This window comes from Salmo trutta, chromosome 11 (genome assembly GCF_901001165.1).
Source record: "Salmo trutta chromosome 11, fSalTru1.1, whole genome shotgun sequence".
NCBI classification, from domain to species: domain Eukaryota; kingdom Metazoa; phylum Chordata; class Actinopteri; order Salmoniformes; family Salmonidae; genus Salmo; species Salmo trutta.
This window is the reverse complement of record NC_042967.1, coordinates 14,181,810-14,253,527: the sequence shown is the minus strand read 5'-3', so window position 1 is coordinate 14,253,527 and position 71,718 is coordinate 14,181,810. Positions and strand designations below refer to the sequence as shown.

At 43.9% G+C, this 71,718-nt stretch overlaps 3 protein-coding genes across 3 annotated transcripts in view; 2 read left to right on the top strand and 1 right to left on the bottom strand.

Moving 5' to 3' along the window:
* Positions 1-25,137, bottom strand: part of LOC115202254 (TBC1 domain family member 9) — a 30,737-nt gene extending 5,600 nt beyond the window's left edge. The window contains exons 1-16 of the mRNA XM_029766269.1: positions 24,352-25,137; positions 16,072-16,182; positions 12,894-13,012; positions 12,064-12,292; positions 11,516-11,777; positions 9,620-9,827; positions 8,135-8,341; positions 7,620-7,799; positions 6,178-6,328; positions 4,050-4,264; positions 3,220-3,337; positions 2,689-2,974; positions 1,989-2,118; positions 1,612-1,710; positions 1,391-1,459; positions 1-21 (exon numbers count right to left, since the gene is read on the bottom strand). The exon at positions 1-21 is cut by the window's left edge and continues 232 nt beyond it. Of these exons, the coding sequence (XP_029622129.1) occupies positions 1-21; positions 1,391-1,459; positions 1,612-1,710; positions 1,989-2,118; positions 2,689-2,974; positions 3,220-3,337; positions 4,050-4,264; positions 6,178-6,328; positions 7,620-7,799; positions 8,135-8,341; positions 9,620-9,827; positions 11,516-11,777; positions 12,064-12,292; positions 12,894-13,012; positions 16,072-16,182; positions 24,352-24,472 (2,526 nt within the window). The 5' untranslated portion in view covers positions 24,473-25,137. The remainder of the gene's footprint in view (positions 22-1,390; positions 1,460-1,611; positions 1,711-1,988; positions 2,119-2,688; positions 2,975-3,219; positions 3,338-4,049; positions 4,265-6,177; positions 6,329-7,619; positions 7,800-8,134; positions 8,342-9,619; positions 9,828-11,515; positions 11,778-12,063; positions 12,293-12,893; positions 13,013-16,071; positions 16,183-24,351) is intronic.
* A 9,231-nt stretch (positions 25,138-34,368) lies between these two features.
* LOC115202253 (RING finger protein 150) lies at positions 34,369-62,376 on the top strand. The gene is made up of 7 exons (XM_029766268.1): positions 34,369-34,825; positions 47,041-47,291; positions 48,856-48,927; positions 49,353-49,435; positions 49,701-49,797; positions 49,916-50,141; positions 58,610-62,376. The coding sequence occupies exons 1-7, from the start codon at positions 34,369-34,371 to the stop codon at positions 58,726-58,728; spliced, it is 1,305 nt and encodes a 434-aa protein (XP_029622128.1). The 3' UTR covers positions 58,729-62,376.
* Positions 62,377-64,460: 2,084 nt separating this feature from the next.
* On the top strand, positions 64,461-71,402 carry LOC115202252 (zinc finger protein 330). Its single transcript, XM_029766267.1, has 10 exons — positions 64,461-64,562; positions 64,985-65,130; positions 65,265-65,284; positions 65,686-65,756; positions 65,967-66,043; positions 66,531-66,657; positions 66,827-66,931; positions 67,199-67,245; positions 70,310-70,427; positions 70,754-71,402. Exons 2-10 carry the CDS (start codon positions 65,011-65,013, stop codon positions 71,032-71,034), a joined length of 966 nt encoding a protein of 321 aa, XP_029622127.1. The 5' UTR covers positions 64,461-64,562; positions 64,985-65,010; the 3' UTR covers positions 71,035-71,402.
* The last annotated feature ends 316 nt before the right edge of the window (positions 71,403-71,718 follow it).

Genomic DNA, 71,718 nt, shown 5'->3' with positions numbered 1-71,718 from the left:
GCAGCTGGTCAAGTGTTCCGCCTGGAGAATGAAGATGGTAGAAATAGATATATACGGATGGGGTCACAGTGTCTCCTGACCCCTCCTGTCTCAGCCTCCAGTAGTTTATGTGTTCGGGGGGCTAGGGTCAGTCTGTCACATCTGGAGTATTTCTCTTGTCTTTTCCGGTCTCCCTCGCCCTCGCCCTCGCCCTCTCCCTCTCCCTCTCCCCCTCCCTCTCCCCCTCCCTCTCCCTCTCTCCCTCCCTCCCTCCCTCCCTCCCCTAGGACCATGCCTCAGGACTACCTGGCTTGATGACTCCTTGCTGTCCCCAGTTCACCTGCCCGTGCTGCTGCTCCAGTTCCGACTGTTCTGCCTGCAGCTATGGAACCCTGACCTGTTCACCGGATGTGCTGCCTGTCCCAGACCTGCTGTTTTCAACTCTCTAGAGACAGCAGGAGCGGTAGAGATACTCTCAAAGATCAGCTATGAAAAAGCCAACTGACACTTACTCTTGTGTTACTGACTTGTTGCACCCTCGACAACTACGATTATTATTATTATTTGACCATGCTGGTCATTTATGAACATTTGAACATCTAGGCCATGTGCTGTTATAATCTCCACCCGGCACAGCCAGAAGAGGACTGGCCACCCCTCATAGCCTGGTTCCTCTCTAGGTTTCTTCCTAGGTTTTGGCCTTACTAGGGAGTTTTTCCTAGCCACCGTGCTTCTACACCTGCATTGCTTGCTGTTTGGGGTTTTAGGCTGGGTTTCTGTACAGCACTTTGAGATATCAGCTGATGTAAGAAGGGCTATATAAATACATTTGATTTGACATTTATATAGCAGTTTTCTAGAACATTTTGAAGTATAAAGAAGCGAGGTGAGGTGGAATGAGACCGAATGGTGATACCTATGCTAAATGTGGGGAAAAGTGGTCGCCCACGGTGAGGAAATGCATATAGATATCACTGAATTGCTTTGCACAATGTTTCTAATGGATAAGTACTTGATGTCAACAGAGAACAATGTGAACATTGCACAACATTGGGTATTAAAGTCTTCTACTTCTCACATCTTATACCAGCACCCCTGACCATTAGAAGTGTGCTGAAGACTCATCCGTCTTCCTCCATGTCCTCTAACAGGACTGAGCAGTGAGCGTACGTTATGTTAATGGATGAAGAGTGAAATGCTGTTGCCAGGGTTTTAGGTCTGTCTCTATGGATATTAAGTCCCCGCTCCAATTATAGCCCATAATTCAGCGTTGCCGTGGCAGCAGGGCACTATGTGAGAGCTAGGAGAAATGAGACGCCCTGCCAAAGAGAAAGGGAGGCTGAGGAAAAGCAATACAGGAAGAGATGAGTTCCTTTAAGTTCCTATTGGCTACAGTATGGCTGTCACTCACCTTGAACAGAACGTAGAGCTCCTCCAGTTCGTCGATGCTGAAGGCGGTCTCCGTGACAATGGTTCTGACCTGAAAGAACAGTGGATTTAGGAGCTGCGTGAGGAGATCAGAACTAACCAGCATTGAATACAAATCAGAAACGATGGCTTAAAATGACTTGAAATCCTCCACACCCAACATCTGGTGTACCATACAGTGTGTGAGATAGCAGGGGTCGTTACCACGTTGCGTTTGGTGGTGTCCTCGATGGTCTGGATGACCCTTAGCCTCTGTTTGAAGCGCATCTGCTCGATCACGTCTGCCCGGATGGAGCCAAACTTCTACAAACAGCCACACGGTACAGAGAGAGAGGTCAACACTGCTGCTATCCTACGGCTGGGATATGCACTGAGACTGCATAATCACCAGCCAGAGTAAAGGTCAAAACAGAGTGACAGTTCTACCAGTGAATACACTTGGGTCTAGGAAGCAGGGTTGGGCTGAATTCCATTTCAACTTAATTGACTGAATTGAAATTGACCCCATCTCTGACAGACTGAAGGAATGATTGCATGACGGGTGGATGGGACAGTGCCCTGGTCATGGTGCGAAGACTCACCTCGTAGGAGCTGCGGACCAGCTTGAAGATGTCCACCTCCGGGTGGGGATCTCCATCATCTGTCAGCAGGGAGTGGAGGTGGGGGATGGGAGGCAGGGTGCTGTCCTTATTGGTCACACTGTCCAGGTACCTACACACAAACGTTTCAAGCATATTCCTTGAATAAAGGCTTCTCTATGAAAAAGGTTATCACAACCAAATCCTTCATATTGACAGCTTATCAATATCAAGCTTTAATTGAATTAAGAAGCGTTATTGCGGTGTTTCAAAACAAGATGAAGATCGTGTCACTGTCGCCAAAACAATTTGACCTTTGACCTGACTCATGGGGTCTGCTCTTTGAGTGAAAACCTAAAGTAGCATGACTGACCAGCAAACTCATGTTGAATGACCTATATGGTTATGGTTAGGATTAAGGTCAGGGCAAAGGTTAGGGTTTTAGTTTAGGTTAGGTTCAGTGTTCCAGTCATGAGTTGGCCTACCAGTCATGTCCCTTTAGTCCAGGGCTGTTCCAATTCTGGTACTGCAGGGCTAAAACCCTTCTGGTTTTCATCAGACCTGGTGCACCAGGTGAATACAATTAACTACCAGGTAGAAACATATCAAGAGGAAGTGTTTCTGTCCTCCAGGACTGAAATTGAAAAGCCCTGTTTAAGTATCTTTGGCCCCTTGTCGGTCTTCCACCCCCAACCATCCTCACCTTCCCAGCACGGTCATGGCCTCTCCATCATCCTTGGCCCCCAGCAGCTGGTGGATGTTGGCGTGCAGCACGCTGAGTGCCAGCTGGAAGATGACCTTGATGCCCTCGTAGAAGAAGCAGTCGACCACCACCACGGCACTCTCGAAGGGCATGACACTGAGGAACAGGGTGAGGAACCAGGAGAGGGAAATGGTAGAGATGACTCCCAGGTCCTGCATGCAGTCGTAGAGTTCAGGGACGTACTCCCTGGCCAGCTCCTCAAATACACCCTGGTCTACCAGAGCTCCTGGAGAAGCAGAAGTGGGAGGTTAGCGAGACAGAAAAAAGAGAGGCCTATGCATACCCTGATACAGTAAGAGGGAGAGCGATGCCAACAGATATGCACAAAGACTGAGGGACACATACACACGTGAACATAAACATAAAATAGAGACACTGAGACCAAGTTAAAAACGCAGAGGCAAACACAGAGTCAACCACAAAGCCACCCATTGCCCTACTACAGCCTCATTCCAGAAGCTTCCAACTGACCTACGACCCTGGTGTTGTAGTAGTCAGGCAGCATCCGCTCACACAGAGCCACCAGCAGCCAGAAGGCCTCCTCCTCTTTAGCATACAGCAGCAGCACCGACGTCACGATGTTCATGGCCTAGGAAGAAACACCAAGATTATTCAGAATAATACATTCAACTTCTACAGCGCTTTTCTTTACAGAATCGCAAACACTTCAAAAAGCAAAACAAGAATCAAATAAAACAGCTATGTGACAGTAGGTCTGGACTACAGTTTTCAGCCGGAGTTAAACGTCTTCAGAGTTTCAAGCTGCCAACAGATGGACCGGCAGTCAAGAGGGAACCGCATGGCTTCGACCCGCAGGGGGAACCAAGATTAGGGACCCACAGGGGAGTCAGGACAGCTATAGAAGTGGCAAGCTACTATGTGGCTTGACCATTTATCAAACTGAAGAGCAGTGTGAATGTTTGTGTTGTAAAATAAGTTTGTGTGTGTAACAAGCTCTCACAGTCTCACTGCAGAATCAGACATTTGTCCACAAACATAACATTTTGAAGATTAGGCATTCATTCCGAATGGTTAAGGTTTGGGATAGACAAAAATAGTGTTTAGCACTAGGATTGAACACGCGACTTTCGGAGCCAGAGCTCGCAGCTTACGCCCATCCGCCATCCCTGTCCACAGGACTTGATGGTAATAGCGCCAACATTGCCCCTAGAGGCCGGTTTTGACATAATCTTGTGACGTCCTGCTTACCTGGACGGACGTCTAATCTTGAGCGACCGGACTGGTGCGTCTGTATGTGTATACTATTTACCATGTGTGTATACTATATACCATGTGTGTACCTGGCAGTAGCCTATGTTGGGGTTTCTGAAGGCGTAGGCAGTGAGGACCCTTCGTAGGGCAGCGATCCCCATCTCGTTCTGGAAGGCTGGGTGTTCAGGGAGGGAGCGGTGCAGGTCTCTCTCGATCTCCTCCGTGGCCAGGTTGTACTTCCCCATAGACTTCTCTACCAGGTCCTCGTAGTAGCCAGGGTGGGTCGCCATCTCGTTGATCGCCCCTGGGGGGGGGGGGTACAGTTACCACAGTTAGTATAGTGTTAAACGAGGCCCATTGACACCAGACCATCAGCCAATAGCTGTTTAAAAGAAATTGGTCTGGTGGAACAAGGTTAATGTCAGGCCCATCTTTCAACCAACAGCCTTAAGAGAACTGCTAACAAACAGATGTTCCAGTTTTCAGGGGGAAATGGAAAGAGAGCCTGTGATGCGACTTCCGCTTTTGGACGTTAACAAGGCAACGGTCCATCTTAACTCCTCCACATTTACTGGATTGGTTGAACAGTACAGAAGAGAACCTCCCCCCAACAGTTATTTTTTGAATCTCTTCAAGACCATACAGGGGGGGGATCTAGTTACAGGCATTTATTTTAGGCCTGGCTAAGTTAGGCTAGCATTGTAACGGCATATTCAATGTAATCAGTTTCAGAAATGGTTAGAGTGATGAAACCAGAACTCAAGACATGCCATTGCTCATTCCATCTCTGCTAACGGAGGGATGTGGCAAGCAGCCAGTAGTCATGCAGTTGTAAGCCTTCCACTCTCACTTTAGGCAGAATCCCTTCTACACTGAAACCTTAGTGCCTTTATAGCCCTCCCCCTCCCGTACTCCCAGCTGTGGAAGCAGCACTGACTGTGCACTTAGTAATAGTCTGTTGAATCATAACACCCTCAAACTCACTCAGTCAAACGCAGGCTTATCAACTGTTCCCACTGTGACAGTGAGTAGAGGGACAAGTATAGAGGTTGCATTCAAATGCTGCATCTTCTCCCACATAAAAGCACCTCTAGCGAGCTTTGCCAGAGACACTAGGCTAACACCTAAACACACCAGTCCCTCCAGGAAGTGCAGATGTATGGCTGCCATGGCGACTGCGGAAGGTACCATAAGTAGGTCACTAGGGGACGGAAAGAGCAGGTAGATAATCGCTAACTGTTAGTGCGGTCGCGTGGCTGCAAGGCATTTACTCCAGGAAGAAGAGGCTGAAGTAGAAAACATTGTTTGGTGATCTTAGCAGGGACTCTCCCTGTAGGCCAACTGGTTCTTCGGGTTTATTTATATAGGTCAGCTTTCACAGCTACGGCCTACGTCTCTAACACAACTCCTACATAAGCTGCTGTGTTTGTAAAGCCTGATAAACCAGACTGACAGTGTTCAGTTTGGCATACAGTAAGCAGACTACAGAATGTGTGCTCTCACTCTAATAGGCTGTAGCAGTGGACGTGAAGCATGCAGCCCAGTTACAGGCTAGATAAAGTAAGATACTGCTGCTCAGGCAGGAGATAGGAATGGAATGCGTTGCCAAGGCCAAGCTAATGCATGTTTAATGAGGCTACCCAAATCCATATGTACACTGAAAGAAGAGCTAATATTTGACTATCAATACTTCTAATACACCTGGATGATGAACCATTCTGTGCTCATACCACAAAAGGGGGTTTGAGAAAACCTAAAACCTGATGTTTTTACTGTTGTTTTTCATCCTGTGGTAACAATAACTATAGTAATGAGATGTGTGGTCCCACCACACGATGCTGAATGCAGATTACAGTTGGTGTATGAGTGTGTGAGCACGTAGTACTGTCTGTGGTCTTTGAGTGTGTGTATCAGCACGGCTTGTGGAGATACAGAATGAGTGAAAGTCGAGTATATGAATGTCAAGAACCGGGGGGCATAATGTAATATACAAATGAATATGTACAGTGATTGTGAGAGTGTATTGTGAGAGTGTATTGTTTGTGTGTGTGTGTGTGTGTGAGTGAGAGTGAGAGTGAGAGTGAGAGTGAGAGTGAGAGTGAGAGTGAGAGTGAGAGTGAGAGTGAGAGTGAGAGTGAGAGTGAGAGAGAGAGAGAGAGAGAGAGAGAGCTCGTGCCCACGTCTGACTGTGAGAACGCGTGCCACTGTTGGCCTCACCAGAGAAGAGCAGCCACAGCTCTCCCCTCATGTTCTCTGGGATGCCTTTAAGCACCAGGTCCTTGGTCTTCTCTGTACGGTACATACACACCCCCTGGCCGTACTCGGTGAAGTGGTTCTTCCACGCCTGTTCCTTCAGGAACTCCTTGGCCTGGGGAAAAATGTAATTTGACAGTTAATAATCTTGCACGTGTTAGAGAAAGAAAGAGAGAGCAATGTCACAAGAGACATATTTCATGCCAGTAAAGCTCCCCTTAGAACTATAGAAGGATGTTTAAGGACAGAAAGAGCGAGAGAAAGAAAGTAGACACCCTTGTAACAGCTGAACCAACAACCCAACTTCTCTGCAGAAAGCTAAGAAATATGAAATGACTAGCCTCATACGAACCATCCTAATCTGGTACGCTTACATCGTTTCAATACACGCAGAATGTGAGCTGGAGAGATCAGGATGGTTCGTAGGAGGCAAAACAAATGACCACCTCATTAAGTAACGAGCCAGAGAGCCTTCAAAGCCTAAACAATATTTCTAACTTTCGACACAGACGTACGTAGCACAAATACTCCCCAAGAGGTCTCTGAGGAATTTCATAAGGGCTTTATTTACTTCAATTAACTCAGATCTAATATACTTTCCACACGCTCCCCCTCCATTGGTCTACATCAGCAACTTCCCTGCAGGCCTTTGAACTGTGCAATGCAAAGCCAGCTGGAGGTTAGAGCAGGAACAGAACACACTGACTGCAAGCCAAGCATTGTTTTAGATCAAGGTTGAGACACTGATGGCACCGATAGACATGGCCCGCTCCGTTTCTGGCTCCTAAGCAACTTTATTTTGTATTGTTAGATATTACCGCACTGCTGGAGCTCGGATCACAAGCACTTCGCTACACCCGCAATAACATCTGCTAAATAGGTGCACGCAACCAAAACAATTTGATTTGAGGCTTGGGAAAAGCCTCAGGTTATTACATGCAGATATTGCATTCCCAATGGCTTATTCAGCATGCAGGTATATACACGCAATTACAGTTTGTTACAATATTTTGTCACTGTAAATAAAATGTTTTCAACTCAAATCAATTAATTTAGTCCCAGTTCAGTTCCATCAATCATCATGTGCAATCATTCCAATTCTCTACTATAGCAATAGAGCATTTTCGACCACATTTATTTAACTAGGCAAGTCAGTTAAGAACAAATTCTTATTTACAATAACATTCCTACCCCGACCAAACCCTAACCCGGATGACGCTGGGCCAATTGTGCGCTGCCCTACGGGACTCCCAGTCACAGCCGGTTGTGATACAGCCTGGAATCGAACCAGGGTCTGTAGTGACCCCTCTAGCACTGAGATGCAGTGCCTTAGACCGCTGCGCCACTCGGGAGCCCCCCAACATGTGACCAGAACTGCATATTTCGTGACCATTCAATGACCGTACCAGTTTGGGGTTGAACTCCTCCGGCGAGCGGCGGCGGTACATGGTCATGAGGGCCTGGGTGGCGGTGGGCACGCTGTTGTCGTTGAGGTTAAACTGGCGTTCACCCTCGGAGGAGCCCTCTGAGCCCAGACTGCTGCGCTGGGGACTGCTGGAGAGGAGAGAGCCCTGCTGGGAGTACACCTAAAGGAGAGAGACACAGATTCAGGATCAGAGTTAGTAGATTGTTAATGCAGTCAATTATCATGAGTTTATCATAACAACTGTTCTGAGATGAGATGCCAAACTAACAATACACCTGGTGGAGAGCAGCACAAGTCCAGGGTAAGGATAGTTAATGCAGTGTGCTTTATGATAAGAGCTGATCAGAGACCTGTGATAATAATCATGCTAAGTATCTACTGAAGACCTGGAGTAGAGGGAGACTTATCAGCAAACTTGGGGAGCAGTTGTAGAAGAGTATAGACCTAAATTATGTACAACATCCTAGATATACAATGACATAGATGTGACCTCACCTCATCGTCGGAGCTGTTCACACTCCCGGTGATCTCCCTCTCGAAGTAGATCTTGGAGGTGGTCTGCTGCAGGAAGTCAGAAATCCTCTGGACCAGGAAGTCCCGGTCCTTGAGGTTGGCGAACAGGAAGGTCATCCTGTTCTTGGTGCTGATGGACACTGGGCTGGGCAAAAAGTTGGAGCTGTCTGCCTTCTCCACTATCGTCACCTGGGAGGGACAGAGACACAGAGGTCCGTCACAACAGATATGTCATTCATTTATCAGTTACAACAGGTATGTCAGTCACAATAGATGTCAGTCATGTCAGACAACAGATATGCCAGTCATAAATCAAATGTTATTGGTCACATACACATATTTAGCAGATGTTATTGCAGGTGTAGCAAAATGCTTGTGTTCCTAGCTCCAACAGTGCAGTAGTATCTAACAATTCACAACAATACACACAAATCTAAAGTAAAAGAATGGAGTTAAGAAAAAATAAATATTAGCACGAGCAATGTCAGAGTGGCATTGACTAAAATACTAGTAAATTGAATACAGAATAATATACATATATATACACACACACACACACACACACACACACACACACACACATACACACAGATAAGAGATGAGTAAAGCAGTATGTAAACATTATTAAAGTGACTAGTGTTCCATTATTAAAGTGACCAGTGATTCCATGTATACTGGGCAGCAGCCTCTAAGGTGCAGGGTTGAGTAATGGTTGAGTCAGACAACAGATATGCCAGTCACACGTCAGTCGTAAGATACAGTACGTCAGTGATATGAGGATGCAACATAAGATATAAATCTCCTATTTCATACGAGAAAGTGTTCGATGTAGAACACGAATTACAGTAACCCATCGCATGTGTATTGATTTACTTTACCATCTAACCACATTGGTCATTGCACAGGAGAATATTGGCCTAAGGCCAACATACCATACCAAGCACACAATAGGTTTCACCATTTCAACCCACATACGAGGTGACTGAATTGATTCAGTGCCACACATCATAACACTAGACATTAGTAGTCGATCCACATTCTGCCCTGCCAGCGATTGGTAGTTTAAGATGGCTGATGGGGATAGGATGTGACAGGGTGGGGGGTCCTGATTGACAAGGCAATGGCTGGGCGAGGGGCAGCCAGTGACTAAAGCAGATTGGGAGTGACAGCCCTCTACCAGAGTGTTAAGCCGGCCGCTGCTCTTTCTTACTGCCCTGCTAGTACACCCCCTACAGCAGCACACAGCAGAACTTGTCAAAGGTAACCTTTCTTTCCTGATGGAAAATCTATAGTGGTCCCACATTGACCTATGTCGTAGCATCATCCAAAATTGTCACAAAAGTCTAGCTCAACGGTCACCAACCCGAAATCCCAGAGAGCTTCAGTCAGTGCAGACTATTGCTCCGGGCCAACACTAAGCTCCAGGACTACGGTCAATCACCAGAGTCTGTACCCAGCCAGACTCACCTCTCTTAGGGGGATGATGAGGCTGCACAGGGTCTCCTCCTTGGAAGTGAAGCAGATGTAGTTAGTGGAGACAAACATCTGGCCCAGGATGTGCATCTTGTTGAAGGGGGTCCAAAGGGTGCAACCCGTGTGTCCGTCCAGCTTCTCATCCTTGGGCAGACGGAACAAGGCCCGGTAACGCTCGCTCTTAGCCCTGGCATCCAGGTCCCTGGGTGAGACAAGGTTCAAGAGATTGTCTAGTCTAGAGACTGTCAAGAATCTAATTCGGAACATAATCGGTTGTCTTTAAATAGTAGCAGTAAATTGAGACTAACTGTCGGTGCAGTTGACACAAACCGGTGCGCCTGGCACCTACTACCATACCCTGTTCAAAAGGCACTTAAATCTATTGTCTTGCCCATTCACCCTGTGAATAGCACAAATACACAATCCATGACTCAACTGCCTCAAGGCTTGAAAATCCTTCTTTAACCTTTCTCCTCCACTTCATCAGTCTATATCATGGAAAGAGCAGGCATACTTAATGTTTTGTACAGTCTATTTCCATACAAATGTATGTATTCCAAATACATTTACAAATGTATGTCACACATTAAAATACATTTGGCCAATGTTTTATATTTCCCATGTATCCTAAAATGCATCCCAAAAACAATTTCAAAAGTTTTTTTTTCCTTTGTATGGAAAAAAAAAAAAAAAAAAAAAAAAAAAAAAAAAAATCAGGTCAATGGAGTGAAAGAGCAATTTGAAACCAAGTATGACAGTATAATACTACTACAATAGACGCCATCTAGATGGGGCAACAGTTGCTACTACAATAGACGCCATCTAGATGGGGCAACAGTTGCTACTACAATAGACGCCATCTAGATGGGGCAACAGTTGCTACTACAATAGACGCCATCTAGATGGGGCAACAGTTGCTACTACAATAGACGCCATCTAGATGGGGCAACAGTTGCTACTACAATAGAAGACATCTAGATGGGGCAACAGTTGCTACTACAATAGACGACATCTAGATGGGGCAACAGTTGCTACTACAATAGACGACATCTAGATGGGGCAACAGTTACTACTACAATAGACGACATCTAGATGGGGCAACAGTTACTACTACAATAGAAGACATCTAGATGGGGCAACAGTTGCTACTACAATAGAAGACATCTAGATGGGGCAACAGTTGCTACTACAATAGAAGACATTGAGATGGGGCAACAGTTACTACTACAATAGAAGACATCTAGATGGGGCAACAGTTGCTACTACAATAGACGACATCCAGATGGGGCAACAGTATGGGTAGTGGTTAGAGAGTTGGAATCTGTCTTGAGGGAAATACATTTAAAAGTCTTGGGCTAATGACACAAGCTTGGGTGTTCAAGTTAATAGCGCCAGTAAAAGTTCAGCTGTACCTAAAAGGATTATGACAAAGTCGTGATGTAGTTTTAAAAAATGCAAAAGTGGCTGTGAGCCAAACTACTAGAAAGGAAGCCAGTTTTAATATACTACTAAACCACCTCAGCTGGTTTTCCTTCAGGCACGTTGGAACAAGACTATACATTTCTTTCCTCTGAAGTCATTTTTTTGTTTGTTGGTGGTCTTATGTAGTCATTTAGTTAAGTCTTGGTATATTGTTTATTAAACTGTAAAACGTACAATGCCATGCAACCACATGGAATGGTTGTGAATGGTTATAGGTCACCCGCAGGCAGCAAAGACTTTTGTGCAGCATTATAAATGACTACATCATGACTAAACTACTGCATCTCCCCAGAAACCAATCGTCCTCAACTATCAACCAAACCTATTGAGGGGAGACCAACAAAAATCTCTCAACTACAACATCCCGCCTCACCAAACCTTCCCAGAACCCCCTCCACCAAACCTCACCTCTTGAGGGCAGACACCTTTTTGGGTGTCTTCCTCTTGAGTTTGGGCAGAGAGCGGTCCTGCTCAAAGCCCTTGTTGTCAAGGAGCTGTCTCATGGCGATGTTGGCCAGTTGCTCCATCAGCTTGAAGGTCTCGTTGATGTTGAGGAAGACCGAGAAGACGTGCTCGGCCACCCGCGTGCTCACCTTGACTGCATCGGGGAGGAGGAGCGTGGCGCTTTTCTCCAGCTGGGTGATGTCGGCCCAGCGGATCACCAGCTTGGCTGAGGGGGGGGAAGAAAGGGGGCGAGAGAGACGGAGAGAGAGAAAGATAGATTGAAGAGAGATGGTTGCCTTTATTCATTTTTGGGTTGCATAAAAGCTGATCGTTTGAAATATACATCACTTCATCTTAAAAAAATACATTGTATCCACCCAGAAAAATATCAAGGGGTTGTACTATTTTTGGGACTTCTGAAGGGTCTTCAAAAGCTATGCATAATTGGTATATAGTACTAACCAGTTATGCAGTGGTGTGTGTACCTGTGCCAGCATGCCAGTGGTCCCTACCTTCTTTCCCCAGCAGGTAAGAGTAGAAGCAGATGTGGTTGATGCTGAGGTAGAGCCAGCCCTGCCGGGGCACACGGCCCTTCCAGTAGCTACAGGAGTAGTAGTTGACCAGCTTCTCCTCTTCAGGCATGCCAAACAGCTTACGGTACGTACAGATGGCCTCCTTGAACTTGTCAGTGTCATCGTCCTCCTTCACGTCCTGGTTCTTGTTGTACTCGGCGATAATACCCTGGAGCAAGAGAGAAATAGAGGGAGTGAAGGACTTTGAGACAATCAATAAAAAGTTCAACAATTCATTTTAAAATAGAGATAGCGAGTGGCAGACAAAGTGAAAGAACAAAATAAATCTTATCTGGCTAGCTTTTGTAATGTATTCATTGAGTAAGAACGTCTATCTCCATACAGATAAATACAGAACCTGATTTAGAGGCTGTGTCAGTAGCTGGACCTGTTTTTAGGTTACAATAGTGAACATAGCCGGGCTTCGTTATTTTGCCCCTGGCAGGAGTTATTTTGACAACTGGTTTGACTACATGCTAGTAGTCAAACTAGACTACATATTACATGCTACATATTACACCTGGCATGACAAACATTGCACAGGCAAACGTCATACGTTTCAATGTCCAAAACGGTCAAAATGAATTGCTGACAACCACCATTATTATTGTCAAACACCATTACAAAGATATGTGAAATTCCACAAACCCCACCATGCATCCCCTCTAAAAACACAAAACACAACCAACCTTCCAAATCCCAGAGATGTCCATACTGTTTCTTTAGAGACAAGCATCTGCTAAGTGACTCATATATACACTAAACAGTACCTGAACTTTGCCCTTGACAAAGGTAGTGATGTCATTCTCGTTCTCGAAGATGGACAGCGTCTGCAGGAGGTTCTGCTCCAGCCACTCCCAGTGCTCTGTGATCTCCTTACGGGAGCACCCTACGGAACGAGGGAGGGGAGAAGAGACGGAGGAGGAGTAGACAGGGGTGCATCAGGGAACATGATTACAAGAGGCTCCCAGGAGAATGTGGAGGCATGGAGTTTCACCCATTCCTCATTTTCTTTGAGACATTACAGCATGTCGTCTGAGACGCTGTTCATCATTCTTACAATTGTATGCAAATTGAACATGTTTAGCATACTTGGAATCCTAACCTACTCTTCTGGCATACTAAGTAGTATGGAAGTACATGATTCAGGACCAGTGACAGACAGATGAGAGGAAAGACAGTACAGACAGCAGTAACAAGCTGTTCAGACGGCTAATGAAGACGACTAGATACAATCCACCGGGCTATAATCCTAGGTGTGATTTTGGACTGAACTTGTAACATTTTTTTTAATTTTATTTATTTATTTTATATATATATAAAAAAAATTTAACCAGGCAAATTCTTATGTACAATGACGGCCTAGCAACAGTGGGTTAACAACTGATTTTTAGCTCGGGGATTCAATCTAGCAACCTTTCGTTTACTGGCCCAACGCTGTGAAGGCCCACATCAGAAATGTGACCAAATCAGCTTTTTAATTACCTTAGAAATATTGTCAAAGTGTGACTATTCCTCTGTCAAGCCCACACTGACTAATATGTTTTTATTACTGCCGGGCTTGATTATTGCAATGCACTGGTCTCCCCCCTCAAAAAAAAAAAACATTGGCCAGCTTTAATTAATTCAGAATGCAGCAGCACGTGTGCTTACAAAGACCAGGAGCACACACACACACTCCACCTATTTTAAAGTCACTGCATTGGTTGCCTGTTCGTTTTAGAGTGGATTTTAAAATTGCTTTATTGATTTTTAAAGCACTACGTGGGTTTTCACCTGAATACATGTCTGATATCTTAGAAGCATATGTGCCAGGTTGTCCCTCAGATCCTCTATCACTGGCCTTTTAGCTGTTCCAAAGGTCACTCAGAACCACAACGTTTGGTGAGGCTGCCTTCAGCCACTATGGCCCTGGCCTTTAGAACAGTCTCTAGACATGCTTTAACTTAGGGTTCTTTTTAACCATATTCCCATATATAATCTCATTTATTGTAATGCATTAGTCTCATGTGTACTGTTATTTTACTATTTTAAGTTGTCTCCATTTTTATTGTCTTAGTTATTTGTATAGAAAACTGTTTTCATCTTTCTCACCTTTTATTTTATTTGTTAAGCACTTTAAAATGCATCCTCTAAGGATGCATATGCTATATAAATAAAGTTTGATTAAATCTAGACAGCCCAGCCACTGACATTACTTGGCCATCCCGTCTCCTCGGCCTTGATTTACTACCACAAATATGGCGATGAGCTCATGGCTAGAGCGCTATTGGCTAATTAGCGTCAGATATGTTACGATCCTACTTAAAAAGGTGAAATAATAATGCCCTGCAATACAGCACACCTTAAATTCAGGGAGAATTTTGAATAGTATTGGCAGGCAAATCCCTATTGGTGCTACTGTGGCTACTTGTTAGCAGCTACTTAGCACTCGTGAAATCTGAGAGCCAGTCAAGGCAGAGCCTGCTAGCCCAGAAACCTCAGTGCAGTGTCCACTATCGTTAGAGGCCTCATCCGTCATCCATCTCCCCTGTAAGTAGCCCACTGCTGCTCATCTCTTAGCTAGTGATGACGTCTGGCAGACAGACTGCTCCACTCTCCCTCTGTGCTGGAGGATGGGTGGATAGGGAGGGGAGGGGGGAGTGGTTGCCATTCCAAGGCTAGCCCTCAGGAGTCTTTTCTGGGCTTCCATTTCAGAGAGGTAAAGGGTCTGCTCTCCTGTTTCTTTCCCGTACTCCTTTTTCCATATGGGAGCACTCACTAAGGCAAATAAACATACGCGTAGTCACACACTATTCAAAGTCCTCCAACACAACACAGACCTTTCGATCCACCACCTCTGTCTTCCCCCCATAAAGACAGATGAGCTACAGACCTTTCTACTGTATCATGGATGCTGTGTGTGTGCAGGACTTTCCTAAGTCAACTTGTTTTGTGACTAGAAAAGTCAAATTGTTGTGATGCAATTTGTGTTTTGATCTTATTATTTCCGTGATCATTTCATTTTGGGTAATACAATGCAAAATAACAATGTTATTTCTATCAATGTTATAAGGACTTAGGAAAAGTTTACATTCTAATACCGACTTTGTCATCAGTCTTTTGTATTGGTCCAGACTATATGTCTGACAGATGAGACTGACTCACAAACAAAAAGGAGAAATCAAAACATTACCGGTAGGCATGACCTACCTGGCACCCGTGACCCCCTAACTAAAACTAAACTCAAGAGTCATAGTCAAAACCGTTGCAGTGTGCCTCTCCGCTCTCGACGTTCATTTAAAAACAGAGCCATTGTTCATTACGTCTGGGGAGTATAGTTCTCTGATGACGGGACACTTCTGCAGCCTCTTACTTCCACAATGATCCCTCTTTAAAAAGAACTCCTTCCTTTCCCGTCCGCTTGTCACGTTGGGTCCGTGTGACTGCATTATGGCTCCTCCAGAGTAATACATTATTTGTGTGATATAACTGCTCAAGGAAAGAGGCAGATTAAGATTGGGGTTTCTGTGATGTCACAAACCAGTGTAATTAGCCAAAAGAGGTGTGATGAGATAGCCCATTCGGTTGAGATCGTGTCAGTGTCGTACATTTACAGCCCTGAGTTAAGCGTTTAGCTTTTCCATATAGGACATTAGGGTGGTTAACCCTTTGACATGCAAAGAGAGTGTTAACGGATGAAGTCAGCAGCTGTAATGTAAGATTTACCATGCTAGCTAATTAACTAAAAACAGCATGACAGCCCCTCATATTTTGAGCGAATCACCATCGATTCCCATTCCTGGTATCCGTTTCCCCCCAGTCTAGCCCTTTAAGAGCAGTGGGCCATGACGTGATGCTTGGCATTAGCAGGAAGTGAGAACATGGTGCAGGAAGAGAGGGCCTTGTGTGAGGGGGAGGGGGGGAGAGAAAGAAAGAGCGAGAACTACACAGACACACAGTACACACCATGCGCAATGATCCAGTAGATTAGGGAGTCAGGTGTCTGGTAAAGGATTCTGTAGGGGGCCACTCGAGCACTGGAGTCCAGCACCACGTCCAGTGTTCCCACCAACAGACCTGCGGTGGGAGGAGCAGGGAATACCGTGGGTTAGGGAGGGAGACACTGTGGGAATATCATGATCGTGTATACAACATTGTTTGGACATTGAATAGATAATGCATTGATTGTCTTGAGGATGGAAAATAAAACCTGTAAGTGAGCCAAGAACTTAAAAGCAAATACAAACAAGTCATGAATCCTCCCCCTAAAAAATTACTTCAAAGCAAAACCCAACAAAAGAGTTTCTGTTTTAGCCCATTTCGGACACGTAACAAAGCACCCACCCCTCCACCATGTGAGACAGCAGACCGCTCTGGTACATTAACCCTTGTTAGACCACTTATGCTCTCCTCGAAAGGCCCTTGATGGAGCCCTCCGGCTATGAGATCACCACTTATGAAATAGAGGGAGGAGGACAGGGTATTTAGGGCTGACGGGCAGCTGTGGCTTTCCTGTCCTAACTGCTCCATGCCCAATTTATATTATAGGACCAAACCGAGCCACACAAAGCAGGGCTGTGCCCGTATCTACAAAGCATCTCAGAGTAGGAGTGCTGAACTCAGATCGGTTTCGCCTTATAAACGGATCTAATTACGATCTAAATGGACAGGTGGGGACCTGATCTTAGATCAGCACACCTACTCCGAGACATTTAGTGGATGGGGTCTGGGCTGGCCTGGTTACACATCCACCCTAGTTGCTGGAACTGTGCTGGAAAAGACAAAGTGAACAAAAATATCCCAGCCAGCACAGTACGGTTCAGGTTGGCACTAATGTGTGAATCTGGTATCAATGTTCTTGTATGGGCAGATGGCACAGAGTTCAGATTTCCCATGTGACAGATCGATGCGGAGAGAAGAAGGTGAGAGTAAAGTCACCTGGAATAAAAAGAACGAATCCCCTATAATCTAACGAACACGGGACGAATCCCCTATAATCTAACGAACACGGGACGAATCCCCTATAATCTAACGAACACGGGACGAATCCCCTATAATCTAACGAACACGGGACGAATCCCCTATAATCTAACAAACACGGGACGAATCCCCTATAATCTAACGAACACGGGACGAATCCCCTATAATCTAACAAACACGGGACGAATCCCCTATAATCTAACGAACACGGGACGAATCCCCTATAATCTAACGAACACGGGACGAATCCCCTATAATCTAACGAACACGGGATGAATCCCCTATAATCTAACCAACACGGGACGAATCCCCTATAATCTAACGAACACGGGACGAATCCCCTATAATCTAACGAACACGGGATGAATCCCCTATAATCTAACCAACACGGGACGAATCCCCTATAATCTAATGAACAAGGGAAGTGGAGAGATAGATGGACAGATTATGGACTCATGACAGCTGAAAGAAGCCAATAACTTCTCTTTTAAAGAGTTGTTTTATTACTCCAATGCTTCTTATCTCTGATACAGTAATAATACATGACTAGTGTCTAGCTACTGTCTATTGTAAACCACAAGATCATAAAATCAGAAGAAACTGGTACCACAATTCCTAAAAAAATAGAGTGAAGGAAAAACATCTGAAGTGATGAACACGCTCGTCTTGCTGAAAGGCTTTTGTTGTGAATAATGATAAGTCTCGTTTTTTTATGCCTTGGGGTCTACACTAACATGTTGTCATCAAAGTTTGAGTGGAAATGACACTCCTTTTCCAGCAAACTCAACCTTTGATAGAAAGAAGCTTTTTGACTGCCATATTCCACAGTCGCCCCGAAACTTTATTCCCGGTTGGGAATTTTACCATTGCCACGACAGCTTTCTGCCAGTGGCGCATCAGACGCATACAATTCTATGAGTCACACAGCCCTAGATAGATGAAAAGAGCGATATGGGGGAGAGAGGGGGACAGAGAGAGAGACAGACATGCAGAAATGGAGCAAGAGAAACCAAAACAGCCAGTCTGGATGATATTCTTCCCTCCAAACATAATGTCTGCTGGAGAACTTCTGGGACACCACTCATCTCCACTAGCTGTTCTAATGAAGACAATCTGAATACAATTACATCTCTGGGGCTCCATTTCTCTTTCCCTGTCACTCCCTCCCTCTATTCTCCTCTCTCCTGTTCTCTCCCTTTTAATCCTATGCAGGGTGCAATAAAAGGTTAGGACAAATTCAATGAGAAGTGGTTAAATAATGATTAAAGGCAAATAGATAATTAATATAGCATTAACTGAATATGATACAAAATGGCTGTAAATATCACAGAGTGGGCCTTTAAGAGGCAGTAAGGGCAATTCAGGTTTCACACTGGATGGTTGTAAACAATATGGCAGTCGGTTCTGACAGGTGTAAGGGCTTGAGATTTCCCATCTGAACTAGGCCTATACCTGTAGTTGCTCTCACCGTGAACAAAACAAACTTTCAACTGTATCTTCACATTAGTCACCATTGATAAAGTTACTGTACAGTTCTAATATTTATTTGTTTTAAGTGTTAACTGCAATGACAACGCAGAACAAAAACAGAGCTACAGTACGAAATCACAGGGAAACAGAAAATAAACTAGATGGGAGAGAACAGAATAGCTTGGCCGATATGCAAAAGGTTTGTGTATTAGCCTCCATTTCAAAGGGTTAGCACAGACACCGAAGCTGTTGTTGTTACTTGGGGCTGGCTAATGCAAGGATACAGGATCTGGGCCTTTCTGACAAACATGTTGTGGGCACAAAAAGGACATTTTCAGTTTCAAACTTCAAACGGTTGTTTCTGTTGAACAGTGTTAAGTCCAGTTCTGCACCCCCAGGGTTGCACATTTTTGGTCTAGCCCAGCACTAACACCACATTCAAATATGAGTAGACTAGTTGCATTGAGTGTGCTTGTGCTGGGCTGGAACAAAATGTGCAACCATGGGGGTTACCTCAAGACATGGAGTTGCAGAACACTGAACAAATACCTGTGAAGCACCTCTCAGTTGGACAGGCAGGTCGTGACCTGAACCCGGCAGTGTTGCGGGGATGTGTGTTAGGAGTTAACACAGGAGGCACAGGTGTCAAGCACAACAAAAGAGACCACTGACGAGTGAGACCCATTGAAGGATGACACCCATAATATCCTGTGACTTCTACGACTGCATGCAACCTACAGCTCAAACCGCTCACTCCAAATCATCTACACAGTTAGAGATCAACAGCAATGGAGAGGATTAGTATGAATGGTATTTTATGAAGAATGAATTAGTGCACCCTACATCATCGTGACAATATTATTTGTTTTGATCAGAGGGCTACTTTCCCCCTCAGAACACATGATCCTACACCATGCTATAATAAGAGTTAAGATGAGGTTCTGTACTGTTCAGTATATGGTGAAGAGAAGACGGACCCCAGACCTATAGCCTAGTGTTGACCCTTTAATCCATAACATGAACTTTGGGAAACCACACAATTGTCTGTGACTATACGTTCCTATACATGTGATTGTACTTTCAACACCCCCCACGTAACTAACACACACACGACCAAAGAAAAACAAGATGTACAGAAACTAAGCTCCAATGATGAGAAATGCTTCCTTTGTTGTGGGGGGGATGGAAAGAAACGAGCCCAAGTCTACATACAGTAGACTGGAGAACAGACCAGCATCATGTGATGTTTTGGACTTTTTATAGATTGGAGAAGCCAGGAAACAAGGTCAAAAGCTGGGCTGCCTATTGTTACTTAGCAAAGCAAAGCTCCATTCTCTGTTTAGCTGAGACGGCTAGTTTCTACTTTTTTGGGGGGAAAAAAACATCTTTGAGCAAAAGCAAATCGGTCTCCATCCTGCTTTCTGTTGGGTCCATTTCAGTGTTTCAACTGGAAAAATGTATAGCAGTGGAGGGGAAGTTGCGATGGGGATTGAAGGAAGGGTCCCTCCCCACCCTTGCTTTGGGGGTCTGGGTTCCCTGACAGATCATTTTTATGGAGGACTGAAAAGCTCAGTACTGGTGACTTATTAAAAAATGACTTTCTACTCCAAAAATGAACAAAAATACAGTTATGCTGACACCATCTAAAATATAATTTCCACCTCCAGAAATGAGCACAATAACACATTTGTAAAATTATTTTGAAAAAAAATATTTCAACATATTGGACAATGCATATAGTCTATGCATGGTCCATATTATTAGGTATGCTATTAGCAATAAACATCTGTAGCCAAACTGATGCAGAGAAGAGCAAATAAATAGGCTGAAGCATGGGACTACCTATCTGCAGTTACCCTGTTGGGCTAATCATTAGCCAATTATTTTAACTAGTTATTATGCATAAACACAGTGAATATAATGTAGAGCTGGCTACCTGTTAGGCTAACTAGTCACCCGGGGTAACACACCCCCTGCCTGTACTTGAGGTAGGGTGGTGTTTTACCTCAAAGTTATCCTACAATTGACCAGTGTTACATTTATCCCAAATCCCCCCAATGCACTAAAAACTGCCTGGTGCAGTTTGTGCATATTTAGGAGTTACATTAACATTTTAGTCATTTAGCAGACGCTCTTATCCAGAGCGACTTACAGTAGTGAATGCATACATTTAATTTCATGCATTTTGTTTTTGTACTGGCCGCCCGTGGGAATCGAACCCACAACCCTGGCGTTGCACACACCATGCTGGCGTTGCAAACATCATGCTCTACCAACTGAGCCACAGGGAAATATGCATGCATCGACTGCTTTTCAGAATGCATGTTTCCCTCCTTATGGCACTTGTAACTTGAACGTGCCACAAGAATAATATTTATCTTGCATAGAACACACAAAAACAAGCCAACTATAAAATAAACTATTCTACTATGGGGTTACCTGATTTTTCTATTCGTGACTTGTTTGTTTGCAGAGGAAAAGTAAATGTGGACTGTTCTAGCGTCGGCAGAAATATTTTTTCATGTTCCATATTTTTTGGGGACGTGGCGGTAATGATTTTGCTGTGGAGCAGCGCCACAGCAAAATGACTACAGCGGAAACACTGGTCTATATTCTCCCAAGTACTGACACAGCGCCTTATCACCCCACTGGCTGAGAATCAATATTGTTTCAAATAACAAGAACCTGATACGAAGTAACACCATACATGTTATTTTAAGTCATGTTTCTCTAACCTAACCCCCTGTAACACAGCTGTAGTGTTATTCCTTTTCTTTCCCAAGCCTCAATGTGTACCTCCAGGTCAGAGGTCACCAGATAAGATAGATAGGTGACGTAAAGCAGCAGATGATTGTGTGGGTTATGGTCGATGGTTAAAGAGGTCGATGGTTAGAAGTCTAGTCCAAGTGTCTATTGAGGGCGATGTCATCATGTGTTCGTGATGTTCGTCACCCAACACATGTAGGCCTAGTAGTTTCAGGTCATAACAACTCCAAAATGTCACTCTATTGTGAAATGTTAGGTAATATAGGTTAGCTTATTGTCCCTTGGATAGTGTCATTTTTGCATTGAAAGTATATGGTGAATAAGCTACAATCCACCATTTGGGGTGTAAGGTAGCCTAGCGGTTAGAGCATTGGACCAGTACCCGAATGGTCGCTAGTTCTAACTCCCGAACCGACAACGTGAAAGATCTGCCCATGTGCCCTTGAGCAAAGCACTTAACCCAAATTGCTCCAGCGTCGCTGTAGATAATGGCAGACCCTGGCAGAGACACCACTCTCCGAGGGTCTCAAGGAGAGTGGGGATATGCAAAAACAAACATTTCCAATTCACATGCGTATTAATACACAATTGTACAAGTGGGAAATAGAACAAATATAAGCACCTACCAAATTATCATCACCAACATTCCACAATTGAAGCTTGACATTTTTTCAAATCTTATGACTTAAGATTGATTTTAGGGGAACTAGTCATCTGTAATGAAACTGTACTATTTTTTCTGTTTCTCAGTCTCTATAAATCAAAAAAATGATCATGTTGACTTTTCCTCATATCAAGTAGCCTCATAAATATGGCTATAAATCAAAAAGCGTTGGCCCTGGCGCCCTTCCATATGCCCCAGGAGGACCAGGTGCTCGCTTGGCTCTCTTTGCCCGCTGAAAGGGGGTGTTTACTGGGCAGTGCCAGTCATTGTGCCCGGGCTCGCTCCTCTCCTCAGCAGGCCAACTGGCACACCACACGGTCCGCTCAGTATTCACATAACAATGACATCATCACATATCGCCACCGCACGCTTTGTGTCGCTGCCCCGAGACAATAGGGGAGAGGCAGAGTGTTGGTTCGGGGGCTAACTTTCAGTCGCTGGCATGCGGGAAAAATAATGGCTCCGTCCTTCAGTAAAATGTCGGCGAAATGTCTTGTTGACCAATGAAGTGAGATACTTGCAGGCCATTTTGGCTCCCCTTGTCATATGTTACTGGCTGGCTGACACTGAAGAGGGAGTGACTGACTGGCACTGAGGACAGCAGCACACAGTTCAACTCTCTCTGACCCACCATGACTGCGACGGCCAGTCTAGTCAAAGCAGGGCTACATAGATACTGTATAGAGAGGGCTATAGATATATCCATGCAGAGTCATCTCTATGGCTCAGTCAAAGACTTGGACTGAGTCTACTGTACCTATAATGAACCTGACTGACTTCTCAACTGATCATGTTACATCCTTTTTTTTTTTTTTTTTTAAACAAGGTAGCATCATTCGTAACCCATTTTCATCTTTTTGGATTGTCAGAGTTGCGATGAATTAAACAGACAGACTGAATCCAGGTCAGCCTGAATGGGATGGCACCCTATGCCCTACATAATGCACTACCTTTGACCAGATCCCCATGAGCCCTGGTCAAAAGTAGTGCACTACATAGGAAATAGTGCACCATTTCAGATGCAGACAGTCACCACCACCTATGGTCCTTAAAATGATTGCTCCTCCCTGATGTAGCAGTCCTCCTAGTGACTGTGGACTAATTTGGATGGAGTGAGTGAAGTAGAAGAGGAATAGAGGAGAGGAGTAGAGAAAGGAGAGGGAGAGATGATTCAGCATGTACTACTCCTGCCAGAAAGAAAGAGTGTGCCTTTGCTCTGCGTGTCTCCTTGTGTATGGGTTGTCTCGGTGGCATTCAAAATTCAGTACGGGGAATGACACGTCGCCAGCCATTTTAACATTCCCCGAGCGTGCTGGGCTCTAATCAATCACAGGTTCATTTCCATTTATTGGAGCTTTTTAACAGTCCCAAGTGCTGGAATTTGTCTTCCCTGCCAGGTTGAGATGTGTCCAGCCTTATGTTAGCTAGCTAGTAGCCTAATGAGATTACAATTGGAGTGAACTAAACCCAGTCAATGATTATCTATTTAACAAATCTATGCATTTCTTTCCTTGTTTTGTTAATGGTTTAAAGGGTATATAGAAGGCTTACTCTTTGCAATATATTAGTTACAATTTTCCAGGATCACCTAAAGTACAAGGCCTACACAAATAGCCCAGATCTTGGGATGCTGATCAATAGGGTACATTAGCTGCTGAATGCCCACTAGCTCCATTGTATGTAGTTCTATGGGGGTAGGTCCATAAACGTACAATGGCCCTATGACTATTCTGAGCCTAAAACCTCATTCAGATAAAAAAACACCCCTGCATTTGTCTAGTTATAGTAGCGCCCGAGTGGCACAGCGGCCTAAGGCACTGCATCTCAATGCTAGCGGTGTCACTACAGACCCTGGTTCGATCCCGGGCTGTATCACAACCGGCCGTGATCGGGAGTCTCACAGGGCGGCGCACAATTGGCCCAGCGTCATCCGGGTTAGGGGTGGGTTTGGCCGGGGTAGGCCATCATTGTAAAATAAGAATTTGTTATTAACTGACATGGCTAGTTAAATAAATAAAATATAGAAGTAGGGGCTATTAGGGTCACGTGTCCATTCATACAGGTCTACATCCCCTCATGCCATTGTCACCCGAGTGACCGACCCCTTTCCCTCACTACACATGCAATCTTCTCTCCATCACTAAACATCTGAGAGGCATGAATAATCTCCCAAACCAAGCGAGAAACCCGGCCAGGGGACAATAATTTGGCTTGGCACTGCTTGCATCACAGCTGTAATAGCGTTAAATTATCCTAGCCAAGTATATCTGAACTCGACGATAGAACATTCGTGGAGTTGAGCTATGCTTGGCTAAAATAACCCATGATTTAGAGACAGAGAGAGAGACAGTTATATGTAATCTCACCCGCTAGTCCTCCTCTGCCGTCCCCGTGGCCCTTGCGTTTCTGGAGGATGAAATAGGGATTTGCTCGCTCGGTTATCCACAACGCACCCGCCTGCAACACCTCTTCAGGGTGCACCCACATCTTCGTCCAGTTGATTCTAAAAGCACATCAAATCCAGCTGATTCAGGCGGTGCCTGTCAAATGAACTGGAATGCTGGTTCGGTCTGTCCAGTGGCTGAGGCTCGATGCCGGTCCACCGAATAACACGTACAATTGGACAAGGACAACTTGGTTGCAGTGTAGGTATAGAACTATGACAGCATAAAGGCCCTATTTATTCGCTAAAAACACGCAAAAATAAAATACGCTCCCCAAACTTCCATGCACAGCCGCGTGCGAGAAGGTGATTGGATTCCAGCCGTGCACGCCAAATATGCAAAAAAATGTGTGCAATACATTCAGTGGAACTCAATTACTAGTTGGCAAAAGCGGTTTTCGCATAAAACAACCGAATATGACAGATTTCTGTAGGGATGGATCTGAGAGCGACACTTCGGTTCGGTCTTTGTTGTTTATCATCTGTGTTGTAACCGCTGTCAGGTGGATATCGGTGCCGCCGACGAGTCCTCGTTCATCGGTCGTCAGATATTTCAGAATGAGCGATGATTGGACGCTAAATAATGTGCCCACAAGCACGTTATATCCACTAAGCTATTTACAACCTACTATCCAACATAGGTATGCTGCCTGCCTCCACATCGAACAACAATGTCATTTAATGCAATCCACTCTCTAGCGCCGCGACGGTACAGCTCCGTATCAACAACACGCGTCATAGAGTGGCCACATCGTTACGTCAACTTTGTGGGAGGTGGTTGCATAATTATAGCCTAGGCACGTGGTAATAAAGTATGAATTCAAATGACTAAAGTTGTTCATCGATATGACTTGGCTACTGTTTACAAATATCCGGTGTCGAAGCTGTCTTCAGGCGGAAGCTGTCACCGCTGGCTGTTGCTGTTTTGCATTTGATGTTTTTGCCACCTGGTACCAATTAGTGGATCAATTGTAATGGTTTCCATGGTTTCTTTCATCTGTACTTTGTTCTTTAATGCAAATATAATCAAAGCATTTTTATAAGCAAATACAATTGCCATAACTTACACCTATGTCCAGTGGGTAGCCTATAGGGGTTTTACAATGACACGCTGCACACATTTGGGATTTCTTAATAACTTGAGAAGGGGGTGTTTGAGAATGAAAACGTTGAATTTGTAAATTCCCAGTTAGTCAGAGGGCTGAAAAGGTACACGAGAATCCTATCCAGTTTCAAACATCAGTTCCTTCAACACCACACACCCACAAATCTGTCAGACATGAGTCAACAAATGTTTGTGTCAACATGTTGGGTAAATATGTGGGAGTTGATGGAGATAGAAATGGTTTATATTCCACATTCCACAACACAATATATATATATGTGTGGGTTTAGCTTTGCGAAACTGACTACACTTCAAGGTTTCACAGCTTCTATCGACGCGTGGGAGACCTTGTCTGAGGTTGCTTCGACTTCCCCTCGACAGACCACATTAAGTAAAAGGGTTTCGGAGCTGCAGAGACGAGACCGATGTCGCTACATTTTCTGTTTTTGTCGGTTTAGACTGAGGCTGAAGATAGGGACAAGCAGATGTGCATAGTGCACTATTTTTTTACCCTCCACCTATTCACCAGTAACCACAGTGGGGCTGTGTTAGGGGCTCTGCTCAGTCAGTGTTTGTGTACATAGTCTGGAGGAACAGTTTCGTCCACAGATGTGGGGGATGGAAACTTGACATTTAGGACTAACAAATAATGCCGACTCAAAGGGACCCCCTAAATACGTGTAATTGAGTTCACGAGATCTCATTTCCAACTGAAGTTGACTCTGTTCTCTTTTCTTTCCTAAAGATACCTTTTATACTCTTCCACTAGATCAAAAAGTCCCCCTTAGTTTCACCCTGTTTCATCTACAAAACCTTTTGTGTTTCTAGCCTCAACTTTTCTTCTGATGTCACTCAAAAGCACCTTAAATGTAGGGCAGGATTGAAGTGAGGCCTACCTTTCTGCCATTTAGTGGGCAGAGGGGCAAATTAATTCATAATTGGATTAGGTTTATGTGTAGAGTTGATTAAATGTTATGCTACACAAAAATATATAACACATTTTTCTAAACTAATCCAACCAGTTAGTTAGATTTTTTAATCCCATTACTGAAATAGTTGTCAGTTTAAATGGCTTAGACTTCCATCTCCTACTGAGACAAGCTGTCCTGACAGAGATGGGGATTTCTTCAATGTTTTTTACTGTCAGGCAGACATCAGGGATTGAGGCTTTCAAGCTTTTTTCTCAGTCCCAGTCGAGTTAAACCCTTCATTGTTGAGTTGATCGTGGAGAGCTGCTTTCCGCTTGCAGTAGGGCCTTCCTCCCTGCCTTCTCTTACCATCACAGAACCAAAACAGAACGATCTGTTCCATAGCTTCGCATCTGACACATCCTCACATCCCCATTTTAGAAGCAGTCCTTCCCTTAAAAAAATGGATGCAGAACTGAAACAAGGGTTCCCATTCTAAGGAAATCTTACTTTTCCTGCACCTGTTATATTGTGAGCTGCCAAACCCCCGAAATCAAGACAGTGGTGCTACGGTAAACACTCCTTGAAGGAGAAAACACCTACAAGTAAGCATTTCCCCAGTATATACCTGAATAAGGAAAGGAGGAAACCTAGTCAGCTGCACAACTGAATGCATTCAACCGAAATGTGTCTTCCGCATTTTACCCAACCTCTCTGAATCAGAGAGGTGCAAGGGGCTGCCTTATTCAATGTCATCGGTGCAGTTGTTGTTTAACTGCCTTGCTCAAGGGCAGAAGACCAGATTTTTCCATCTTGCCAACTCGGGATTCAAACCAGAGACAATTCAGTTACTGGCCCCACACTCTTAACTGCTAGGCTACCTGGGCACCCCAGAATAGCATAGTTAGTGTATGTCATATTTAGGCTATTTCTAGGGTGTAGGCAGTGGTGTAAAGTACTTAAGTACAATTTCTTTAAAGTACTACTTAAGTAGGTTTTTGGGGTATCTGAACTTTACTTTACTATTTATATTTTTGACAACTTTCACTTTTACTTCACTACATTCCTAAAGAAAATAATGTACTTTTTTCTCCATTAATTTTCCCTGACTTCCAAAAGTACTCGTTACATTTTGAATGCTTAGCAGAACAGGAAAATTGTCCAATTCACGCACTTATCAAGAGAATACGGGGTCATCCGCCTCTGGCTATCCGTCCATTTTCAAAACAAGAAAATGGTGCCACCTGTTTTGTGTAATATAATGAATTTGAAATGATTTATACTTACGCTTCGACTTTTGATGTTTAAGTACATTTTAGCAATTACATTTACTTTTGATACTTAAGTATATTCAGAACCAAATACTTTTAGACTTTTACTCAAGTAGTATTTTACTGGGTGACTTTCACTTTTAATTGAGGAACTTTCTATTAAGGTATCTATACTTTTACTTAAGTCTGACAACTGCTACCTTTTCCACCACTGGGTGTAGGGAACCTAAATCAAAAAGGGCAGTTTATTATTGGTTATCGACAGATTCGTTCCACATTCAAGGAATGAAGGGGGCTTTTGAGAAATGGAGAAGACCACATGCAGATCAAACGGGTCGAATAGTGAAGCCTTGAAGAAAGAGGAGAACAGTCGGCCTGTTTGAAGATTATGTGTTATTGTTATTGTCTGTATTATTACTTCTAACCAGTGGTGGAAAAGGTATCCAATTGTCATAATTCTGTAAAAGTAAAGATACCGTAATAGAAAATTCCTAATTAAAATTCCTGGCTTTCTAGGCAGAGTTGCAAAGAAAAAGCTCTATCTCAGACTGGCCAATAAAAAGAAAAGATTAAGATGGGCAAAATAACACAAGACACTGGACAGAGGAACTCTGCCTAGAAGGCCAGCATCCCGGAGTCACCTCTTCACTGTTGACGTTGAGACTGGTGTTTTGCGGGTACTATTTCATGAAGCTGCCAGTTGAGGACTTGTGAGGCGTCTGTTTCTCAAACTAGACACTCTAATGTACCTGTTCTCTTGCTCAGTTGTGCACCGGGGCCTCCCACTCCTCTTTCTATTCTAGTTAGAGCCAGTTTGCACTGTTCTGTGAAGGGAGTAGTACACAGCGTTGTACGAGATCTTCAGTTTCTTGGCAATTTCTCGCATGGAATAGCCTTCATTTCTCAGAACAAGAAAAGACTGACAAGTTTCAGAAGAAAGTTATTTGTTTCTGGCCATTTTGAGCCTGTAATCAAACCCACAAATGCTGATGCTCCAGATACTCAACTAGTCTAAAGAAGGCCAGTTTTATAGCTTCTTTAACCAGAACAACAGTTTTCAGCTGTGCTAACATAATTGCAAACGGGTTTTCTAATGATCAATTAGCCTTTTAAAATGATAAACTTGGATTAGTTAACACAACGTGCCATTGGAACACCGGAGTGATGGTTGCTGATAATGGGCCTCTGTACGCCTATGTAGATATTCCATTAAAACTCTGCCGTTTCCAGCTACAATAGTCATTTACAACATTAACAATGTCTACACTGTATTTCTGATCAATTTGATGTTATTTTAATGGACAAAAAAAGTGCTTTTCTTTCAAAAACAAGGACATTTCTAAGTGACCCCAACCTTTTGAACAGTAGTGTAAGTATTCACACCCCTGAGTTAATACATGTTAGAATACCCTTTGACAGTGATTACAGCTGGGAGTATTTCTTGGTAAGTCAGAGCTTTGCACCCCTGGATTGTACAATATTTTTTTTAAATTAACATTTCTTCAAGCTCTGTCAAGCAGATTTAAGTCAAAACTCAGGAACATTCAATCTTGTCTTGGTAAGCAACTCTAGCATATATTTGGCCTTGTGTTTTAGGTTATTGTCCTGCTGAAAGGTGTAACAATGTGCGCTGAGAGTCCAGAAGCAAGTTCAGGGAGTGAGTGTTAAGAAAATAAAGGGAACATAATACAAAACAAGAAACATTAACAATGACGCCTGGGGAAGGAACCAAAGGGAGTGACATATATAGGGAAGTGATGGGGTCCAGATGAGTCTTGACGATGCACAGGTGCGCGTAATGACGGTGGTAAGTGTGCGCCATAACGAGCAGCCTGGTGACCTAGAGGCCGGAGAGAGAGCACACGTGACAAAAGGTGAATTTGTCTCCCAGTGTCTGTTGGAAAGCAGACTACTGAACCAGGCTTTCCTCTAGGATTTATTCTGTGCTTAGCTTTATTTATAAAGTTTTTACCCCTTTTTCATGATACCCAATTGGTAGTTAGTCTTGTCCCATCGCTGCAACTCCCGTACGGACTCGGGAGAGGCTAATGTGGAGAGCCATGCATCCTCCGAAACGTGACCCTGCCAAGCCGCACTGCTTCTTGACACACTGCTCGCTTAACCCGGAAGCCAGCATGACCAATGTGCCGGAGGAAACACCGTACAACTGGCGACCGTGTCAGTGTGCATGCGCTGTTTGAAATTCACTGTTCGACTAAGGGACCTTACAGATAATTGTATGTGTGGGGTACAGAGATGAGGTAGTCATTCAAAAATCATTGTAGCCCTTTCCTGCAGTCAATGACCAAGCACCCTATTTGGCCTCATGGGTGGAATGTTATTAATATTATTCATAGTTTTATTAATAACGTTTTTTTTTAAACAGACAAATGACAGGGTTTCTATGTCAAACAGTTTTGTTATATTTCAGTCTTCTGTGATGTATATAAAGTGTAATATTGGGATGCAAAATCAAAATGTAGTACATCAACTCTATATCTGACCTGGTATAGGTGACTTTTTTTTAAGCCCATACCCATGTGTGTGAGGTATATACTTTGTTTCAATGTAGATTTGTTTAAGACTACCAATAATCACTGTGACCCTGATTTAGCCCACTGCAGTATTAAACACTATTATTGCACATAGTGAGTCCATGCAACCTACTGTATTCTGTGACTTCAGCACATTCTTACTCCTGAACTTATTTAGGCCTTAACAAAGGGGTTGAATACTTATTGACTCAAGACATTTCAGCTTTTCATTTTTAATTGATTTGTAAATATAATTCCACTTTGACATTATGGGGTATTTTGTGTAGGTGCTGTACACCACCACAAAGTATCATGGAATGGCTCAAACAGAAACTGAACTGTTGTTGATGTGTTCTGTGTCATTCTGTGTTCTGAGTCATTTCCTTAAACTTCCCCCGTGTCTCTAATACCAACATAACGAATGTCAGCTAGCTGTCAGCTACTGTAAGAGATATATATTTCACAATTTGCTTACTATTAACAAGGCACCTGACCACTGACTGAGGGCCAAATTCATACGGTCTTGTGGAAATACTGCACTGTGGGTTTGATTGAATTGAATCCAAAAGTATTACGTCAATAGTTTTACGTCTTGGCAAATCCAGATCAAATGGAATCGATTTTGTCATTTCATATGTGGTGGCAATGGCATAAAATACCTTTGGTTTCCTACTTCAAAACGGTACGGAAAGTGATTAGATGGAGACATGACCTAGTTATTTCCAGCGAACTCTCCCTTCCCAAGGCTGTGCTGTGGAAATGCAACAACCTGTCACATTATTACTGTAAAAAAATACTCTCTAGAGGAAATATACCATCTCATCTGACCTCATGTAGGTTTACTGTATCTATCTCCATCTGTCTATATGAACACAATGCTGTGTGTGTGTGTGTAGGCTACTGTACTAAACAACAGTCTGTCATTCTCAGATCCTCCTGGTATCCAGCCTCGTCCAGAAACGTGTCCACGAAATATGTGGTCAATCCGATTTTACACAGAAGCACATGTTGTTTTATGGCTACATTTCTCCATGGTTAATTAAACGTTTAGTATTCTGGGTGTCCAGAATAATTACACATCAATAGTGGCAATGCAACAAGCCTGAGACTGTATGGCTCGGTTCCAATATCCACACTAACATATCTCTTAGCATGAAGCCATATTAGACAGGCATTCAGGTGGTATGCTAGTGTGGATATGTAGATTTACCCAGAGCCCCCCCCCAACACTGCTTTAGTCCAACCGGCTGGTCAGATGCCCTAACATGATAAGCTTGACACTTAGAAATACTTATTGAACCTTCCAGAATACAGTTCAATGCATATAATAATATACTGTCTCTGTTCATGGGGTTGCTGTTTACACTAAAATACATATAGCAGGGTTTCTTATTCACAGTTTGTGTGTGTGTGTGATATCTATTAGCCCTCGTCATGTATTGTACATGTTCCTGGGTCTAATTATAGCTGGTTATCACACAAACATACACACACTGTATGTACATGTAGTATATACTACTGTTTATTATATGTCACTTTATTCCTAGTTATATGTACATATCTACCTCAATTACCTCGTACCCCTGCACATTGACTTGATACTAGTACCCTGGGTATATCATTACTCATTGTGTATTTATTATTTGTTTTATTATTATGTGTTTTACTTTCTATTATTCCTCTATTTTCTTTCTTTCTGCATTGTTGCTAAGTGAAGTAAGTAAGCAGTTCACTGTTAGTCTACACCTGTTGTTTACAAAGCGTGTGACAGATAACATTTGATTTGAGTTCATGTAAAACTATTATTAGACTGTATTTATCTAGACTTCCTTTCATTGGAAAGAATGTGATTAATTGGGACGTATGTAGGGCCTATGACGCACTCATCCTGTATTCTCTCTTTTAAAGGCTGGCATGATGACGGACATGTCGTAGGATACAGTGCTCTCTTGAGGCCAACGTGAAGAACTGCTTGCAAGATGTAATCACAATATTTACCCAGCAGAGGGCAATGTTTACTTGATTACAGGTCACAGACCCACGGCTATGAGCATGTTATTTTTCTGCAATGTGTCTTGACAATATTAACCTGTAATTCAAAACCCCCAATGTAAATTGTGTGTGTGTGTGTGTGTGTGGGTAAACAACATTGCCCTCTGCTGGGTAAATATTGTGATTACATATATATATATACACCGGTCAAAAGTTTTCAAACACCTACTCATTCAAGGGTTTTTTCTTTATTTTGACTATTTTCTACATTGTAGAATAATGGTGAAGACATCAAAACTATGAAATAACACGCCATGAATCATGTAGTAACCATAAAAGTGTAAAACAAATCAAAATATATTTTATATGTGAGATTCTTCAAATAGCCACCCTTTGCCTTTATGACAGCTTTGCACACTCTTGGCATTCTCTCAACCAGCTTCATGAGGTAGTCACCTGGAATGCATTTCAATTAACAGGTGTGCCTTCTTAAAAGTTCATTTGTGGAATTTCTTTCCTTCCTAATGCATTTGAGCCAATCAGTTGTGTTGTGACAAGGTGTATGTGTGTGTGTGTGTGTGTGGGGGGGGGGGGGGGGGGGGGGGGGGGTGTATATACTGAAGATAGCCCTATTTGGTAAAAAACCAAGTCCATATTATAGCAAGAACAGCTCAAATAAGCAAAGAGAAATGACAGTCCATCATTACTTTAAGACATAAAAATCAGTCAATCCAGAAAATGTCAAGAACTTTGAAAGTTTCTTCAAGTGCAATCCCAAAAACCATCAAGCGCTATGATGAAACTGGCTCTCACGAGGAACACCACAAGAATGGAAGACCCAGAGTCACCTCTGCTGCAGAGGATCAGTTCATTAGAGTTACCAGCCTCAGAAATTGAAGCCCAAATAAATGCTTCACAGAGTTCAAGTAACCGACACATCTCAGCATCAACTGTTCAGAGGAGACTGTGTGAATCAGGCCTTCATGGTTGAATTGCTGCAAAGAAACTACTAAAGGACACTAATAAGAAGAAGAGACTTGCTTGGGCCAAGAAACACGAGCAATGGACATTAGACCAGTGGAAATTTGTCCTTTGGTCTGGAGTCCAAATTGGAGATTTTTGGTTCCAACCGCCAGTATGGCCACCACAGCAACCAGTATGGCCACCACAGCATTCTGTAGATATGCCATCTCATCTGGTTTGGGGTTAGTGGGACTACAATTTGTTTTTCAACAGGACAATAACCCAACACACCTCCAGGCTGTGAAGGGCTATTTTACCAAGAAGGAGAGTGATGGAGTGCTGCATCAGATAACCTGGCCTCCACAATCTCCTGACATCAACCAAATTGAGATGGTTTGGGATGAGTCGGACAGCAGAGTGAAGGAATAGCATCCAGCAAGTGCTCAGCATATGTGGGAACTCCTTCAAGACTGTTGGAAAAGCATTCCGGGTGAAGCTGGTTGAGAGAATGCCAAGCGTGTGCAAAGCTGTCATCAAGGCAAAGGGTGGCTATTTGAAGAATCTCAAATATAAAATATATTATGATTTGATTAACACTTTTCTGGTTACTACATGATTCCATATGTGTTATTTCATAGTTTTGATGTCTTCCCTATTATTATGCAATGTAGAAAATAGTCAAAATAAAGAAAAACCCTTGACCCTCTAAAACGTTTGACCGGTAGTATATATATATATATATTTGTTTTTTTTTACTAACAACTTTGGTGGGCGAAAATAAATAATTCGCGGTCGCCTATTACCGATCCCTGTATAGCCGAACACTAGCCTTTACTATGGGGGACAGGTTCGACTATCTTCGTGATCCCCGCCCAGGTCACATGTTAAGAAAGCTTGTCCAGCGCGCACAGCTGACTGACAACAACATTGCAGGCCAGTCGCTTAGGTAGCAGTAGGCAGGGTGGAGAAGCACGACTACAACCAACTGTTTAAAAACATTTCTGTCAACAACCAGTTGGTTTGCTGCATCACTTTTCAAGTATTTCAACTTCAGGGTAGTCTGAAATCGTAGTCGTCGAGCTTGGAAAGGGGGGGGGAGGCTACCAGCGAGAGGCAGCTTTTAGGCTTGGTGGAGAGGGAAACACTCGCTATATCCTCGGACTGAACATGGCAATGTCCCTCATCCAAGCCTGCCGCAGTCTAGCTCTCTCAACATGGCTGCTATCCTTTTGCTTCGTGCATTTGCTGTGCCTGGACTTTACGGTGGCGGAGAAAGAAGAATGGTACACCGCGTTTGTCAACATTACTTATGTGGATCCCGTGACTTCAGAAATCAAAACAGAGAAGACTGAGTGTGGAAGATATGGCGAGCACTCCCCCAAGAAAGAAGCAAGAGGGCAAGTGTTGATGCCTTTGCTTTTGCAAGAGAGACAAGCTTGCGACCCGAACGTTAAGTATCCCCTGCCTTATCAAAACAGTGCTTGGATGGCGTTGATAGCTGCAGGCAATTGTACATTCAGAGATAAAATTCGCAACGTCGCTGCACTCCACAACGCTTCTGCAGTCATAATTTATAACGTGGGCTCCACTAATGTCAACGATACCATAACAATGCCTCATCAAGGTAAACTACACTTTCGGGGGAGCAATGCATCATACTTATCAAGCTTACATGACTGTATGCGATGCACTGTATCACATGTATGAGACACTGTACTTGTCACTGTTGTGACTTGGTGACAGTTTACAAGTGCTCTGCCCTCTTATCATGTCGTTATGGCAATGGCACACATTGTTTTAGGCTGTTGAAGACTGGCAAGGCATTCATGTCAGTAAGCTACAAGCTCAAAACGGTCAAACTCACTATTATATATTGAACTAATCAACAAAGAAGCACATTGTCCATTTGCTGCCAGTTGTGCCTACAAGAGCAAATCATAACAAGATGTAAGCTCAATGCAGTCCTCAAACCCTAAACCATTTTGATGTATCATTGTCTCTCAAGACAATTGTTTGGTGAACTGATCATGTATTACAGTTTTATAATTCAGTAGTAAACCGGCATCACTCCTCATTCATCCTAGCTGTGTGATAATTATCAATGAACAACTTTTCTCCACAAAACTAGATTTTGGATTGCAGGCCTACTTTTTAAGGGAATGGGCCCCTTGTGTAAAAAATATATGTTGATATTATGCTGCATAGCCCATGCATGAACTCACCATGACACTCTGGGAGTTGTATCCACCCAGCTCGTATAGACTATTGATGCATGTTTCCCTGACTGCATTGGGATATCCTACACATTCCCTTTACATTTTAGCCTATATCTAATTGTAATGCATATCTAATTCTTGCTGATTCGGATTCTGAACTGGGCCAAATGTTGAGTCAGGGGTTGGCATGGTACTGGCTCAGACCAGGCTGAGGCTGTTGTGTAAACTAAAGAGTTCTCCTGTAATTTCTCTCTCCGGCTCATTCTTTACCGCATCAAAATCTGACCTCACCTCGCTCCCTGTCCTTCTTCAGCACTGACAACTCACCAGGTGAAAGCCAGCCTCACGATGAGCTTCCACCATTACTGTTTTCACTTGTCAAGTATGTTCCAATCAGTGCACATGAAGAGATATATATAATTCTCCTGCTCTCACCCTGAGCCATGTAGGAAAGAATCAAGGACAAAGAGGAGCAGAGGGGGCAGGAAGTAGGAGGATTTTAGTTTTAGGTGGACATAAATATTAATGGAAGAAGGATTTAGCACAGTTACGATTTCATCCCAAAATTATTTAAATTTTTGGGTTGTAAAACTGATTCCTGCTTTGCAAGAGATCCAAATGGCAATCCATATTGGTACAGCTTCTGTCAACTTTGTGTGTGTGTGTGTGTGCATGTAGAAGAGTGATTGTTTGTTTTCATAAAACCTATCCAATTCAATGGTGACACTGAAATACCATAAATACACTTAGTGTATTAATGGGGTCGACAGACTAGTTCAAACTTACTAATTGAGTAATCTCTGTTTGCCTTGACTTGAACATCTACAGAAAGCGGCAGTTACTATGACAACTTTTCTTAGACATCTGATTTCGTGTTGTTCTTTTTAGTTTAACTGTCACAGCGTAGTGGTGGGTGGACATGTTTAAGATGAGCCAGCTTTGACAGTCTGTCCATGGGAATATCTGAGTCAGCCGTTTCCCCCCCAAGCACATCCAATGGACATTTTAATCAGTTGGGTATGTTATCCCTCAGTCGAAGGTGTTTCCGTCTCCAATACTGGAGCCAGCAGAGAAGGCTTTAATAGACAATACTGGTGTTAACTGGCTGCCAAGTTTCCACTGTAGACCGCTCTCTTTCATATCTAGGCTGGGTAGGCCCCCCTAGCTCTGCAAGTGACAGTTTGGTGGTGGTGGGCTCTGGCCACTCTGTAAACTTGCACCAACGGTGAAAAGGTCTCAGGAGAAACCTAGGGTTCGGGCATCTTATGAGTCCCACACAAAACACCCTCCTCCTCTCCTCTCTATCCCTGATCATCCATGATCCATACCTTCTCTCCACATTCCTTATCTTTTCACATGCAGTCTAGTCTTCATATACAGTACCTTGGAAAGTATTCAGACCCCTTGACTTTTTCCACATTTTATTACGTTACAGCCTTATTTTAAAATGTATTAAATATTTTGTTTTCCTGAGCAATCTATACACAATACCCCATAATGACAAAGCGAAAATGGGTTTTTATATTTGTTTTGCCAATTTATTACAAATAAAAAACACCTTATTTAGAAAAATATTCAGGCCCTTTGCTATGAGACTCAATTGAGCTCAGGTGCATCCTGTTTCCATTGATCATCCTTGAGATGTTTCTACAACTTGATTGGAGTCCACCTGCTGTAAATTCAATTGATTGGACATGATTTGGAAAGGCACACACCTGTCAATATATGGTTCCAGAGTTGACATTGCATGTCAGAGCAAAAACCAAGCCACGAGGTCCAAGGAATTGTCCGTAGAGCTCCAAGACAGGATTGTGTTGAGGCACAGATCTGGGGAAGGGTACCAAAAAATGTCTGCAGCATTGAAGGTCCCCAAGAACACAGTAGCCTCCATACTTTTTAAATGGAAGAAGTTTGGAACCACCAAGACTCTTCCTAGAGCTGGCCACCCAGCCAAACTGAACAATTGGGGGAGAAGGGCCTTGACAGAGCTCTAGAGTTCCTCTGTGGAGATGGAGAACCTTCCAGAAGGACAACCATCTCTGCAGCACTCCACCAATCAAGCTTTTATGGTAGAGTGGCCAGACGGAAGCCACTCCTCAATAAAAGGAAAATGACAAGGTTCTGTGGTCTGATGAAACGAAGATTGAACTATTTGGCCTGAATGCCAAGCGTCACGTCTGGAGGAAATCTGGCACCATCCCTACGGTGAAGCATGGTGGTGGCAGCATCATGCTGTGGGGATGTCTTTCAGCGGCAGGGACTGGGAGACTAGTCCGGTTTGAGGCAAAGACGATAGGAGTGAAGTACAGCGAGATCCTTGATGAAAACCTGCTCCAGAGCGCTCAGGACCTCAGTCTGGGGTGAAGATTCACCTTCCATCAGGACAATGACCCTAAGCACATAGCCAAGACAATGCAGGAGTGACTTCGGGACAAGTCTCTGAATGTCCTTGAGTGGCCCTGCCAGGAGGGCCCGGATTTTAACCTGATCGAACATCCCTGGAGAGACCTGAAAATAGCTGTGCAGCGACGCTCCCCATCCAACCTGACAAAGCTTGAGAGGATCTGCAGAGAAGAATGAGGGGAAAGCTCCCCAAATACAGGTGTGCCAAGCTTGTAGCGTCATACCCAAGAAGACTTGAGGCTGTAATCGCTGCCAAAGATGCTTCATGAAGTACTGAGTAAAGGCTCTGAAGACTTTTATGTAAATGTGATATTTCAGTTTTCGTTTATATATATGTATATATTTGCAAAAATTCTAAAAACCTGTTTTTGCTTTGTCGTTATGGTGCATTATGTTTGATGAGGGGGGAAAAAACGATTTAATCAATTTTAGAATAAGGCTGTAATGTAACAAAAATGTGAAAAACTCAATGGGTCTGAATACTTTCCAAATACACTGTATGACTCTGACGTGTGTGTATGGTTGCCCACATGCGTTTTGAGCTCGGCTACGCTCCTTTGTCTTTACTGTATCTCTGTTTACTGAGACAGATCATGCTAATGGATTGAAACTAAACAAACCATGTCTGTGTCTTAACACAACCTGACTGTGCGACTGGTTTGACGACATGCTGTAAAATGTAGCACCCTCCTTCACAATAGGTTATGCACTGCCGGTCAGCCAATCACCCTGTTAGCATGCTGCCAAACTGCATTAGCCTGCTGCAAAAGCACTGACACACCTCCTCTAACCAGTACAGAGTGGTGTCTGTCTGTATGTGCATCCAAGCTGTGCAGGTGATCGGGTTGCCATGAGGGTTGGCGTCAATGGAATGGTTACCATTGCGGACGTTTTTGCTTCTTTTAACTGAGGATTACGCCATGTGGACCACAACATGTAATTACATTCACATAAGCCCCTTTGTTCACATTCACTGGCTGTCTCTGATAGATTCCAAGCCCTATCTGCATCATCTCCTGGACTGGACAGTGGCGTGCCAGCATGCTGGCTCCTAATGGGGAAGTGAGGAGAGATGATGGAAGGCCCTACCAGATGCCTCAGACACATGGGGCCAGCCGAGGAGAGGGGTTTGGGGGGTGGGTGGCTACCCCTGGCGAGCTCTCTGATACCCCCATTGGGTCCCTCCCTGCTTGGCTGGCACAGGCCCAGGAGATGTGTCTGTTAAGGCGTCAGCATTCTTCAGTTCGGCTGGCGCCGAGGTCGGCTAGGCGAACCGAACAAGTGTGCTTGTACTCCCTTATAAGACCCTTGCTTGAAAAATGAGAAAATAGTATTTTTTGTCCATTTTGAGACGCCGTAGCCAGTATACACTTCTTCAAAATAGTCCAAATTAATCTAAGATAACTCAAGAAATCTGTTATTCATTTTGAAGTTTTTGCTGAGGAGATCTTATTCTCGCAATTTTACATCTAACTAAGATGTTTGGTGCAGTATTTGTCTCTTATTTAATTTTTTGTATGAAAATGAGTCATCTCTCGTTGAATGACAACAGACTTTATTGAAGAATCCCTACTATTGACCAATCACTGACGAAGGGGCGTAGACTTCGGCTTGCCTCCCAAAAAATTGTTGTATGCCTGAACAACTGAAGTGAACAGAAACATCACAAAAAGTTGGCATTATATATGCACTAACTCTTCCAAACTATTTTGTCTGGGAAGCATGTGGATACTAGCCACCACACACACACACACACACACACACACACCCTTCCTGCTGAGAGGGTACAGTGGGCCGGCAGTCCCTGGGTACCTACGGAAAAGAGGAGACTGTGCTATTTCTGGGGCTGCTAAGACTCATACTCCCAGCCCTGAGACGAACAGACAGAGATGGGGAGAGAGAGAGAGAGAGAGAGAGAGCAATGATGAGGGAAAGGGGGACTTAAAGAAAGCGAGAGAAGGAACAGTCCTCCTCTCGGTGAGCCAACAGAAGTGGACTGTATCGGCCAGGGTAACTGAGAGCCAAGAATCTTGTTCTCTCTCTCATCTTAATTAGGTTGGCCCCACCTGTGACAAAGAAAGCATACAAGGCCTTTTTGTATGAGAACACTCAGACCTCTGTGTGGACAGGACACATATGAATCCTATCAGGGCTGATCTTTATGAAAGACTTGACATTTGCAGTCTGGCTTTTATACGGAGGGAGAGCAATGAGCATGTGGAGGACATTTTCTGAGAGCTGGAATGAATCACTAGATTACTGTATGACGTGGCTCCCTCCCTCTGCCAGACCCTTTCAGTTTTTCTTTCGTGACCATGGTTTTTTAGGCAGTTGTTTTGTCGGCCATATTGGCTATGCAAATTTTGGTGACTACATGTATTAATTATTTGATATTTTTATGCAAAGTTTCGCTGGCCAGACTAACACCGTTGATATTGAATAAGGATTTGTGCTGTTTAATTACAGCTAACCATATACTATTATCCACTACACAGCAGGTTATGCTGCCCTCAAGGCTGCTAGCAAAAGCTAATCCTCAGCAGCACTAAACAGGTTAGCGCCCTTCCTCTAAAAATCAACTGCTCACTCGCTCTCTATTCCACCTGGCTTTCCTTATTATGCACCATCCTGGCTTATTATGCACCATCCTGGCTTATTATGCACCACCCTGGCTTATTATGCACCATTCTTGCTAAAGGATGTCTGCAAAGAGGAGAGATTTTGGTCCAGTTCAGCCTCTGTCAGGCCATCGGTTGATAATACACACTGCTTTGATTTTTAGAAGCAGCTATTTCGGTTTTCTTGTTCTTTCTCTCTCTAAATGAAATGGATTTTCCAACTACTTGCAGACAGTGGTGATAAAATGTGTATGACATCTTGCCCTTTGTGGAATATCTTTGTGTCTGTATTCTTGTCTCCTTCATCTGGGTTGCAATTTCTAGCCTGGTCCCAGATCTGTTTGTAGTGTCTTTCCAACTCCTATGGTTATTGACGTGACTATGACCGTAGGAGTTGGCAAGACAGCACAAACAGATCAGGGACCAGTCTATGTAATCCAAAATCCTACCCAGATGGTAAAGATGGCTAAAACCTTGAGTCTACTCTGCGCTACCTACTTAAGATCTCATACTTAACAGCTGAAGCAGGGCCAGTGTGCAAAAGCAACCATGGTCATATTGTTCTCAAGGCTCATAGAGGCGAAGAAGTTAATCCACTCCTTGAGGCCATGTGTTGCTACTAAACTTTTGGCATCCATGTTGGATTGTGCCCTCATGTCCAGGCAGTTTTTTTATGCGTATCAGTTGAGGGGTATCTGGTTAGGTTAGCAAGCCCATGATGTTTTTTTGAAGCTGTGTAGCGTTTGTCAGGGTGTAGGGCTCAGTGTTAACGTAATAGTATTAGCAGCCGGGAGATCTGTTTACCGTGCACACACAGCCTTGCTTTTCTGCCGGTGATTGTGCCGCTGATTGCGTTAGGAGTGGCTACCCTGAACAGTTATGTATGAACACACCATGGTGCTGCTGCGACGCTCGTTGCTAATTCAGCCAACTGTGTGTGTGTGTGTGTGTGTGTGTGCGCTTGTTTGCATATAGGCCTATATGTGACGTCCTTGGACCTAATGTATTGTGCCTTGCTGTGTGTAAACCCTATATGCAGGATAACACAGTAGCCTCCGGCCTACTACCCATTGTGCACTGTTACATCACAATGTGATTTAGGCCCCGTCTATGCCAGGACATTGGCTCCAGAGCTCTTCGTTCCTGATGCGCTTATTTCATTAGAATGCTGTGTATTATTAGATTTAGTCTAGTCGTTTTAGTTTTTTGGAAAGAATTAGGCAATCTGAAGCCGAAAAAAAGCACTCTTTGCCAGTAGCCCTTTAACTTCCATTTCAAGACAATACGCCTATGAGAAAAAGCTTCAAGAGTGCAGCTTTTGGACCCACACGAAGAGTTGGGCTAGTAAAGATTATTATTTTTATTATGTAGATGATCTATTGATCTGCTCTCCTTTCTCTCCATAAACCTGTGGCTGTATGTCTCTTACGACCGACTAGTTACACATGGAGATTTATGAGCATAATAATGCATTGCGCCTTTCCCATATGAAATGTGTGGTGTCCATGAGGGATCAGTCCCTGCGTCACACACACACACACACCTCGGGGTTTATTTCCAGGACCACGTCATGAAACTGGGCGCCATGGCGACCGACCGAGAGAACAGAGAAACAAGAGTTGTATTCTGTCTCCTCCATCTCTTCCCTCTGTCCTTTGACCACCCTCTTTCACCCACTGTATTTTTACGTATTCTCACTGTTAGCTAGACCCGTACAGATGTGAGTCATGCAACTCTGCCAAGGGAAATTAGCATACCGTGCATGCCGTATCCCATAGGCGGCGTGTGAGTTTCAAGTTTGGGGAAGCAAATTTTCACCAGAAAAATGCACCTTTATAATAAAGCATTCCCATGCATCATCATATTTGCAGACTTATGTAAAATAGCCTACTATTCCTAATGTGATGAGTAGATTGGATAGTCATAATTTAGGCTAATAATATAACTTAATCATTGAATGCATGGCTGTAGGCTATATCAAATCAAATGTATTTATAAAGCGCTTCTTACATCAGCTGATATCTCAAAGTGCTGTACAGAAACCCAGCCTAAAACCCCAAACAGCAAGCAATACAGGTGTAGAAGCACGGTGGCTAGGAAAAACTCCCTAGAAAGGCCAGAACCTAGGAAGAAACCTAGAGAGGAAACAGGCTATGAGGGGTGGCCAGTCCTCTTCTGGCTGTGCCGGGTGTAGATTATAACAGAACATGGCCAAGATGTTCAAATGTTCATAGGTGACCAGCAGGGTCAAATAATAATAATCACAGTGGATGTCGAGGGTGCAACAGGTCAGCACCTCAGGAGTAAATGTCAGTTGGCTTTTCATAGCCGATCATTGAGTATCTCTATCGTTCCTGCTGTCTCTAGAGAGTTGAAAACAGCAGGTCTGGGACAGGTAGCACGTCCGTTGAACAGGTCAGGATTCCATAGCCACAGGCAGAACAGTTGAAACTGGAGCAGCAGCACGGCCAGGTGGACTGGGGACAGCAAGGAGTCATCAGGCCAGATAGTCCTGAGGCATGGTCCTAGGGCTCAGGTCCTCCAAGAAAGAGAGAAAGAGAGGGAGAGAGAGTTAGAGAGAGCATACTTAAATTCACACAGGACACCGGATAAGACAGGAGAAATACTCCAGATATAACAGACTGGCCCTAGCCCCCCGACACAAACTACTGCAGCATAAATACTGGAGGCTGAGACAGATACATTTCTTCTTTCTTTGCACAGGAACATCTTGGCCTTTTATGAACACTTCATGCAATTCTACTACACTTTATATGACTGGAGACATTAGCAGGATCTTTTTTTAATACGACAAAAATGACAGAGTAGCCTACTCTGCTGACACTGACAAACAGATCAATTAAAACGATGTTGTCTGATCCATCTAATCGTCCTATGAGAAGGGTAGACACATACAATTATGACGTTCATCTAACCTGGAGGAGGAAATTATTGTCCAAAAACTAACTTTCAAGTAGCACTAACCCAACCATGAAAGAGTGAATATGCGCACTCACCGGGAATATGACCCATACTTTCAGCTGGTGCTAATAAGATAGTATACTCAATTAAATTGAGAATTTTGATAACTAAAAGACAGATTAGTCTTTTCATTGTCCTTTCTTTACAGCAATAGACATTTGCTTTCCAAATGATACTTTCCTTCAATTGTATTTTGAAATATTGCGATATGCCTGGCTGGGCTTCTACTTTTCACTGACATTCGCAACTCAACAATCATCTATGTGGGTATTTGCCAGGCGCGCTGCCCAAATTGCGGCGCCTTCTGACTGTAGGCAATGCGGTTTAAAAAATGTTTTTACATTTTTTTTAATTTCACCTTTATTTAACCAGGTAGGCCAGTTGAGAACAAGTTCTCATTTACAACTGCGACCTGGCCAAGATAAAGCAAAGCAGTGCAACACAAACAACAACACAGAGTTACACATGGAATAAACAAACGTACAGTCAATAACAAAATAGAAAAGTCTATAAACAGTGTGTGCAAATGAGGTAAGATAAGGGAGGTAAGGCAATAAATAGGCCATAGTGGCAAAATAATTGCAATTAAACACTGAAGTGATAGATGTGCAGAAGATGAATGTGCAAGTAGAGATACTGGGGTGCAAAGGAGCAATTAAAAAAAATAAATAACAGTATGGGGATGAGGTAGTTGAATGGGCTATTTACAGATGGGCTATGTTCAGGTGCAGTGATCTGTGAGCTGCTCTGACAGCTGGTGCTTAAAGCTAGTGAGGGAGATATGAGTCTCCAGCTTCAGTGATTTTTGCAATTCGTTCCAGTCATTGGCAGCAGAGAAGTGGAAGGAAAAGCGGCCAAAAGAGGAATTGACTTTGGGGGTGACCAGTGAAATATACCTGCTGGAGCGCGTGCTACGGGTGGGTGCTGCTATGGTAACCAGTGAGCTGAGATAAGGCGGGGCTTTACCTAGCAAAGACTTATAGATGACCTGGAGCCAGTGGGTTTGGCGACGAATATGAAGCGAGGGCCAGCCAACGGATGGCACTGTGATAGACTGCATCCATTTTGCTGAGTAGAGTGTTGGAGGCTATTTTGTAAATGACATCGCCAAAGTCAAGGATCGGTAGGGTAGTCAGTTTTACGAGGATCCACAGCTTATATGTTTTTAAAGAAGCTAATGATCCTCTCTGGCCAAATCATGCTTTCTAGCGTAGTAGCTTATTTTGAATTATTTTATGAGTTTCTGTATCGACAGGAGTAAGATAATTAGCTATATAATTTTGCCAATTTACTTTAGGGGAAGCTTAGCTCCTAGCCTTATGGATGCGCCGACTGTGTCCTGTGCCAAGCTTTTGGCGGTTTTAAATCCGTATTTGTTAGTGAATATATTTCAGTCTCTGGAGTAAAGTCCATTGTTCCTTTTCTAATCCAGAATTCATTAATGAGCGGGTTGACTGAGTCATCCATTTCTGAATGCCTTGCTGCTTGCTTTGTGTGTTTCTTGGGCTAAAAGTGTTGCAGCTACTTTTATTTCTTCAGTCACAGCTTTTTCCAACCTGTTTATGTCTGTTCTGCAGTGATAATATGGTGTTGCCACCTGCTAGGTGCCAACTTTCCTCTCGCTCTCTCTCTTTTTCTTTCTCTCTCTATCCATCCCCAGGGTATGGTGATATAATGGCCTTGGCCACTCTCAGACCTCCGCCGGGTGCCGAGGGTATCCCACAATGCCCTGTGGCTGGCGGGCTGCCCGGGCGGAGGTGATGGCAGAGTGAACGAGCCTCTCCTTTAGAAATTACTGATAGATGGAGTGAAGAAGTGAAGCACCCTGGGGCTTCTGTGTTCCTGTGGCTCCGCACAGACGCCACGGTAACAAGGCCGCAGAGTCCTAGAGGAAATAATGTCACCGAGTTACAAAGGCTACTGAGTCACTTAGGCCCTTGACGACACAGACATCATCCCACCTCAATGTGTGGCTGCAGATGGAGTGTCCATGGAGTGTAATCTCTTGTCTGGGATTTTAAACCACTCAGACACCTCTGATAGGCTATACTTCCTATCTATCACTCTCACCTCACCTCCCAATGCTTCAGTCAGTGGTTAAAGTGTGTCCGTGTCCGATAGACAGATAGGCAGTACATACTGTAACTGCAAGTTAAGGCACTCGGATGAAGCTTTTTGGCCTGCTTCTTATGAACGTGAATGGCGGCCATTTTGAAATCTTCAGGGGAATCGATTGTGTTATGTAGTGTGTTAGTTTAGGACTTAGCCTACTTGAAGGATATTTTATCACTGTAATTATAATTTTCTGTGTGAAGAAAGGGTGTATCGAAGCTATAGTATCTTTTTGGGGTGACGGTTGAGGATTGTGTGAAGTGTCAGGTCACAGGCCATAGGGAGAGTGGCTAGCTGAGAGGTGAGGATGAGAATAATGTCTGGTGGGAGGCCCTGTTAGAACTTGCTGGTTTCAACTCTGAAAGGAGTTAACTGAAGTGTTAAAACACAACGTGTTAAAGTGGCACTTCTGTTGTCCATGACCTTGATAACATCCAACTCAACAACCTTCAACTCGGTTCTGAAAGTGTTAAAATATCCTTGGTGGTTACAATTTTCCACTCTGTTGACTATCTGGTGGTGTGAACTAATGGCTTTGCTATGAAATTATGTTCCCTTGTAGAGTGTCTGGGGGTGTTGTACTTTGTTTGACCCCAAATGAGTTACCGATCAAACCTTTTTAGTGGCAGCTGGGCCTGACCTAATTGTCAATTGGACTGTGTTATCAAAGCGGTCTGGTATTGTGACACCAGTGACGTGAAATGTTCAAAACGTTGCTGATAGAAATGTCAGCTAATGAATAGAGCTGATATGATTCCTTACTCTGTGACAGACAAATCATTTCTTTTCAACAGATACAGATTTGTTCTAAATCTGTAACATTTTCTCACTTCTGAACAGGGCCACATTGCTCTGACCCAGACATGGAGAGTCAGGGGTTTGTTTTGTTAGCTCTGCGTCCTGTCTCTGCCTGAATGAACTCCCAGTAGGCTAGCCTAATGCTAATTACTCACTGTGTTCTACAGACAGTGTTCTGTGAATACAGGTTATTTATAGTTTAGCTCAACCCTGATACACAATAGGGGTTTGATACCTCCACAGAGAGGTTTCAAATCCCATACAAATGAATGGGATCAAATGAAGCCAAAAGGAGCAATCAAAGCACCACATGCAGTCCCAGAGCCACATGTTGCAGATCTCTGTTCCATACAAAAGAAAATATTGTCACATATGGATGTGTAGGTTGTCTCAACAGATCCTTTATCAAGTTTATTTCCAATGAACTACAACATATTTACAATAGTTGGTTGGATACATTTTGTAGCAGCTGACAAAGTCCCAGCCTGTTTGTCTTGACTTCCTACCAGCCTGGTGTTCACACAACATTTGGTGCGCTGTGATTTAGAATGTACAGTGCCCGTCTCCAAGAGGCCCGTTTAGACATTTTCTCTGCTCTGTTCTAGAAATGTCTCCCTTTTGCAACTTTGAATAAACCGGATAGATATTTTGATTGACTTTACCAACGACTGCTCTTCTTTTTGTTCACCTGGAAATTCCTGTTCCAACAGGTACGGGGGAAGTCGTGGCGATCATGATTCCGGAACCCAAGGGTCGGGAGATCGCCGCTCTACTAGAACGCAACGTCACGGTGACCGTGCACATCACCATAGGAACGAGGAACCTTCAGAAGTATGTGAGCAGAACGTCGGTGGTGTTCGTCTCCATCTCCTTCATCGTCCTGATGATCATCTCCCTGGCATGGCTCATCTTCTACTACATACAGCGGTTCAGATACGCCAACGCTCGCGACCGCAATCAGGTACGGTTCACTGTACAGACACATGAATGTAGTCATTTGTACACCCCCCCCCCCCCCCCCAAATAACCCCCCAAATAACCCCCCAAATAACTATAACGAGGCTATATACACGGGGTGCGGGTCAATGTGAGGCACAGAGTGAGTGTAGCATTATAACCAACCATCTGAAGGGATTATAACATAAACACATGGTTGGTAAAGTCATCCTACTGTATTTCAGTGTGTTGTCTCTGATCACACACAGGTTGTCTTCTACTATATACAGCGGTTCAGATACGCCAACGCTCGCGGCCACAACCAGGTTCTGTAATGACAGCGGAAACTAGCAATTTGACCACAGTATGAACATACTTTTTCTATATCTATATGTGGAGCAGTTGCTTTTCTCTGAGGTGATTTGTCTTCTCCAAACCTTCCCTTGGTTTTTTCTTCCAGAAATGAAGGCCAAAACTAAAAATAGCGCGACAGCTGGGTTTGCTAGCGGAAACCTGTTGGACCGTCAACCGTGTAGTCCTGTTGAACCGTGTAGTCAATGCACACACCGTGGCCCACACTCTTAGAAAAAAAGGTGCTATCTAGAACCTTAAAGGGTTCTTCGGATGTCCCCATAGGAGAACCCTTTGAAGAACCCTTTTGGTTGCAGGGAGAATTATTTTGGTTCCAGGTAAAACCCTTTTGGGTTGCATGTGGAACCCTTTCTAAAGAGGGTTCTACATGGAACCAAAAATTGTTCTTCAAAGGGTTTTCCTATGGGGACAGCTGAATAAACTTTTTGGAAACCTTTTTTCTAAGACTGTCCGATGTTGACACAAATGTTACAGACAACCATGTGGGTTGTCAAGGGGAATGGGCACCATGGTGACAATTTTTTGATTTTTCATACCTGCTGGAGTTGAATTGTGATTCACTCCAAGAACTCGCCAGGCCTGAAACCACAAATCTGTTCTCTGTTGATGTCACAATGACTTCCCTTGATGATTGATTGAGAGCAGCTGTGGGCAGTGGCCTGGTCTGATGCAGTTCTTTTCCACAGTGAGAGTAGACCTAGATAGCGAGGGTTAGCAGCCTACCTTTCTCTAAATGTCTCTTAGATAAATACTATCATCCACTCAATCTCTCCCTCCCTCATGCATTTAGCTCTCTATCTCTCCCTCCCTCTCTTTGTCTCTCTCTTTCCCTTTTTTCATACCTTGCACAACTCAATGACCTGACTCTGCCTGTGTTTTCTGCTCTGGTCTGCAACAAGGGGTTAACTGTCTGCTCAGCGACACTGCTATGTCAACATCACTAAGCGACTGTTCACCCTGCCGTGTTAAAACGTTACACAGCCTCTCAGAACGTTTCCTTCAGATCTATTAACCAGTAATATGGTCCACCTTAGTTCAGATGGGGACAGTGGATCTCAGGCCCTTTCTCTAACCTTGAAACGTGTCCATTCCTTGTCTTGTCAGTGGTTATTGGATATATAGGACATTCCAGACATTCTTTTTGGGGTTGGGTTGCCAGGTTGGGTTGCTTATCTTTCCCCCACCTTCTTTGTTGTTCTTTGATCTTCTATGAGCAGAGACGTCTCGGAGACGCAGCCAAGAAGGCCATCAGTAAGCTCCAAGTACGAACCATCAGGAAAGGAGACAAGGTAGACCTGGCTGCATGCTTTACTAACCTCTTCTATGATGTTGGATAAATGTGTTACGAAGGTTGTTATGAATGATACTGCCCCACTCGTAAAGGTTTCATGAAGGGGTTATCAATGCCTTATGTATAGACCCTCTTCAAGTAAAGTGTTTCCAAAACCACCTATTTAAGTAGCAGTGATATGACCTTGATTGTAGGGTTTTAAACCGAAGCGAACCGTTTCCCCACGCTCCTGCTAAGCGCAGCATTTGATAATGACTGACTCATTTTGTGTGTGTGTGTGTGTGTGTGTGTGTGTGTGTGTGTGTTTTTAATTAATTATACACGCTGCATGGCTTTTGATCCGCTCCGCTTTATTCACCTTCCAGGAAATTAAAACGAGACTAGACAACCAACCAAATGTCTCCTGTGTGTTTGGTGTTCTAGGAAATGGAGTCTGACTTTGACAACTGTGCTGTGTGCATCGAGGGATATAAAGCGAATGATGTTGTTAGGATATTGCCGTGCAGGTACGACAGCCTCTCCCATTTTTCAGTGTAACTAGAGAGAGCAGACACAATGACACCCATTACTATCATTGTCTCCTATAGGTCATGTGTTGCAGTAGGTCTATTGCTAATGATTGGTAGTCATTAATATGCTACAATAAGATTCTGTTCTGTACCTGAGAGCATAAGTAGAGCATGGTGAGTGATGGTATGTTACCAAGGAGACTGTTACTATGGATGACATCATCAAGGCTGTGCGTGTTCGTGTGTGTGACTCGGTCCTCAGGCACATCTTCCATAAAAGCTGTGTGGACCCCTGGCTTCTGGACCACCGGACCTGTCCCATGTGTAAAATGAACATCCTCAAAGCGCTGGGAATACCAGTAAGGAGTTTCTGTCTTTCAAAATCTATCCATCTCTCTTTCATTCCCAACCCTGGTCCTGGAGAGATTTTATTTTTGGAAAGTTTTTTTTTGTTTATATTTGATTGATTGATTTCAGCCCAACTTTGACTGTGGGGATGACATTCCGCCAGACTATGAGATGTCAGTGGGAGGCCCGCCCACCAACCCCATCACAGGGGCCAGTGACATCACGGTGAACAGGGAGGAGAGCTCGGTGGTGCTGGACATGATGGACATGGACAGGACGATAGGGGTGTCTCAGGTCTACCACGACGCTCATGAGACACTACCACAGGCCGGGGACAGCCGGCACATCGCCAGCAGTGAGTATAGACACACACCTATGCACCTGCACCTGCACCTGCACCTGCACCTGCACCTGCACACACACACACACACACACACACACACACACACACACACTGGGCCCTGCGTATACATGTTACACATACAGTTTAGGTACAATGATTAAGAAACTACACAAGACAAGCAAAACGATCACACATTATTCCCCTAACAGCACAATAACTTGCATTACCCAAAACAGTTACAAGCAATACAAAAATAAAAATCCTCCAATAAATATTTAAAATGGAGCAAGGGGGACAGGAGTCTCAAGTTTAAGTTTAGTCTGCAGGCTATTCCATAGGCAAGGAGCGTAACAGGAAAAGGCAGCCATACCCAACTCTGTGGAAATCGCATGGGCCTCAAGTGTAATCCATGCTTGAGACCTGGTTTTAGGAATTATAATTCTAATATTGATGAGTGATGATAAATAAGAAGGTAGTTCATTCAGAAGTGCTTTATAGACAAACACGAGAGCATGTTGTTCTCATCTCATAGACAGCGAAGTCCAACCAACATTTTGATATAAAACACAGTGGTGAGTTCTGTAACTAGCACCCGTAATAAACCTAAGTGCGCAATGATAAGTAGCATCCAGCGATTTAAGTGTTGATGCCATAGCATGCATGTAGATAATATCCCCATAATCTATAACAGACAAAAGTAGCTTGCACAATTTGGCTTCTATTTGTAGAGGACAAGCATGTCCTGTTTCTATAGAGGAAGCCTAGCTTGATTTTTAGCCATTTACAAAGTTTGTCAATATGCATTTTAAAAGACAGTTTATCATCCAACCACATCCTTAAGTATGTATGTGCAGAGACCTGATTAATTCGAGAACCACCTAAGCTCGTAAGTGCAAGTGTATTTTCAACCAACTTTTTGAACCTATTAAAAATCATAAAATGTGTTTTCTTTGCATTTAAAACAAGTTTCAGTTGTATAAAAGACGCTTGTAATATCTTAAAATCTGTCTCCAATAGTGATAATGCTTTGTCAGCCGTTGAAGCGATAGAGTACATGACAGTGTCATCAGCATATAAATTAATTTGACACTTTCTTATCTCATCACCGATATTGTTTATGTAGAGAGTGAACAGTAATGGACCAAGTATCGAACCTTGTGGGACCCCTTTAACCAACTCCAATGGCTCCGACTGGATGCCGTCGACTCTAATAGTCTGACTTCTATCCTTTAGATAGTCATGAAACCAACGACAGGCATCCAATCCCAGTCCTATTGACGACAGCTTACCCAAAAGTATTGCATGGTCTACAGTGTCAAAAGCTTTAAATCTATGAACAAGGCGGCACAGTACTTTCTATTATCTAGAGCATTAGTAATATCATTTACAACATGTACAGTGGCTGTAAAAGTACTGTGTTTAGGTCTGAAGCCAGATTGATTACCAGAAAGAGTATTGTTAACAGTTAAAATGATTGTAGTTGCCTATTCACCAATGACTCTCGAATTTTAGCCAAACAGGAGAGCTTAGAGATGGGCCGATAATTATCCAATTCACTACCATCACTTCCCTTGAGGAGTGGTAAAACAAAAGCTGTTTTCCAAGATTTAAGAAACTTTCCTACGACAGATGTTTGATTAAAGATATGCGTCACTGCACTAGCAATAATAGGTGCCGCACACTTGAGTAAATATGGATCCAGATTGTCAGCGCCTAATGATTTCTTAGAATCTATAGCAGATAGTGCAGATAAGACCTCATCTTCTGTGACTTTTTGAAAATTAAAAACCGGCTTACTGTTTTCCACATCAGCTGAAGGCCGAGGGGCTGAAACAATAGACCGGTCAGGGTGCGCATTAACACGCACGCACGCACGCACGCATGCTTTGGTTCCATCCCAGCACTAACAGAACTTCTTCAACTAACCTGTACTTCCTCAACACACCAGTGAACTCACACCGGAACACTCCCCCATACCTGTCATGTTCAGAGCTGTGCTATGGTGGGGTATAAAAGGGGTACTGTATTCTGAAATAGACCACAGTGTCCTCTCTGTCTCCACCAGAACAGAGAGTAGTTGCTCTCTCTAACAGACCACAATGTCCTGGTTCTTCACATGTGCGTCCACAACGACACCCTATTACCTATATAGTGCACTGTTTTTGACCAGGGGTCATAGGGCTCTAGTCAAAAGTAGTGCACTATATAGGTAATACGGTACCATTTCAAATGCAGCCTTGTACTGGCGTGGCTTAGCTAGTCCAGGTCTGCTGTACTGGCGTGGCTTAGCTAGCCCGGGGCTGCTGTACTGGCGTGGCTAAGCTAGCCCGGGGCTGCTGTACTGGCGTGGCTAAGCTAGCCCGGGGCTGCTGTACTGGCGTGGCTTAGCTAGCCCGGGGCTGCTGTACTGGCGTGGCTAAGCTAGCCCGGGGCAGCTGTACTGGCGTGGCTAAGCTAGCCCGGGGCTGCTGTACTGGCGTGGCTAAGCTAGCCCGGGGCTGCTGTACTGGCGTGGCTTAGCTAGCCCGGGGCTGCTGTACTGGTGTGGCTTAGCTAGCCCGGGGCTGCTGTACTGGCGTGGCTTAGCTAGCCCAGGGCTGCTGTTCTGGCGTGGCTTAGCTAGCCCAGGGCTGCTGTTCTGGCGTGGCTTAGCTAGCCTGGGGCTGCTGTACTGGCGTGGCTTAGCTAGCCCGGGGCTGCTGTACTGGCGTGGCTTAGCTAGCCCAGAGCTGCTGTACTGACGTGGCTTAGCTAGTCCAGGTCTGCTGTACTGACGTGGCTTAGCTAGCCCAGGGCTGCTGTATTGACGTGGCTTAGCTAGCCCGGGGACAGAACTAGGCCATCAGCCACCTGCTTTACTGTTCCCTGTATCCAGTCCCTGGCCAGAGCAGGAGAGAAGGAATAGTGCTCCCTTTTTTCAAAGTCACAAGCTAACCCAAATGCATTGGCATGGTTTACATACGTAGCATCAGAGTATGTTTTAAGGTTGCCATGCTTGCTATTAGCAAGTTATTAGCATAAGGCACTACAGCACTGAGCCATTGATAGGCACATTGTGTCTTTTGAGTTAGCCTGTTTGTTTAACAGCTGGTTAGCACATGGAACTTATTAGGCAGTGTGTGTGCCTGCCTGCAGTCGGCCCGGAGAGTGGGGCAGGAGTGTGTTGACACTGGCACGGCCCACTTCCTGTCCTGCCCACCGTGCTGAAATTCCACCTGCAGTTGGCGGGGCCCCCGACCAAAACGCTCGCCTCTCGAGTCTCTCGTACCAATGGAACAAGTTAATGCTGCCTTAGTGACAGCGTCTTATTAGCTTCCTGAGGCCTCTACTGTACCTTAAAGACCTGGTAAACACTTTGGACAGCGTCAAGCTGCTAAGCCCCTTCAAAACATTAGAAAACCTTGTACTTTTTTTATCCCTCCCTCATTCCCATAACACAAGCTGACTTCTTGCGCATCAATGAATGCCAGTCAATGTTCTACCTTCAAGGTAGTTGAACACTTTTTACACCGAGTTTACATGCCTGTATGTCTTTCAACTGTGCACAGCTTGTCCCCTTTTCGAGCCTTGGCATTGCTTGTCACACCTACCTTTGTGTTAAATATTATCTTTCTCGGTTCCATCCCGGGGCGTATTCAAAATCCCCCACCTGCTGTTTATTTTAAACCCCGGGATGGATCCGCGTTATCAGGGAGAGTGATTTGTGGGTTGCGCAAAACGCAGAGCCCAATCGGGCTGAGTCATTGCTTATGGAATGGCACGGCAGTACTGCCACTTTAGGCCTTTCGCCTTATTGTAGTCTGGCTGTCACCAGCACGATAGCTTACTGCAGTGTAGGCAGTAAAACAAAGTTGGCGTGCACTGAGGGGAATGACATTTGGGGTAGGGAGAAAGAAAGCTCCAGGCCCATAGTCACAGTGTCTGGAAATAGGAAGGCTGTACATATAATGGTATTTACTACCATCTAAACTGCAGAACTGATCCTAGATCAGTACTCCCCTCGAAGAGCAACGCAGTGTGTCTTAGGGGTACACTGCTAAGTAGGACGACTTAGCCAGCTGACTTTGATTAACAACCAGAAATAACAGTTTCTTTTCTTGTTCGTTAAGAAAGCTAAGTTTAGATATGTGTTTTTGGTTGTTGGCTCAATTAGATCACGCCCATTTCAAGTTTATCTTTATAAAAAAAACGACAAAGATATTTCAGAATATTTAGCTGGCTAACTCATTGAACCTGCTTTGTGTTGTACCTCTCTGATTTGAAGTGACGACCTGCAGAGCTGTTCATGCTGAGTCATACAGGACAATTACACCTCCTAGTAGCTGAGTCATGCTCCTGGTCTTTCCTACCTGATATAACGGTTTGATCTTCCCAGTGATGTTATCATAGATAGGTAGCACTGCTAACAGAGGCTCCTGGCAGCCGTGGGTCTGTCAGCCTGGCTTCTAAGGGGATTATGATAAGAGATGTGTGTGTGTGTGTGTGTGTGTGGAATAGATGATGAGATGTGTGTTTGCCTGTCTGCTAGAGACAGTCTGCAGTGCTGAGACAGGGTTCTGGCTCCTCCCAGTGATAGCTTACCCCCACTGGACACACATCAACCCATCTGGAGGGGTTGTCATGGTTACAGGGGCGGGCATACACTTTCTTCCTTTCTCCGCCTTCTTCATCTCTCTCTCCCAATAACATTCACTGTCAGTTTCTCTCTTTATCAATCTCCCTCTTTTTCTTTCTTTCTCTCTCTCTCTCTCTCTCTCTCTCTCTCTCTCTTAGACTTGAGCTACTGCCTCTCTCCTAACGCAAGCCTTAACATCTCCTCCTCTCACATCTCTCTCTCTGTTCCTCACCAGTCTCTGTTCCTCACCAGTCTCTCTCTCTGTTCCTCACCAGTCTCTCTGTTCCTCACCAGTCTCTCTGTTCCTCACCAGTCTCTCTGTTCCTCACCAGTCTCTCTCTCCCTGTTCCTCACCAGTCTCTCTCTCTCTGTTTCTCACCAGTCTCTCTCTCTGTTCCTCACCAGTCTCTCTCTCTGTTCCTCACCAGTCTCTCTCTCTCTGTTCCTCACCAGTCTCTCTCTCTCTGTTCCTCACCAGTCTCTCTGTTCCTCACCAGTCTCTCTGTTCCTCACCAGTCTCTCTCTCTCTGTTCCTCACCAGTCTCTCTGTTCCTCACCAGTCTCTCTCTCTGTTCCTCACCAGTCTCTCTCTCTCTGTTCCTCACCAGTCTCTCTCTCTGTTTCTCACCAGTCTCTCTCTCTGTTCCTCACCAGTCTCTCTCTGTTCCTCACCAGTCTCTCTCTCTGTTCCTCACCAGTCTCTCTCTCTCTGTTCCTCACCAGTCTCTCTGTTCCTCACCAGTCTCTCTGTTCCTCACCAGTCTCTCTCTCTCTGTTCCTCACCAGTCTCTCTCTCTCTGTTCCTCACCAGTCTCTCTCTCTGTTCCTCACCAGTCTCTCTCTCTCTGTTCCTCACCAGTCTCTCTCTCTCTGTTCCTCACCAGTCTCTCTCTCTGTTCCTCACCAGTCTCTCTCTCTGTTCCTCACCAGTCTCTCTCTCTGTTCCTCACCAGTCTCTCTCTCTGTTCCTCACCAGTCTCTCTCTCTCTGTTTCCTCACCAGTCTCTCTCTCTCTGTTCCTCACCAGTCTCTCTCTCTCTGTTCCTCACCAGTCTCTCTCTCTCTGTTCCTCACCAGTCTCTCTCTCTCTGTTCCTCACCAGTCTCTCTCTCTCTGTTCCTCACCAGTCTCTCTCTCTCTCTCTGTTCCTCACCAGTCTCTCTCTCTCTCTGTTCCTCACCAGTCTCTCTCTCTCTCTCTGTTCCTCACCAGTCTCTCTCTCTCTCTCTGTTCCTCACCAGTCTCTCTCTCTCTCTGTTTCCTCACCAGTCTCTCTCTCTCTGTTCCTCACCAGTCTCTCTCTCTCTCTGTTCCTCACCAGTCTCTCTCTGTTCCTCACCAGTCTCTCTCTCTCTGTTCCTCACCAGTCTCTCTCTCTCTCTGTTCCTCACCAGTCTCTCTCTGTTCCTCACCAGTCTCTCTCTCTCTCTGTTCCTCACCAGTCTCTCTCTCTCTCTGTTCCTCACCAGTCTCTCTCTCTCTCTCTGTCTCCTCACCAGTCTCTCTCTCTCTCTCTCTCTGTTCCTCACCAGTGTCTCTCTCTCTCTCTGTTCCTCGTCAGTCTCTCTCTCTCTCTGTTCCTCACCAGTCTCTCTCTCTCTGTTCCTCACCAGTCTCTCTCTCTCTCTGTTTCTCGCCAGTCTCTCTCTCTCTCTCTCTCTCTGTTCCTTGCCAGTCTCTCTCTGTTCCTTGCCAGTCTCTCTCTGTTCCTCGCCAGTCTCTCTCTGTTCCTCGCCAGTCTCTCTCTCTCTCTCTCTCTGTTCCTCGCCAGTCTCTCTCTCTCTCTCTGTTCCTCGCCAGTCTCTCTCTCTCTGTTCCTCGCCAGTCTCTCTCTCTCTCTGTTCCTCGCCAGTCTCTCTCTCTCTCTGTTCCTCGCCAGTCTCTCTCTCTTTCTGTTCCTCACCAGTCTCTCTCTCTCTCTCTCTCTCTGTTCCTCGCCAGTCTCTCTCTCTCTCTCTCTCTCTCTGTTCCTCGCCAGTCTCTCTCTGTTCCTCGCCAGTCTCTCTCTCTCTCTCTGTTCCTCGCCAGTCTCTCTCTCTCTCTCTGTTCCTCGCCAGTCTCTCTCTCTCTCTGTTCCTCACCAGTCTCTCTCTCTCTCTCTCTCTCTCTCTGTTCCTCACCAGTCTCTCTCTCGCTCTCTCTGTACCTCACCAGTCTCTCTCTGTTCCTCACCAGTCTCTGTGTCTGTGAATAGCAGCTGGCATCACTTAGAGCCTGAACTCCTGCTGCTATGCCAGAGCCTTTCAGGACACACCCTCAGACTCCCTGCCCTCCCTCTCCCTCTCTCCCTCTCTCCCTCCCTCCCTCCCTCCCTCCCTCCCTCCCTCCCTCCCTCCCTCCCTCCCTCCCTCCCTCCCTCCCTCCAAGCCTTTATGTAACCATGACAAAATGGAGCTATGGACAGACAGGATTGAACTGTTATATATTAGTATTAGGTTGGCATTTACCTCCTTGAGGATGCAGCTCATGTTTGGTGCCTGCTTGCAAGTTGTATGGTTGTAAAATTGGTTCCACTTTTATTAAGCAATTCAAATAGCTTATGCCAGTGTATTTGGAAATGGATGATGTGTAATTAACACACACACACTGTTTAGTTCTGTTGTGTTGGTTGTCAAGCGAGACTCTCATTATCAGCCCGTCACACAGTCTGTGTTCTTCCTGCATCAATTAGCTGGGAGTTAATGGGAGTTCTGTTGTTTGTTTGTCGCGGCGCTAACTAGCTCACGGTGCCGCCTGACAACCGCCCCGAGATGAAGGCTCTGATCTATCAGGGTTCTGCTGAATTGCCGTGTTGCAGTGCCAGATCGCGGTGCACGCCGTACCCGCCAGCGTAAACAACGAGCGCTGTCTGTTAACTTATTACGGTTATCCTTCACTTTGGACCGTGCTACAGCATGTTGCCAAAAAAAGGCCTGATTTGCTGCTGGAAAGTGGGACAGGAGTGGTGTTAGTCCATAGAGAACATATGTGAAGTAGATTGATGGTCCCCTGTACTGCTCTAGTTGTTTTCTATTCATCTGACTGTGTAGCGCTGCTATCTCCTAAGAACCGGTGTAGCACTGCTATCTCCTAAGAACCGGTGTAGCACTGCTATCTCCTAAGAACCGGTGTAGCACTGCTATCTCCTAAGAACCGGTGTAGCACTGCTATCTCCTAAGAACCGGTGTAGCACTGCTATCCCCTAAGACCCGGTGTAGCACTGCTATCTCCTAAGACCCGGTGTAGCGCTGCTATCCCCTAAGACCCGGTGTAGCGCTGCTATCTCCTAAGAACCGGTGTAGCGCTGCTGTCTCCTAAGACCCGGTGTAGCACTGCTATCTCCTAAGACCCGGTGTAGCGCTGCTATCTCCTAAGACCTGGTGTAGCGCTGCTATCTCCTAAGAACCGGTGTAGCACTGCTATCTCCTAAGAACCGGTGTAGCACTGCTATCTCCTAAGACCCGGTGTAGCACTGCTATCTCCTAAGACCCGGTGTAGCGCTGCTATCCCCTAAGACCCGGTGTAGCGCTGCTATCTCCTAAGAACCGGTGTAGCGCTGCTATCTCCTAAGACCCGGTGTAGCGCTGCTATCTCCTAAGACCCGGTGTAGCGCTGCTATCTCCTAAGACCCGGTGTAGCGCTGCTATCTCCTAAGACCCGGTGTAGTGCAGTCTGTCTTTAGTGAAGTGGACACCACAGCCCTTACAGAGCAGTTTACATCTCTTGTCAGGTTCCCTGCTATGCCCTCATCAGTCGCCTCATCTTGTCTATGCTACTGCACATTAACCGCCATTTTGGGTCCGTTCAGGTTTACCTGTATCACCCTCTCTTTAAAGGTGACCACCATGTTGTGTCTGTGCTGACCGGTCTCTCTCTCTCCCTGCAGGTGAGCACCAGCCCCCGCTGAGCAGCGACTCGGACACCTCCCTTATCCTGGCTGTGGAGGTGGGTCTGTCCGACATGGAGCTCTCCCTCGGGCACGACCGTGACGAGGTCAAGTCCTGAGCCAATCGGAGCCAAGTAGGAAGGAAGCTCACGGGGTCGCCATGGAGATGAGAAACGGGACCGAAGGGGCAGCGCCTGGCCCCCTGATGGGAGGTAGTGGCTCCAGATAAATAGGAGAAAACCAAGCAATAGAACCCATAGCAGTGCAACACACCTATCTGTCCCCACTGCCTCATCTACAGGTTCCTCCTGTCCTGCCTCCTTTTTCTGACTACTGTCACGTTCAGTCGCCATGGAAACCAGGCAGCCAATCACAGCTCTTGTCATTAGCCTCTGGACTGGGGGTGTAGTTTAGCACCTCTGTTAGTTGTCTCCATGTCACCATCACTTTATTGATTCTTTGGACATGTGACATTTTGATTTCTTTCTACGAGATCATCACTGCCAACGTATTCCAGAACGAAACACGGAAATCTTTACACCTAGTTATAGGAATATCTATATATACTGTATATGGTCAATATAAGCCTCCTGCAGCATGGGCTTTGAGTGTCAAAAACAGTTAGTGCGTGTTCTGAGTGACCAGCATTTACTTGTGGTGAACTTGAAGCTGATGTTTTTTCACCATCTCTGCTTGAAATCATTTCGATAACATTCAACGCTGTTGGTATTGTAGCATTTATACTATGCACATATTGTCAAGCATTTCTGAATATCCGATTGTTAAATTGCATCCTTATCCTTAATTTAGGGGTCTTGTTTATTTCCACTTCTGAAGTACTGTACACCATGTGTTGTGGGGACCAACTACGAGTTTGTTTTACCCCACCAGGTGACAATCACAGCCCCGCGGTAATGGAGATTTGTAGTGATGACGTCAGCTACAGCCCTGTTTCAAACTGCTAAAGCTTTATTATCACCGCCAGTAACACAACACAGGAGGCTATAGTAGTGGCTGTTTGTTCATGAAGAACAGATGGGAATTTAATTCCGTTTTAATGTCATGTCATCTCCCAGTCGAGCCACCCAATAGCATGTGGTGAAATCTTCTGTTACCTAACATAACGTGTGTCTGCAGTGCTCTGCATTTGCTCTGTGCCAAGTTCTTGCAGTTTTAGTTTTTGTATTGATGTTGCTTCTGTTTCTAGAAGGCAAAGCAAGATGGCATTGTGGGTGTTGTTGAGTTCACCCATTGGTTGGATAGTGAAAAGCACATCGAAGTTGTCTGTTGATAAAAGTAAATTACATTTTTCTATATCTGAACTCGGTGTATTAGATAGCCCCTAGTCCGGGGAATCACAGACCTAGGGCAACAGCACTAGTATGCTGGAACATTGGTACATTGTGGGAGGCAATTGGTCCATCTAGAGAGACTAGATAGCCCCTGGCGAAGGAATACCATGCATTGGCTGTGGCTTTGGTTGACTGTGAATTCGTTATGAAAGAGTTGACTAAACCCTGTTGCAGATAGTTTGTACCTCTTAGTCATTTCTTCTGAGGATAAAACTTTTTTTTCTTCCTATGATGAATTTCAAAATGGCCGTTTTTTTCTTGTACATTCGCGTAGGGAAACGAAAGTCTGACGAACAGCATTTATTTTAGTATGAAAAGAAGTTTATTTTTGTAAGAAAAAGAAAATGGAGGTAAATGTTTACAGTCCAGGAGAAATGGATCAGAGAGAATAGTTGCCTGGTTTCAAGAGCTCACTGGTAGTGCTAATGCATTTTGAATGACATGTATTAACTCATGGTTTATGTCCTTCCTCCTCCGATTTTGATTACTGTGCTGGAATTGTATCAAAGGCCATTTTTTATTTTAGTTTGATTCCTCTCTCCTTTGGAGTCCCCTCAAGGTTCTCAACACATTTATTTACAAATGTGTACTTTCATCCTTAACATATGATAATCTTATATTGCTTTAATATGCAACTTAGATTTGATTTCCAGGCTAAAATCTGCATGAAATGGCACAAGGCCACTGTTGTCATCGAGCATCTACTATTTGATACTGGGTTTCTCTTCCTTACTATGTGTTCGTTCATTTAATCATTGGTTCCTTTAGGCCGCCAACCAATCAACAACCAATCAACTCCCAGTTATGTAAGAAGCTCATATTACCCCCTGTCCTTGTCAATTAGAGAAGGATTACAGAATCTATGGGAGAATGTTGAAATCTCCCACGCTTATGCATTAGGTACATCTGTATGCCTTCCTAGTGTGTCAGACTCATTACTTTTAGCTTTGTTTTGCAGTATCAGTTTGTGAAATACACTACATTTGTGTGATTTAATATTGTATAACCGTCATAAATGTATATTTCATCAATCGATTGAATGGAGACTGAAGAGTGGGTGCGTCATGCATTGAGCATGGCTCAGTTAAAAGCATATTCTCCCCAGTTATGGTCACTTTTTGCGTTCCGATTCTCCACACCTCTCCCTACGTGTGCACACTTCACGTAATGGATTTTATAATGGTGGAAACGCCCTCCAGCCAATGTTTACACCAATCCAGTGCTTTTAAATCAGTGATGGGAACTGCACGGTATGGGAGAAGGGAAGAGAATGGGGATTGGGTCATGGAGGTGTTAAGTGCTCCACAATAACTCATGGCATCCTTGGCCAGAATACCAGAGATCCATTAAAATATGGTAGTCTCATCTAGCCTCTCCACACACAGCTCTACAGTTGTTACTATGGGCTGAGGGCCATAGAAACAACTAACAGCATTTGATTTCCCTCTGAGGGTTGGTTTCACACACACACAGTTTCCATCTGCCCATTTGTTTGTATTGCACAGGGGGACAAGATAAGAGGAAGCAATTAAGCTTGGGGGGCATTTTGTACCAGAGGAGGGTTTAGATAGATTCTGATTGTACTGTGTGTATGCGTGTCTGACAACTTCACTTGTGTGGAGCCAGAACATTTAAAACCCTTTAATTGCTTCCTGTTTCATGTAAGGGGTCGTGTTTAATTGACTTCATTTCCTGAAAGGTCATTCTCTCATTCTCAAATTCCTTGCGTCCACTTATTCCAACTCTTTTTTTTTTAATGACCATGAAGAAGCAATGGCCTTGATTTGAACATAATTCGAATGAATATCTGTTATATTCGTAATGAACACTTATAGAAACCGTTGTGTTCTTCCAAATATAAAGTAATGAATGCACATATTATAATCTTATAGCAGGTTCTTGTTTACCCCAATGATGGTATAATGACGTCAGGTATACATAAAATGACATAATAGAAACTCATTATTTAAATGTAGCTTTTAGTTCTCTTTCTTTAACTGGTTGTGTACCCACCCTACCTAGAATGCAGGTTTTCACTTGAAGGAGAGTTCTGTATACTACATCGAAATGGCACAAAACGTCTTTTGAATACGGTTGACCTTGAATGCGGTTGACAGTTGACACGACCATTGGAAATGGCACATGACATAATTGTCACTGTATGTGTGCTGTTTGTTAAGAGTCTGTGTTCTTTTATCTAGACTTGTGTACCAGCTGTGGGTTTGGGGGATTGTTACGAAAATGTTGTATGCTATATCCAGCAGAACTCTACACTATTGCTATTTTGTTATATAGAGGAATATGTAAATATTTTTGCCAGTGTTAATGATATACAGTACAGTTCTATGGTACAATGTTGCACGCGTGTGAGTCAATGATTGTGAGGTACAATACATTTTATTGCAAGTTTTTCCAGCTGTGGTGAAGCTGTCTGGTTTCTATTTCGTTATTGTCAATAATGTTTGTCAACCCTCTCTGATACCATTAGGGTGAGCCAATGCTATTGAAATGATTTATTCTGACATGATTCATTGGCCAATATGTAAATGACCATCATACGTTCCAATGATATAAGCTGGTCTCCTCTGCTTCGTTACGAAATGCACACTAGCATACTACACTACATGGCCAAAAGTATGTGGACACACCTTCAAATTAGTGGTTTCTGTCACACCCATTGCTGACAGGTGTATAACATCGAGCACACGGCCATGCAATCTCCATAGACAAACATTGACAGTAGAATGACCCATACTGAAGAGCTCAGTTACCTTCAATGTGGTGCCGTCATAGGATGCCACCTTTCCAACAAGTCAGTTTGTCAAATTTCTGCCTTGCTAGAGCTGCCACGGTCAATTGTAAGCACTGGTATTATGAAGTGGAAACGTCTAGGAGCAACAATGGCTCAGCCGCGCACAAGCCTATGATCACAATGCCAAGCGTCGGCTGGAGTGGTGTAAAGCTTGCCGCTATTGGACTCTGGAGCAGTGGAAAGGCGTTCTCTGGAGTAATGAATTATGCTTTACCATCTGGCAGTCGATGGACGAATCTGTGTTTGGCGGATGCCATCGCACCCACTCACATAGCATTGTAATTTGAGCCACCTAATACAGTTAGTTCATTTTTTAAATTTAACTAGGCAAGTCAGTTAAGAACAATTTCTTATTTACAGTGACGGCCTACCTTTGCCAAACCCAGACGACGCTAGGCCAATTGGGCACCGCCCTATGGTACTCCCAATCACAGCCAGTTGTGATACAGCCTGGAATCAAACCAGGGTCTGTGGTGACGCCTCTAGCACTGAGATGTAGTTCCATAGACCACTGCGCCACTCAGGAGCCCGACACATAAGAATGGCTCTCTGGAAAGGAGTACCAGCTGGGAAATTTGAGGGCACTCATGGGAGGAGAGGGATACTTCTAGTGGAAAGAATGAGAGATAATTATGTTTTAGTACTACTTAGCCTACATGGGAACACCGCAAAACTCATACATGTGTAAGTGATTACACTGAACAAAAATATAAACGCAACATGTAAAGTGTTGATCCCATGTTTCATGAGCTGAAATAAAATATTCCAAATGCTCCATATGCACAAAAACCTTATTTTATTGATTAAACAGCATGATCATTACACAGGTGCACCTTGTGCTGCAGACAATGTTACCCATTGAGCATGTTTGGGATGCTCTGGATTGACGTGCACGACAGCGTGTTCCAATATTCAGCCATTGCACAGCCATTGAAGAGGAGTGGGACAACATTCCACAGGCCAAAATCAACAGCCTGATCAACTCTATGCGAAGGAGATGTGTGGCGCTGCATGAGGCAAATGCTGATCACACCTGATACGGACTGGTTTTCTGATCCACACCCTTACCTTTTTTTAAGCTATCTATGACCAACGGGGGACGGGGACGGGGTTCAGAGAACTACTGGTGTAAAACATTGACATAAGAGGAGGCTGGTGGGAGGAGCTATAGGAAGATAGGCTCACTGTAATGGCTGGAATGGAATGGAGTCAGACATGTGGTTTCCATATGTGTGATGTGTTTGATACCGTCCATTTTATTCCAGCCATTACAATGAGCCCGCCCTCCTATAGCTCCTCCCACCAGCCTCCACTGATTGATAAGGCCAAAGAAACCTCCAAGACCTCAAGCATGTGTGATGAAAAGAATGGTTTACTGCCATCTTCTGGGGAATTGTAAACCCATTCACCGTAGTTTACTTAAACAGAAAGAAACATTGCAAAGGCGTCTTTGGTAAAGCCCAATTCATTTTAACAACATTCATGGGTCATGGTGGCAGGTGACTGAAGTGACTTTAGAATAAAATATAAATAAAAAAGTATGTATTTTTGAACTAGCGTTGATAATAACAGCCTTAATTGGCCAAACCATGATGTAATATACAATTCATACTTTAATATAACATTTCATTGAGCGCAAGGGAAATTCATGTACAATAGAAATATAGGAACTCACATAGGAACGAAAAGGCGGATCACAATTCAGGCGAGAAGAATACTCAGTCGGACTAAATAACCGCTTTGTAACTTCCGTTTTCAGCTGAGCCAGCCGTGGATTGCAACATTCCTGGTAAGTCTTTACATTTTGGGTTATAATGTGTTAAAAACTATCATAAACAGCACATATCGGTTAAGGCTTTTATCTGTTCATTATAAAATTACTTTCTATTACATGTCGTTGCTGCATCTGGTATTTCCATGAAGTCAAGTTAGTTAGCGCGTGTTTGAACTGTGTTGCTCAGCACACGTACAGTAACGTTAGATAGATAGCTAAATAACTGCTTTTTTCATATATATTTTTACGTAGATACCTAGTTAACTAGCTAATACAGTCTTACAACATTTATATTTTCGTAAGGACCTAGACTAATGATGTGTGTCCAGTCTGTCAAGATGTGATGCCATTGACTGAGCTGGCTGGCTTGGTTGGTTGGTTGGTTGGTTAGTTAGTTAGTTATAGCTATGGTTTGCTAATCCCCCACATGCCTTCAGGTAAAGCCAGCTACAGAAACTGAAAGATGCCGAAAAAGAAGACTGGTGCACGCAAGAAGGCAGAGAACCGCAAGGAACGGGAGAAACAGACTCGAGCCAACAAGGGCTTTGTTGACGTTGCAAAGTCCCCTTGCAATTCAGCAATGGTATGGAATAATATACATGTTCTCACCACAGCACAATATGAAATGGATAGCTAACAATGACTGTAAATCATGATTATTTCCCTAGTACTTACTGTAGTCCTCATACTTACTGTAGTCCTCATCTTGTGTTGCAGGAATGTGACAAATGCCAGAGGTAAGACATCTTCAATCAATATTTTTTACATTCATCTTAATGGATAACTTAACTAGCTAACATTGGGGCTCCCGAGTGGCGCAGCGGCCTAAGGCACTGCATCTCAGTGCTAGAGGCGTCACTACAGACCCTGGTTCAATTCCAGGCTGTATCACAACCAGACATGATTGGGAGGCCCATAAGGCAGGGCACAATTGGCCCAGCGTCAGCGTCGTTAGGGTTTGGCCGGGGTAGGCCTTCATTGTAAATAAGAATTTGTTCTTAACTGAGTTGCCCAGTTAAATAAAGGTTAAATTGTGTGAACACAATTCAACTATTTGAACAAGATGCATTATTTCTTTATTAGCAACTATAATCTACAGGTGATGGAGGCTTTGACACTTTGTTCCCCTGTTTCCAAGACGGCAGAAGAACAGAGCTTTCTGCTACTTCTGTGCAAACGTTCAGAAGCTGCCCCAGTGTGGTCAATGTGGTGAGTCTTAAGATAAATTGTGACGCATGTTTCTGATTTAAAATCCCTTGAGCTCTTTGAGCCCAACTTAATTCCATACAACTTCATTTATCCCCTCAAGTGGCAAAGAAAGATATTGCACAATGTTACATGTAAGATATTTTATATAGGAGTGCAAAAACCATGTATTATGTTGTGGTGTGATACTGTCTTCCTGTATTCCAACTAAAGGCAAAACCAAATGCATGAAGTCATCAGACTGTGTCATCAAGCACCCAGGGATCCACGCTACGGGGATGGGCATGGTGGTAAGAGATGAGAGCCGTTTGAAAAACTTTATTAAGATGGGAGTAATACATACTCAGTAGTAATCATTAATGCATACCATAGCAAAACGTTTCACAATGGAAAACAAGTGTTTGTTAGCGGTCAAATCCAGGTAGTCCCTGATAGTTTGCCGCCTTTGGTTTCTAGTGAATATGACCATGGGATGTATTCATTATGCCGATTCTGTTGCAAAACGTTCTGCAATTGTAACCATTTACTCCAAATGAATTTTTTTTTTGTTTCTATTGCACAAATTGAAGGTAGGTCCCTCCCTGTTTCGTTTGCTCCCTTTGCTTCCGTTTGGTTCTTAAATGGCAAATGGTTTCCATTGCAAGACGTAATGAATACACCCCTGGTGTAGACCTACATCTATTTAACATTGTGATATGTGCCCAGATTGTCCACAGTTATGAGTTTATCATTGGATGTCTTTATATCGATATGTGAAATGCTGTCTCTGTCCACAAGGGGGCAGTGTGTGACTTCTGTGAGGCCTGGGTGTGCCACGGGAGAAAGTGCCTCAGTACCCACGCTTGCACATGTCCTCTCATGGATGCCGACTGTATCGAGTGTGAACGCTGTGTATGGGACCATGGTAAATTATGCCATTTTATAATATTATCCAACCTGCCTGGTCTGCAAAACTAAACAAGGCCTGTAATTAGCTTTTTTTTTAATGTCAATACATGCACCCAAATGCTGGTTGCCATCCACCTTGTGTCCCTTTTTGTAATCATTCCCCCTTTTTTTCCTATCTGACACAGGGGGAAGGGTATACCGTTGCTCCTTCTGCCACAACTTCCTGTGTGAGGATGACCAGTTTGAGCACCAAGCCAGTTGCCAAGTCCTGGAGGCAGAGACTTACAAATGTGAGCAATTATGGTGTCTTTCTCACCTGTCAATCATCTACATTGTGTTGGATCATAAGAAATCAAGAGGTTTCAACACTATAACCTGTTGATGTTTTGCCTTAGGGCATACTTTGGCAGATATGAGGAACACCATGTAACGTATAGAAAAGTAGGCATTCTGCCAGTTTAAAGTTTAGAGAAAGGTTAACCCCTAGCTATACTGATTTTAAATAAACATTTTCAATGTGTTAAAATATACTGTGTATTCCCCCATGTTCATTTCAGGTGCTTCCTGCAACAGATTGGGGCAACACTCCTGCCTGCGTTGCAAGGTAATGGAAAATGGAGATCCAAGTATTCATACCCCTTGGATTTCTTCCCCCAAAAGGTTCTGATCTAGTATGGATTTAATTGTAATTTTTTTGTCAACAATCTAGTCAGTATACTCTAATGTCAGTGGAATAACAATTCTATCTTTTTTTAAAAAGATTAATACAAATGAGAAAAGTATCCTAAATTAGCTCAGGAGTAACATTTGGCTTAACAAATCACACAATAAGTTACATGGACTCCCTCTGCGTGAAATAATAGGGGTTGACATGGTTTTTGAATGACTAACCCTTCCTCTGTCCCCATACATAAAACATCTGTAAGGTCCCTCAGTCAAATTTCAAGCACAGATTCAACTACAAAGACCAAGGAGCTTTTCACAAGCCTCATAAAGGGTAGTGATTGGTAGATGGGTAACAATAACAAATCAGACTTTGGATGTCTCTAAGAATGGTCAAGTTAATAATTATGCTGTGGATTAAGTATTAAACCACTCAGACACATCAAAGATGCAGTCATCTGTCTGAACTGAGCTGCAGGAAAGGAATGAAACTGCTGAGGGCTGTTACCATGAGGCCATTGGGGATTCAAAACTGTTTCAGTTCAATGGCTGTGATGGAAGAACTGAAGATGAATCAACATTGTAGTGACTCCACAATAATGAACTAAATGACAGAGTGAAAAGAATACAAATATACAGAATAAAAATATTTACAAAACATGCATTATTGTATGCAGCAAGGCACTAAAGTAAAACCGAAGTAAAAAAGGCCAAGGGATTCACTTTTTGGCCTAAATGCAAAGCCTTGTGTTTGGCGCGCTATCTGACACAACACATCACTAAGTAACTGCTTCCTGATTTTCAAGCATAGTGGTGGCTGCATCATGGTATGGGTACTCTATACATCGGCAAATACCAGGGAGGTTTTCAGGATGACAAGAAACGGGATGGATCTAATCCAGCAGTTCTCAATCCAGATCCTGGGGACCCAAAGGGGCGCACATTTTGTTTTTGCCTTAGCACTACACAGCTGATACAAATGATTAAATCTTGATGGTGAGTTGATCATTTGAATCAGCTGTTGAGTGCTAAAAACTAAATGTGCGCCCCTCAGGGTCCCCAGGACCAGGATTGAAAACCACTGATCTAAACAAACAAAATCCTAGAGGAATACCTGGTTCAGTCTGCTTTACAAGAGACACTGGGAGACAAGTCCACCTTTCAGCAGGACAATAGTTTACAACACAAGGCCAAATCTACACTGGAGTTGCTTACCAAGAAGACAGTGAATGTTCCTGAGTGGCCAACTTACAGTTTTGACTTAAATCTGTTGAATATCTATGACAAGACTTGAACATTTTTGTCTAGCCATGATCCCCAAAATATTGACAGAGCTTGAAGAATTATGAAAAGAATAATGGGCGAACATTGCACAATCCAGGTGTGTAAATCTCATAGATACTTACCCATGAAGACTCCCAGCTGTAATTTCTGCCAAAGGTGATTTTAACATGTATTGACTTGGGACTGAATACTTAAGCAACAGCCATCATTTCTATTCATCTTAAATGTTAGCCATTTTTGTTTGTTGAGAAAATATTACAATATTTTTTTAATCCCACTTTTTAACACAATGAAATGTGAAGAAATCCAAAGGCTATGAACACTTTTCAAGGCATTAAATCAACACAATGTGTTATGTTGTAAACAATTATTTCTCCCACTGTTCCTCATGCCAGTGTACTTGTTTGTTACCGCTGTTGCCTCTACACATTGACCGAGAGATCTACTTTTCAGTCATTTAGCAGACGCTCTTTTCCAGAGCGTCTTAAGCCATGCGTACACTACACGATTTTTGGCCCTGGTTTTAGCTGTCCCAGACAACTTTTTGAGATCGGAGACTAAATCCCAATGTTGTTGCCTACTCGCAGCTGTCACCGACGCGCATTTAATGTGAGAAGGTCAGAGACACAATCTGAGGGCTACCGATCCCGTGTTTGATTTTATCGGCACAAAACCTGCAACGCTCTTATAATGTGAGATGTGCAATGACCAGTTTTGAGAACGGCTATCAGCAATAGCCAAATGAGAGCTCTTGGAAGACCAAGATCTTGATTCGCATCATCCAGAATGTGCACTCGCTCGAGCAGGAGCGATGACTACAACTAGTATGGGTTTGCACTTGCCTTTAACCAAAGCCCAAATGTAAAATTGTTACAGCTCTGAAGTTCACACCCAATGTTATTCAGTCCAAAATGTATTGGCAAGATATTTCAACTCTGAAGGGCAAGTGTTTATGTCTGACTGAACTTTTATGAGGCTGCTTTGAGCCACAGCTCGTTGTAGCTAGCTACGTTATCAATCTATTCACATAGTTTTGGTGAGACGGCGTGGTATGGAGAATCCTCACGACCAAGTGAAGAATGTTGAAAGTGTGTCGACCCTCGTCTCTGCCAGATTGTTTACTATAGGAAATACGGTTGTTTAATGCTCGAGGCTCAGCGTTGCTAGGATTTTTTGAAAGTCGTGTAAAGTCGTCGTGTACGCCCGGCATTCCAGTGAGTGCATTCATCTTAAGGTAACTAGGTGAGATAATCAGTCATAAAGCAGCTAGCAACAGTCAGTGCTTGCAAGAAAAGACAAGTGTTAGTGCAAGAAAGGCAAGGGTGTTAGTTCAGGGGGAAATGTGTACATTCCCAGTTGCACTGTTAAATTAGTAGATTTTTTTGTTTTGATTTAATCCCCCCCGTAAATAAGTACCCGTTTACCAGGCTTCTGACTAAGTGGAATTCAGCTACAACTAGGGGTTACTTTTTCGCAGCAAGTTAGGAGATTAACACAGCAGGTTAGGAGAATTAGGTTAAGGCTAGGAAAAGGGTTAGGGTTAGCTAAAATAAAATGTTCTCCTAATCTACTATGAAAAGTCACTTCCAGTCATGGCTGTATTCCCTCTAGTTACAACCATTTACCAGTGGGACAGGGAATACATTTCCTGGATTTGACACATGACTGTAACCTATAGTAACAAGGCCCATTTGGGTTGAACTGTGTCTCTCCCTCCCCAGGCCTGTTTCTGTGATGACCATGTGAAGAGTAAGGTGTTCAAACAGGACAAGGGTAAAAATCCTCCCTGCCCCAAGTGTGGCCATGAGACCCAGGAGACTAAGGACCTCAGCATGTCCAGTGAGTCCATCATCTAACATCTAATCAGTGCTTAAGTCAGTCATGGATTAAAACTCTTCAATCATTAAGAGGAAAACTGAGTACTGATGGCAGTGCAGTTGTATGTATACTGCAATATCATCATTTTAGTTGTTGATTGAGTGATTTTTGCTTCATTACAAATCACTCATTTTCATACTCTTCTTGTAGCAGATGTCAGATCTTAAACCTCAAATATATCCCGCCACATTCAACACCTTTTAATTGTTGTGTATATGCACTCCCCGGATCGGGATTCTTACTCAAGTTTCTCAGCTCATGTCTGTATTCCTGTATTCGCCCTGCAGCCCGTACGACGAAGTTTGGCCGACAGAGTGGTGCTGACGAGGATAGCTATGGCTATGGAGGTTATGGAGCCTCTGGCTACGACTCCTACTGGAAGAACGTGTCATCGCCCGGAGGAGGGGAGGGAGACCAGGAGGACGATGGCGGAGATGATGATGATGATGACGAGGAGGAAGATGAGGAGGAGGATGATGATGAGGAAGAGGAGGAGGAAGAAGAGGTAGCTGACTCTCTGGCCGATCTTAAAATTGAAGGGACCCCAGTGATCGAAGCAGTCCCCTAGACGGAGGTTGGTTCCCATCACATCTCTCCTCCTCTCCGCTTCTCAAAGAAGAGGGGACTAGATATATACAAGGATTGTGTGTGTGTGCAATGCATTGCAGTACACTAATAAGATGTTTAAAGTAATAGTTCATCACCATATGTGTACTGCTTGATTGTATCTGTATTTGGACATTAGCGCGTTTAAAAAAGACGGTCAGTAATCCAGAACTTCTCTATGGCTCTTGCCTAACATTGGTCAAATATCCTTTTTAAATTTTAGGCTATAATAATGTAACTCATCAGGCAGGTTAACAGTGGCTTGTATTCATGGATGCCAAGAGAAACCAGGCTTCCCCAAATATTTGACCAATAAAACATTTCAAATGATTACGCTCATCTTTCATCTCTCAGGGTTTTCAACATTTTCCGTCAATTCCAAAGGGGCTGGAATCTCACCAGAGAAATCATCATAGCGAGGGAAACAGTACCCCTCTGTCTCAGTATGTGTAGCCCATGTATCTGATGCTGTCTGGACCAAAAGAGTATGACATGTTGCCAGTAGTATTTGATTGATGCTAGCAAGCTTTTGGCCTCCCTTGATATAAAAACTAATTGAATAATTAGCCAATCAGCGTTTGCTGAGCTCAACTGTGGATTATCCTGGTGCAGCAAAACGCCCTCCAAAGGAGGACAGTTTGGATTT

Excerpts from the sequence above, each read along its gene's own strand:
- LOC115202252 (XM_029766267.1), top strand. The coding sequence starts at position 65,011 with ATGCCGAAAAAGAAGACTGGTGCACGCAAGAAGGCAGAGAACCGCAAG. Across the intron at positions 66,044-66,530 it reads CTACGGGGATGGGCATGGTG|GGGGCAGTGTGTGACTTCTG; the intron begins GTAAGAGATGAG and ends TCTGTCCACAAG. Across the intron at positions 66,932-67,198 it reads GGAGGCAGAGACTTACAAAT|GTGCTTCCTGCAACAGATTG; the intron begins GTGAGCAATTAT and ends TGTTCATTTCAG.
- LOC115202253 (XM_029766268.1), top strand. The coding sequence starts at position 34,369 with ATGGCAATGTCCCTCATCCAAGCCTGCCGCAGTCTAGCTCTCTCAACA. Across the intron at positions 34,826-47,040 it reads CATAACAATGCCTCATCAAG|GTACGGGGGAAGTCGTGGCG; the intron begins GTAAACTACACT and ends CTGTTCCAACAG. Across the intron at positions 47,292-48,855 it reads ACGCTCGCGACCGCAATCAG|AGACGTCTCGGAGACGCAGC; the intron begins GTACGGTTCACT and ends TTCTATGAGCAG.